This window comes from Mytilus californianus, unplaced genomic scaffold (genome assembly GCF_021869535.1).
Source record: "Mytilus californianus isolate M0D057914Y unplaced genomic scaffold, xbMytCali1.0.p SCAF_7, whole genome shotgun sequence".
NCBI classification, from domain to species: domain Eukaryota; kingdom Metazoa; phylum Mollusca; class Bivalvia; order Mytilida; family Mytilidae; genus Mytilus; species Mytilus californianus.
This window is the reverse complement of record NW_026262723.1, coordinates 9,317,299-9,389,387: the sequence shown is the minus strand read 5'-3', so window position 1 is coordinate 9,389,387 and position 72,089 is coordinate 9,317,299. Positions and strand designations below refer to the sequence as shown.

The 72,089-nt window shown below is 32.8% G+C and overlaps 1 protein-coding gene and 3 long non-coding RNA genes across 8 annotated transcripts; 2 read left to right on the top strand and 2 right to left on the bottom strand.

Annotated features, from left to right (window-relative positions):
* Positions 1-11,015: 11,015 nt before the first annotated feature.
* LOC127708120 (uncharacterized) lies at positions 11,016-17,749 on the top strand. Of its 2 annotated transcripts, none has more exons than XR_007985162.1 (3): positions 11,016-11,182; positions 14,943-15,029; positions 16,365-17,749. It is a non-coding gene; the product is annotated as an uncharacterized LOC127708120 (long non-coding RNA). The 2 variants fall into 2 exon arrangements; XR_007985163.1 differs by having other exon boundaries at positions 11,022-11,054.
* A 4,754-nt stretch (positions 17,750-22,503) lies between these two features.
* On the bottom strand, positions 22,504-26,723 carry LOC127708364 (uncharacterized). The gene is made up of 2 exons (XR_007985252.1): positions 26,681-26,723; positions 22,504-24,233 (listed from the first exon to the last, which is right to left on the bottom strand). It is a non-coding gene; the product is annotated as an uncharacterized LOC127708364 (long non-coding RNA).
* Positions 26,724-35,609: 8,886 nt separating this feature from the next.
* On the top strand, positions 35,610-55,935 carry LOC127709998 (growth hormone-inducible transmembrane protein-like). 2 transcript variants are annotated; one of them, XM_052215708.1, is made up of 8 exons: positions 35,610-35,742; positions 43,223-43,462; positions 45,862-45,973; positions 46,571-46,712; positions 47,207-47,405; positions 48,128-48,226; positions 50,405-50,576; positions 54,284-55,935. In XM_052215708.1, the coding sequence occupies exons 2-8, from the start codon at positions 43,258-43,260 to the stop codon at positions 54,366-54,368; spliced, it is 1,014 nt and encodes a 337-aa protein (XP_052071668.1). In that variant the 5' UTR covers positions 35,610-35,742; positions 43,223-43,257; the 3' UTR covers positions 54,369-55,935. The 2 variants fall into 2 exon arrangements, with proteins under 2 accessions (XP_052071668.1, XP_052071669.1); XM_052215709.1 differs by lacking the exon at positions 35,610-35,742 and adding an exon at positions 35,749-35,861.
* LOC127710019 (uncharacterized) lies at positions 52,131-54,099 on the bottom strand. Of its 3 annotated transcripts, XR_007985902.1 has the most exons (4): positions 53,752-54,099; positions 53,561-53,707; positions 53,318-53,509; positions 52,131-53,272 (listed from the first exon to the last, which is right to left on the bottom strand). It is a non-coding gene; the product is annotated as an uncharacterized LOC127710019 (long non-coding RNA). The 3 variants fall into 3 exon arrangements; XR_007985903.1 differs by lacking the exon at positions 53,318-53,509 and having other exon boundaries at positions 53,510-53,707; XR_007985904.1 differs by lacking the exon at positions 53,561-53,707 and having other exon boundaries at positions 53,318-53,464.
* Positions 55,936-72,089: the final 16,154 nt, after the last annotated feature.

Here is a 72,089-nt window from a genome sequence, read left to right as displayed (position 1 = left end):
TCCAAAGTTATGCATTATAAAAAATTGTTTGCATACATGTAGCAATAACATATGATTTTCAATAAAAATAGCTATGCGGTATGGATTTTACTGATTGTTGAAGGTTGTCCAGTGTCATCAGTTGCTAACCTCCTACATCCTTTGGTCTCTGATGGAGAGTTGTCAAATTAGCAATATACCACATCTTCCTTTTCTAATATTATATAACAATCAATTTATGTATTCTTCTTTATAACATTTGGGTATTTTCCCCAGTTATATATATATATATATATATATATATAGATCAATGTTAAAACTTTAGGCAATTACAATAACATTCCATTTTTCACAAGAATTTGCAATATATTATACAAAACGCCAACAATAGAAACAGCACTTCTTTAAGCTTCTGAAGTTCTGAAAGAGTTCCACTTGTGTTTTATTTCAATGAGAAAATACCTTGAACTCTTTTGACATGTTGGAAATTATAACATTGATACAAAAAATTATATTGTTTTTTTTTCTTATTTTTGTGTTGTTCGGTTGCTGTCTCATTTTTATATATGGTTATACATATATTCTAAATCTTCTTTTTGTTAACACTTAATTATTAATAGTAAAAATGGGATATTTTTTATTTTGATAATCTCAAAACATTATTATTCTATCAAATAACTTATTTCCAAGTTCACAAAACACCAATGTGTCAGATATTAATTTTAAGACGTGTATAAACATGATCAACAAGCAGTTGACAGGATGTCATGCAAAAATCTCACTAATATTAAACTTTCACAAAAACTCCATACTCAGCGAGTACTATTAAAGTTCTTAGTACAGGACAAATTCCTAGTACAGGACACCATGCCTGGCAAACACTAGCATGTGTCAATGTCTAGTCAATCATGTAATCAGGCTCAAAATCTTAGTTTGGCACTGAATTTAAAAGTTCACTACATAATGAACATGTGTATGAAATTCAACTTCATGGTAAGCTATGTACCTTAACCTAAAACTTTAACCTAAGAATGTACTATAATTTCACATTATGACATTTCTATGTTCAGTGATCCATAAAATCAGGGTAAAAACAGTAAATATGGTGTATAATGTATAAACAAGAGTGCACACGCTGAAATGTTGCGCCTTCTTTACTAATCATTGATATCATGTTGATAGTCCTAAATATAAAGCTTTACTACAACTATCACATAAACTCAACATGATCCAAGAAAATGAATTCAAGGTCATATAAACCCGACAAGAAATACATGTACACCTTACAATCATTCAATATACTAAATACAGTTGACCTATTGCTTATAGTTTCTAAGAAGCAGACTTAAACAAGAAAACTAAACATTGACCAATGAACCATGGAAATGAGGTGAAAATCTGATGAACCATGCCAGGCAGACATGTACAGCTTACAATCCTTCCATACAACACATATAGTTGACCTATTGCTTATAGATTAAGAAAAACAGACCAAAACACAAAACCTTAACACTGAGCAATGAACCGTGAAAATGTCAAATAAAACCTGCGAGACTGACATGTACATCATAAAATGTTTCCATACACCAAATATAGTTGACCTATTGCATTTAGTAATAGAAAAAAAGACCAAAACTCAAAAAATTAACTTAGACTACTGAACCATTAAAATGAGGTCAAGGTCAGATGACACCTGCCAGCTAGACATGTACACCTTACAATCATTCCATACACCAAATATAGCAGACCTATTGCATACAGTATAAGAAAAACAGACCAAAACACAAAAACTTACCTATAACCACTGAACCATGAAAATGAGGTCAAGGTCAGATGACACCTGCCAGAAGATGTGGTATGATTGCCAATGAGACATCTCTCCACAACAGACCAAATGACACAGAAATTAACAACTATAGGTCACTGTACGGCCTTCAACAATGAGCAAAGCCCATACCGCACAGTCAGCTATAAAAGGCCCAGAAATGACAATGTAAAACAATTCAAACGAGAAAACTAACGGCCTAATTTATGTACAAAAAATGAAACGAAAAACAAATATGTAACACATAAACAAACGACAACCACTGAATTACAGGCTCCTGACTTGGGACAGGCACATACATATAGAATGTGGCGGGGTTAAACATGTAAGCGGGATCCCAACCCTCCTCCTAACCTGGGACAGTGGTGTAAAAGTACAACATAAGAACGAACTATAATAAAATGCTTTGCTGAGCGCAGCCTGATACGACCGCAGAGGTCGATCCCTGAACAGTTGGGGCAATTTGGACACAATATTCAAGCTTGATACTGTCTGAATTTGGATTGTGATCAAATTTTTGACATAATATAGGTTTCTGACACAAAATAAATGTGGTCAAAGATCTTAAAAATCTATTGCGCAATACTTTCAATTGAAGATTTCTTCTTGAAACTTTTCAAAAAATTTGAAATTTCAAAAATATTGAAGAAAAAAAATTGGGAAAAAAAATCCTCGACCCCTTGGAGTAATTACCCCCAAACTCAATCCAAGCCTTTCCTTTGAGGTATGGAACCTTGTAGTACAATTTTAGAGAGATCCATACACTTAAACACAAGTTATTGTCTAGAAACTAGAAAAATGCTTGTTTTTGGCCCCTTTTTGCCCCTAATTCCTGCATGTTTGGGGCAATTACCCCCAAACTCAATCCCAGCCTTCCCTTTGTGATATGAAACCTTATGGTACAATTTCAGTGAGATCCATACACTTACACACAAGTTATTGTCCGGAAACTACAAAAATGCTTCTTTTTAGCCCCTTTTTGGCCCCTAATTCCTAAACTGTTAGTACCATAACCCCCAAAACTAATCACAACTTTCCTTTTGTGGTATTGAATCTTCTTGTTAAATTTCATAGAGATCCATTCACTGAAACTAAAGTTATTGGCAGGAAACCAAATGTGTCTTCGGATGACGATGACGCAGACGACGACGACGACAACATCATAGCATTATACGAACCCAAAAAAAATGTTTGCGGTCATATAAAAATCAGTTGAAAGAGGCTTAACTCATCAGATAGATAAAAATACTACAAATACAAGTGGACGTGGCCGGGTACTTGTACATCCAAACAACAAAAAGACACTAAGTACAGATCTGAGAGTACTCGCAGTTACTGACAGCTAGTTCAAAACCACTAACAACTAAAAAAAAATCATGCATCTAAGACTGTTCTTGTTTACTGATCCATGAAATGAGGTCTAGGTCAAGTGAAAACTCTCTGAAGAGCATGAGGACCTTGCAAGGTACGCACATACCAAATATAGTTATCCTATTACTCATAATAAGAGAGAAATTAACATTACAAAAAATCTGAACTTTTTCTTCAAGTAGTCACTGAACCATGAAAATGAGGTCAAGGACAATGGACATGTGACAGACAGAATTCGTATCATGAGGCATCTATATACAAAGTATGAAGCATCCAGGTCTTCCACCTTCTAAAATATAAAGCTTTTAGGAAGTTAGCTAATGCCACCGCTGGATCACTATCCCTATGTCGAGCTTTCTGCGACAAAAATACATGAACATTTTAAAGTACTAAATTTTGAGTATATACATGTAAAACCACAAGTTACTAACTGAAGTTCATGGTGAACTGTAACCAAAAACTTTAAGTGAATACAATTTAGAGAAAGACAGATGAATGCACAAACACTATCAAAACAGAGCATAAAACTTACCGAACAAGATGTTTTACATTTATTCTTCAGAAGCAGGAAAATTGAAGTGTTTCTTTTCTTTCTCTGCCCTCCATGATATAAACTTCAAATTCATTCATGCAAAATATGAAAATCTGCAAAAGTAGGACCTTGTATCTCAGCTTATCCACATTTTGAATTTTGAACTGCATTGTTCTTTTCATTTTGCTGGCAACCTAAACATGAAAAAAATGATAAACACATAATTCTGGATAAACTTCGTGTATTTATTTTTGTTGGTACAAACAATTTTTTCCAACTTTAAACGAAAACATCATCATTAGAAAGGACGTCATACTAACCTTCCGAAATATTTAAACAAACCAAAATTAATACTTGATTAAGATCTTGTCATAAATGTATAGCATGGATACCTCTTATTTTTGAAGACCATATGTCTATTGCATACTTATATTCCTTTGTACAAGAGTATGCATATTAATATTAAAGATTGATTCTGAGGACTTAAAATTAAAGACGTAGTGCCATTATCCCCTGAATTCATTACACTATACAATGCCATAAGGCTACTCCAAGTTGTATGCCAATCTTTAACATGTTTAATTAGCATGATTAATTTAAGTTTCATAACTCCATGTGTACACTTTGAGAATCTTACAATACTTTTTATTCTGATTTTCAGAACTTATTGTGAGGTTTTTATTAATGCGACTGAGAGCTGTATTGCATTCTTATATCTAATACATATTTATGAGCTGAAGACTACCTCCGGGTGCGTGACTTTCTCGCCGCGTTGAAGACCCGTAAGTGGCCTTCCGCTGTTGTCTGCTCTTTGGTTGGGTTGTTGTCTCTTTGACATATTCCCTATTTCCATTTTCAATTTTATGTATGCAGATTTTTCTTAAATCACAATAATCAATCTCACATTTTTGTCCATTATTCAAAATTAGCAAAAATTAATGCACACAAAAATTAACATTGTTAAAGCTTTTTTTTTAAATTCAAAACAGTTGCCCAAAACCATTAAATTCCTTGTTTGATTTATTTTATATTATTCAAAGCCTTTTATAGCTAGCTAGATGGTATAGCTTTTGCTCATTGTTGCATTTATATTGTTACCTATACCTAACTTGTGCATCATTTGGTCTCTGTTGGGGATAGGCCTACTGAAGAAGGTTCAACTTGGAATTTGCCGGATAATGAGTATTTATCCAAAAATGTAGAAGAAAGATATTCATAACCAAAACCAAAATTATGCTGAAATTAAAGATGTAAATTGTCTGTAACATGTTGTTTCATTTTTATTAGTGAGGTACTGGTGACCTGACAAAATTTATAAACATGAACTTTTGAGCTATAGGAGTTACCCTACTGGAGTTTGGATCTAGGCCCATTCGCCCTGATTCACATTCAACCTTAATTACTTGTTAGCCTGAATAAGTTAATATCTGTTTGCCCTGGGTCCATCCGCCCTGATTTTAAATTTTATTTTGTTATCTTGATGTATAATGTTTATTTTTGAATAGAGTATGGTAAAGTTTGTAGAAATTTTGCTCAATATTTATATTGTATTGCTACTACCAGATAAATTACATTATTTTCCTTTGATTTGTACTATAGAATACAGGTATAAAATTTTTAATATAATACAACTGAAGACGATTTTACAGTGGCGGATCCAGAAATTTTCATAAGTGATTGCCTAAGAGGGGGCCGGCTCCTGTCATGCTTCAGTGATTCCCTATATAATCAACCAAATTTTTTCAAGAAAAGGGGGCCCCAAACTCGTGTCCCCCCCCCCTCCCCCACTTAATCGGCCTCTCCTTTAAAAAACAACTGAAAACCATTATAAACTGCATGTATTTATCTTAATTGAAAACAATTTCTTGAGTTTCTCATTTAGCGGATCCAGAACTTTTCATAAGGGAGGGCCGGCTCCAGTCATGCTTTAGTGATTCCCTAAATAATCAACCAAATTTTTCCAAAGAAAGGGGGGCCCGGGCCCCCAACCTCCCCCCCTGGATCAGCCTATGATATATGTGTTTATATATCTCTCTGATATCCCATTTCAAATCAAATGTGTATTAATAAAACTTTACACTAGAAAAGTAAGGGATAGTTACTCATTTGGGAAACTTTCAAATTCACAGCATGCCGGTGCCCGTGTTTTCATCACCCTCGTTGTATTGCGGAATAACGATGTAGGCAAATTGAGAAAAACATCATGTCTGTGGTTGATAGTAGTGTGTGTGCATTAATTTTCTATACCTTCTTATTTAATATTTTTCCAATTTTGAGTACTGACGGCATGTGTTGTAACGTATATAGTGTACCAATGTCTTAAGACCAATGTGCTATTTACAAGTGCGATCGAGGAATGCAGGGGAAAGAAACTTATCAATTATGTTTATTCTTAAGACAAAAATGAGCCGCCGTAAAATGAACCGTGTCGAGGAGGTTACTGACACGTAATAGGGCAGAGACATATATACACATATGTGTATATATGTCTCTGTAATAGGGTCATCTCTCGAGAACATTAACTAGTACATTGATAATTTACTATGCAGTCAGTATCCCGAAAAAAAACGTATGGATGCAAAACGCTTCAGTAGTGGTTTCGGCTGACTACTAATACGTGCACTTTGTCTCAAAATATCCCGGCAGCGTTAAAGTTGGTCAGGATCTTGGGAAGGGGGGGGGGGTCTTCTTTTTCTGTGTTCTTTATTTTTTTTAGCTATATTTCTACAAACTTACACTTTTTGATCATTACTCTCTTTCCTCATATTTTAGCATTTCATTATTCTTTAATCTTTATTGTTTGCCCGTTATTCTCTATTCTGTTAACCCCCATCCATACCCTCTTATGTGGACTTAAGCTTTCGGTAGTTTATTTTATCCTATTTCTGTCTATGTGAATGTAAATACTTTATTTATCACAAAACAAAAACTTACTAAATATTTTTTTATGAAGTCCTCACCAGTTGCGGATCCAAAAAATGTCATAAGGAGGCACTTACTGTCATGCATAAAGAGGGGGCCCGCTTCAGTGATTCTCTAAATAATCAACCAATTTTTTCCAAAAAAGGGACGGGCCCCCATGTCCTCACTTACATCCACCTCTACCCCTTCCCACTTCGTATCATTGAATTCAGATTCAAGATCTCTCTGATTAAAGTAAGTAAGTAAGTCACATTTGCTTATATCAGGTTTTTGAATTGAACTGGCGAATAGTTGTTTCATTACCAATCATACCACATCTCCTTATTTTTTATATATACGAAAGCTTTATTCCAATTTTTAGGTGTATTGATGAATGTATAAAGATGCAGCAACTGTGTAGATACATTTTAACATACAGCACAAGAGATGCAGATTATATAAAACTTATAAGTCGAAGACATACTGACAACGCCATGGCAAAAACTTAAAAACGACCAAATGACGTACAACAGTCTATAAAACTTAACTATAGCATACAAAACGCAAACATTTAAAATACATAAGAAGCACCCAGACAGTCAAATAGAAATTTAAAGAATAAATAATTTGTAAAGATTTTCAACTAGGCCTACAGCTATATTTTCTTATCATCTAACAGTAAACATAGTTTCTGGTACTATGTGATAAGTCATTTTTTTCATGCAGACCCAGTTTCATTGATACCTTGAACTTAAAGTGGTTTTATGCATATCAGCCCAGATTGTGTGTGTAATTTTATTAAACAATTCAACAATACACGTTCTAAACAGGTTAAATTCAATTTACAAATTTACAAATTCAGATCTACTGGCATTCAACACCCAATTACTTACTTGCTGTATATTGTCAATCCCTCAACATCGTGAATACGCCATGCGAGGTGTTGGCTATGTTTGATACAGGGTGGCGGCTTCGAAGCGTAGAAAAAAATCCAGGTAAATGAAAGTGTAAAATTTTGTTGTTGAAAATTTTAAGTACTAAATTCCTAAATTTGTACTTAACTCCGTTCTACGGGTAACATGGTTGTTTGATATGAAAATAGGATAAAAAGCATCCCGAAAAATTATCACATTATAAGTATTCGTAAATGGATATGAAAAAACTTAACAAGGAATAAGTATCGGTAAACGGACAGAAAGTCGCAGTACAAAAGTTTAAATTAATTATTTTACAATTGTTTAAATATATGAGAGAAAGTTCTTGACGAATTGACTTTATCAGAGACTTTTTATATGTCTCTGACTTTATTTATAGATGGTTTTTAGTTGAGGAAATGATTAATTCGCTTTCAAATAGTTTTTTTTTATCATTAACTTATAAAAAGGAGACATTTTTGACAGCATGAAGCCAGTTAATTACCAAACCACTTTGGCAGATTGTTTTCTTAACAATCATTGTTCAATATTAATATTCAAAAATAAATTTTGTTTACAAGTCCGTTTCCTTTTAAAAATGTTTCAGAAAAATACTGAAACGTTTTTAAAATTAAGTTTATTCAAAGAAAAAAATATCCCAAAACTAAATCGTGACTCAAAATTTCCTAATGAAATTGTTAGATTCCGAATATTTAGGAGAAGATTGTATTTGTACTTTATGTAATGGTGGTGATATTGGAGACGCGATTCATTATATTATAGCAAGAATTTATACAAATCCTTGATTATAGAATGTTCGGCAATAGACGAAAGTAGACAAACCCTATTTAAACGGGGTTTTGATCTCCAAGGACCCCACATTTTCATCGAATAAGATCTATATTTTTTAACGTTTTCAAATGAAATAACTTGAATTGAAAATTTCCCGACTATGTGAAGATTTCTTATATTTCTAAATGGCTTCAATTATTACATACAAAACGAAAAAAATAACTTTTTTTTGTAAAAACAATAATCATGTATTATTATAATTTTTCCAAGGAAACGCTTTCTTTTTTATAACCATCACCAATCAGTCCTAATTATTAAAGATCAAACGACCTAATCAAAATGATGATTGGTATTGAATATGATCATCGGTTATGCATGACGTATCCCAAATAACTTCTTTAATGTTGGTTTGATTTTATCAAAACCAAAATTATAAGATCAATAAACAGCATGCGCCATGAGCGCATGAAACGCCCGTCGTCTTGTGTGTGGATTTTTATGCAATAAGCATAAATAGTTTCTGACATACGGCGTGACATGCGAAAACCCCCTTTTTTTTTACAAAAAACTCAATATCTCTAAAATAAAACAACGCTCACTAAAACCAGAAGTCCATTACTAGACGTAAAACATATATACATGTCCTGAGTGACTTTTTATGTCCTGTCTGCACTCAGGAGATCCTGAGCGGTTTTTAGACGTACCGTTAATTTATAGGCATATATTTGAAGCTGTTCTTAATTATGTACATTATCTATAGGTATACATGTATCAGACAAAAAACTTTCCAAAGAACTTAGTTCTAGTTATCTTAGGTCCTAGTCACAGGCACTTGTCTCAGAAAAAAAATGTCCTATATACTTTTAATGTTATATTAAGGTATATAGGAAACAAAATTCTGAGACAAGTGCCTGTGGTCCTAGTGTGAAATAAATCAACTGGGAATTGGCCATTTTAAACACAACTATATTCACGTTTTCTCAAGGGTTTGTACATGTAAAGTGAAATTATGTTTACTAAATGCGTAGTTACATAAGTTTATTTGCTACTTTTTTCTTCTTTATTTTATATAAATGATTTTTTTTTTGAATTTTAACATTTTTTTCTACGAAAAATTTGTAGTGTTGCAATAGGGAATGGACACAGATACTTAACTACATGCATTTAACGAAAGAAATTTTGTGTAATGTCATCAATCTGTATTACACATAGACAGGATGTTCTCTAGATAACTATGGTATTTCTAATACGTTATACACACCCCAGGGTACACGCACTGTCGTAATGGAAAATTACTGCATGCTTTAATTACCTGTAATCAGCCATGTAACAAATCAGTTGACTGACCATGTCATTACAGTTTAAAAAGTTTTTCCTCAGATCAAAACGGAATATTCATTTTAACTTTAAAATTTAAAACTTTAAAAGTATACTTTGACATAATTATGAAGTAAAAGAATTTAACAATTGACTAATCGGATTTTTCCAAAGATTAAGATACAATTATATTTATTATTCTGGGACTGACAGATATATCACAGGCACTTGTCTCAGAATTTTATTTCCTATATACCTTTATTAAAGTATATAGGATTTTTTTATGAGACAAGTGCCTGTGAGACATAAACATGCATAAGTCCCAGACATATATAATTGTAAATCAAAATGATTTACCTAATTACTGGGAAATAATATAATGTTTCAGCTATGTTGATGTCACAAATACACATGAATTATTTGATGATGCATGCTGAATTATTTGATGATGCATGCTGGAATTTCTTATCTAAATGCATGACGGTGACCACAGACATATATATATATATATATATATACATTTACTAATTCTATAATTTCTTGAGAAAAAAAAATCAGGAGGGGAGTCAGAGGGAAGTGAAACAAACATTTTAAGCTTTTATTAAAAATTGTTGGGAAGACAATAAAATACGACACTGAGTTTTGAAAACAAAGTTTATGATTGGTCTTGGTTTTTTTTTAATAAAGATGCCCCCTTTTTAGCCACACCGACGAATGGAGAATTCCAAATAGGGGGGGGGGGGGGGGGGGGGGGTGCGCTTCAATATTTGATAGGGGTGTCGCTGGGGTTCTGTTACCCCACCCTTTTCATATAATTTAGATCTTAAAAATGTATACCTTTTCATATATTGCGTGGGTAAAATTGTAACCTTTTCCCATATTGATTGGGTTTCGTGGGGTGTGTTGGAAAAGTGGAATATTTAAGGCTAAGATTCTGTGTGTAATGTTTACCTACGGCAAGACTTTCGGCTGTGAAAAAATGACAGGGCTTTTCATATACAAGTAATTGGAACTTTATCGACCTTATCATATATTTCTGATAGTTTTCCCCTGCACCTATTCCCATATTTTCAAGCAGGAAAAAGTGACCTTTTCCAGCGGCACGTCCTATCATCTTGTATATAGGAAGTGCCCCCCCCCCCCCCTCGAGTAAAATACACAAATGTATAATACCTTAATTCAGGAGCACAGTCTCTCTTTACCGTAAATAACTTCGAGATTAATATGTAAGTTTACTTTGCTAATCGATGTTCCTGTAATTCAGATTTATATTTATTTGTGAGACCCCCGTCACTATTTATATTCACTCAAAGTAAGGGGTTCTCCGTTACTGGGAAAATCTTATCTGATTCAGGATCAATTTATCGGTTACACTCCCCTATCACCAGTAATTCTTTGTTGTAAGCTGACATTCTGAAAAAAGGTATACTGTTGACTATCAATTTGCACGATTAGTTACAGATGTCGACTCGGACTACTGCAAAAGACAATAATTCAGTTCACTGATTTAGATTGAATAGTGGTTCGGTTAATCCCCTCTTCCCCAAACAAGTAAGAATTAGGTTACATCTTTTGGTAGTCCAAATAATTATGACGTCTTGCAAGGCTATTTTAAATTTTTTTTCTATCTATCTATCTTCATATTTCCGCACTCAGTCACAACTTTTACGTGCCCAGAAAAAAGTTAAAATAGCCTTGCAAGACGTCATAATTATTTGGACAAATCTTTTGGCAAATATGGTCGTACCACAGGGGTTTGTTACAATTTACCGGGTTTTCTATCCTTACGAATCCTGAAAAACTAAACAGGCCAGGTGATAAAAAATCTGTCTCCCCTTTTTATCCCACCAGAATATCAAAAGGTTGTCTCCTTACACCTAAAAATGTACATGACAAACATATATACAAATATGGTATCATGACAATGTGACGGCTCTTCAACAGAAACTAAAGACGTAGAAGTTAACAACTATATAGGTCACCGTACAGATTTCAACAATGGGCTAAAAAGGCAAACTGCATAATAAGCTACAAAAGGCCAAAATAGATGGACAATATCTGACAAGGGTAGAAATGTCCAGAATGTTGAAAAAAAAATCTACTGTCCATTTTAGATCTTGGGTAAACTCCTTATATTATACTGCCTGGTCTGGTGGTAGCGTGTTCACCTCAAGTGCAGAAGGTTGTTTATTTTGAACCCAACCGGGTAAAACCATAGACTTTAAAGTTGGTATTTGCTGCTTCTCCCTTAAGCACGCTGTATTATTAAGGTGTAAGAGCAAATACTGGTTTGTTCAGAGTCAGAATAATGTGTCAAGGTAAGGTGACATGTCTCTCAGAGAACTAGTGTAAGAGATAAATTAGTCCTGGTAAAAATAATGAAAATTGTCTGGTCAGACAAATATAACTAGTATTAAAAGTCCATGGATACAGAATTTACAAGTATATTTAGTCTGATGTCAGTAATTTAGTCCCAGACTAATTTTCCTAGTCCATGACATCACTATTCCGAGGTAAAAATGTCCAGTTTTTCTAATACTGTATGCATCATGTCAAGTATATTTGGTGTATGAAATTTTTTTTAAGGATGTATACATGTTTGTCTGGCATGTTTTATTCAACCTTGACCTCATTTTTATGGTTCATTGCTCAATGTTATTTTTTTTGTTTGTTTTTTGGTCACTTTTTCTATTTCCTTATTTTCAAATTAGCAATAGGTCAACTATATTTGGTGTATGGAATGATTGTAAGGTGCATATGTCTGACAGAAGTTTCATCTTACCTTGACTTTATTTTCATAGTACATTGGACAATGTTAAGTTTTTGTGGTTTGATCTATTTTTCGGATACTGTTAGCAATAAGGCCCCTATATTTGGTGAATGGAATGATTGTAAGATGCACATGTCTGTCTGGCATGTTTTATATGACCTTGACCTCATTTTCATGGTTCATTGGTCAATGAAAAGTTTGCATTGTTTTGTCAGTTTATCATATGCTTTAAGCAACAGGTAAATTATATTTGGTGGATGTAACGATTGTAAGGTATGCATGTCTGTCTGGCAGATTCATATAACCATGACCGCATTTTATGGTTCTTTGGTCAATGCTAAGTTTTCTTGGTTTTTTCATTTTATCAGATATTATAAGCATATGTCTACTTGTTGGTGTATGGAATGACTGCAAGGTGTCATATAAAAATAACAAGATGTCTGTCTGCCAAGGTTAATATTGCTGTGACCTCATTTTCATAGAATATTGATAATATTAAACAGCAAAAATGATGAGCAAGACAAGATATACAAATGATCCAAAATTGTCAGTTGCCTACTAGTTATACGACCGCAAAAATAAAAAATTTTTTGGTCGTATATTGGTATGACGTTGGCGTTGTCGTCGTCGTCGTCGTCCGGCGTCGTCCGAAGACATATTGGTTTTCGCACTCTAACTTTAGTTTAAGTGAATGGATCTCCATGAAATTTTACCATAAGGTTCTATACCACGAAAGGAAGGTTGGGATTGATTTTGGGGGTTATGGTACCAACAGTTAAGGAATTAGGGGCCAAAAAGGGGCCAAAAATAATCATTTTTGTAACTTCCAGACAATAACTTGTGTGTAAGTGTATGGATCTCTCTGACATTGTACCACAAGGTTCCATATCACAAAGGGAATGCTCGGATTGATTTTGGGGGTAATTGCCTCAAAATTTTAGGAATTAGGGGCCAAAAAAGGGGCAAAAAACAAGCATTTTTCTAGTTTCATAACAATAACTTGTGTATAAGTGTTTGGATATTTCTGAAATTGTACTACAAGGTTCCATATCACAAAGGGAAAGCTGGAATTGAGTTTGGGGGTAATTGCCCTAAACGTTTAGGAATAGGGGGCCAAAAAGGGGCCAAAAATAAGCATTTCTAGTTTCCAGACAATAACTTGTGTTCAAGTGTATGGATCTCTCTGAAATTGTACTGCAAGGTACCATACCACAAAGGGAAGGCTGGGATTGAGTTTGGGGGTGATGAATCATAAGGGGGTTCAAAAAATTGGGGGGGGGGATTTTTTTTTTTCTTTTTTTTTCTTTTTTTCCTTTTTTTTTTCTTTTAAAATTTTCCATTTTAAGTTGGTTATTTCTGATTTATATTTAAAATCAAATAATAATGATATGGTATATAATAAGTATTGTGCAATAGCAAGAAATTTTCAATTGCACAGTATTGCACAATAGCAAGAAATCTTCAATTGCACAGTATTGCGCAATAGCAAGAAATCTTCAATTGCACAGTATTGCACAATAGCAAGAAATATCCAATAGCACAATATTGCGCAATAGCAAGAAATTGTCAATTGTACAGTATTGCGCAATAGCAAGAAATATTCAAATGCACAGTATTGTGCAAAAGAAGATACTTCCTATAAATTGCTTATTTCTTGATCAATTTCATTGGGGTTTTATTCTTGAATTCTTGGGGTTCTTTAATATGCTGAATCAAACCGTGTATTAAGTTTTTGGATTTTGGGCCCTGTTTTTAAATTGGTCCACATTGAGGTCCAAAGGGTCCAAAATTCAACTTTGTTTGATTTCGTCAAAAATTGAATTATTGGGGTTCTTTGATATGCCGAATCTAACCGTGTATTTAGATTCTTAATTTTTGGTTCCGTTTTGAAATTGGTCTACATTAAGGTCCAAAGGGTCCAAAATTAAACTTAGTTTGATTTTAACAAAAATTGAATTTTTAGGGTTCTTTGATATGCTGAATCTAAACATGTATTTAGATTTTTGATTATGGGCCCAGTTTTCAAGTTGGTCCAAATCGGGGTCCAAAATTAAACTTTGTTTGATTTCAACAAAAATTGAATATATGGGGTTCTTTGATATGCTGAATCTAACCATGTATTTAGATTTTTTATTTTTGGGCCCCGTTATCAACTTTGTCCACATTGAGGTCAAAAGGGTCCAAAATTAAACTTTGTTTGATTTCATCAAAAATTGAATTCTTGGGGTTCTTTGATATGCTGAATCTAACCATGTATTTAGATTTTGGATATTGGACCATAATAGGTGAATGTCCAATTTAAAATTTTTAAGTTCTTAGACCACATTCATTCTGTGTCAGAAACCTATGCTGTGTCAAATATTTAATCACAATCCAAATTCAGAGCTGTATCAAGCTTGAATGTTGTGTCCATACTTGCCCCAACTGTTCAGGGTTTGACCTCTGCGGTCGTATCAAGCTGCGCCCTGCAGAGCATTTTATACTAATTATGTGATAGTAGTTATTGTCATTAAATGATAATGTTTACCCTTTTATGTGTAGGGCAAGGACATTAAAGATAAAGGGAAACTATAAACAAAAGAAATTATCAACAAAAATAGATTTACAGACGTCAACAAAGCCTAAATGGTAAGTCCACTTCTATAAAAGTTATTGCCCTTGAATAATGATTATTATGAAAATAAGATGTGGTATGATAAATAAGAAAACTATCCACCAGAGTTCAATTAAGTGGATGTATTAAAGCAATGCAATTACTTATTAGAGGCCAATGATGACCTGTAAATAATGAGAAAACCCATACCCTATACATGATATAGTCATCTATAAAAGACACCACAAACAAAATTTGGAACAAAACATCAATTCAAACTTAATTTATAAAAAAAAACAAGTTATGAAAAAACAAATATGACGGACTTGAACCAACATCAACCACTGAACTATGAACAGGCTCCTGATTTTGGACAGGCAAAATATGGCAGGGTTGATATAAAGATAAGAAGCGGTATGATTGCCAATGAGACTTTTCTCCAATAGAGATCAAATGACATTAAATTTAACAAAATTAGTTCACTGTACAGCCTTCGACAATGAGCAAACCCTATACTGCATAGTAATCTATAAAAGGCCATGAAATAACAAATGTAAAACAATTTAAAAAGGGCATGGTGTCTATCCATGCTAAACATGCTTGGGGGAAACACCACAAAGGCGAAAGCTAAGTGCCTGATTTTTGCACATAACAAAAAATAAAAAACAAATATGATATATAGCAACAATTGACAACCACTGAATAACAGGCCCCTGACTTGGGACAGCCACTTACAAAATGTGGCATGGTTTAACATGTTTGCTGGCGCCAAATCCTCCTCTAATGAAGGACAGTGGTGTAAGTGTCAGTTCATTTAAATATAAAAACTATAAAATCAGTTGAAAAGGGCTATTTTCTGCTCTTTGGTCAGGTTATTTTGATACATTCCTGTTTTCATTTTCAATTTTATTAACTCATTAGAATGCAACAAAGCAGAAAAACAGCTACCAAAAACACAGACCGGATGTGGCTGGAAATTTATTCTTTCCCTTTAACAAAAAAGACTCAACATACAGATCCATTAGTACTGACAGTTACTGACAGCTAATTCAAAGCAAATATCAACTAATAAAATAAACATTTTGTGAGCACCCAACCCACCCCTAACCTGGGACAGTGGTTTTAATAACAGCACAACATTTGAACAAACTGTAAACATTTGTTGCAATTGGCTTAACTCAAAAGACTGCAACAAGGCACAAAAAACAACTAATATGAAAACCATAGACACAAAGCACTGAAATAAGAGTTCTTACAATTTTAAATATTCAAATGAAAGTTTTATCAAAATGTACATAAACATGATAAAATAGCCATTTTATTGCTGTATTTCTCTTCATTTATAATTTTTGAGTTTTGTGTATTTGTAGGTCAGACATCTTGGTTTTCATGATCATCATTCAACAAGTCAATACTGAACAGAAAACTTAAAGTTGATATTTTTCTACATAGTGTGACTTTTTTTATTAATTTGAAATGGAATGTGTTTTTTTCCTACATAAGAAAGAGGAAATTTCATCATAATGACTATAAACAAAAAGGCGTCATATCATCATGATCATAGATGCACAAGAACTTAATCATGTAAATGCAACAACGTAATTATCAATTGAAAGAAGGGAGGAATGAAAAAATATATTAGTATTTTGTTGTCCAAATGAACTTGCTTTGTCCACTCATTTAAATCGCTCCATCCAATAAAGATGTACGGTGGAAGATTTTTGAAGAACAGATTGCAAAAGAGGTTTTGTCTTAGAATTGTAGGAATATTCTAGTGGATGAAATAATTTATTTACTTGACTCTTATATAGTGGACTGAATAATTGTACATAGCAAGCTGAAACAAGAAAAACTAAAACTTAACAGGAAAAGTGTTTATTTTATAAATTTGCAAATATAAACGTAATATTATGAACACCACAAAGGTATAAGATTCAAATCGTTTGCATATTCATGTATTGCAATGGAACTATAACAAAGAAAACTTTTAACTCATGAAAAGAGTAAACTATTAACTGTGCTTTGTCAATTTATTCAGTCAGAATATGAAATATTTTTTTCAGTTCTATTTTTCATAATAAAACAAACAAGACAAAGATTTCAAATCAATATTTTTTTCTTTTATTAAGACATGTCATCATTTTATTTCAGTTAAAGGATTTTATTTTTTGACTTTAAATAGTATTATACTTTCCAAAATAATAATAATCTTTATTGTCATATAAACAAATTAAAAACATGTTTGTGACAAAATGAAAAAAACCAAAATACACTCATACATGTCATATATATATTATAAACTTTTTACTACCAAACAGAATTCATTGTAACATACACATTACTGTATATTTATAATTTGAATTCCATAGGATTTTATTTTGTCCCATGGGATATTAAAAATCCCATGGGATAATTATAGTCCCATGGGATTTTTTTTGTCCCATGGGACAACAAATATCCCATGGGACTACAATTATCCCATGGGACCCAAAAAAATCCTATGGGATTTAACCAAAATCCCATGGGATAATGGTCAATCCCATGGGATTTGCCTTATCCCATGGGATATTGAAAATCCCATGTTTTTCTAAATCAAATTACAGATTATATATAATAATAACAGTAGAAAAGCAATGAAATTATTGAATCCCATGTAATTCCGCACATTTTGGTTATATACACGACATTGTAGGTCTAAGGAGAGGCGGCGGCGGATTTGCAAATGAGTGTTTTGCAAATTAAAAGTGTCCAGTGTTTTATATTACATATTTTATAGTTGAACTTGCATGTCGGAATATATGTCATGACATTTTATTCTAATTTAACATAGACAACCTTGAAAAACTTGATCTATTATACATGTATTTTAAACCTGCAAATATTAAGATATAGGGGGTCGGCACGCATAGTCAGCAATTTTCCTGAAACTTACCCAGACCATATAATTAGGTGAATGAGTAAGAAAAATGCCTCCCAAAGTGTTGCTAGGCTACGGCTGCCATGGCAACCAAGTTAGTGACTTAGTCTATGCTATGCCTTTAAAAAGTGAAGTTTCTTTTTTTTGTACAGTTTATTTATTTATTGATTTAATGACAATTTGTCACACATGGGACTTACATGAACAATACAGTCTCTTGGTCCCAGGTTGTATATTCCTCCTTTTTTTTAAATATCAAAGACTACTAGCTAATTTAATTTTAAAGAAACCATTATCTTATTAAAATGCTTATTATATTTCGATACTATGCGAATAAAAGTCTTTAATGTGTTCATCAAAAGAAACATTTTTTTCATGTGTATAACAGGAGTGATTAATATTGTACAGTGTGCAAATGATTACTTGTCTTACTTAGAGATATAATCTTCAGACTATAACGATAAAATTTTAATATAATTTGCACTAGAATGGACATGTATATGTACTGTAGTTTTTGTCAATATATTTCTTTTATGTTTGTCGATAGCTACCAACAAACAAATTTCAAAAAAATCTGAGTATATGATTGCCGCAAATTGGTTGTTGGTCACAGAGAATTGCTATTAATGTATAAAGAAATTAGTACGATTATATATTGGTCGAAAGCATATAGATAAATTAAAGTTTTCTTATTAGCAAAACCTCACAAACCTAACCAATTTAATATATATTAGTACTAGTATTTCTAAAAGATCGCAAAGTATGGTGTTTTGAAGGAAATAAATAGAAAAGAAAGGGACATGTTATAAAAATTCATGACATTCCATTCAACTCATGTCGGGTCTTTTTATAGCTAACTATACGGTATGGGGTTTCCTCATTGTTGAAGGTCGTACGGTGACCTATAATTGCTTAGATCCACTTCATTTGGACTATATTGGATAGTTGTCTCATTGGCTATACTACCACATCTCCTTATTTTATTTTGACAAACCGAAAACAAAAAAAAAACAGCTTTAAATCATCAATGTTCTTCGTCTGAATGTCACAGCAACACGGCAGTGAAATATTACTCATCACTTATGTGAAATTACAAGACTTTAGTGTTTGTGGTTTTTTCGTATATTATTTTAAGTTATCTATTAATTGGCCGCGTTGTAGCATATTTCCATTGAATAAGAGGTCATGTTCAATCAACAGCCGGTTTTAATTAAATATTAAATTAGCTTTTTGTTTATTTCTTATCCATTGTATGGCTTAGTCATGTCCAATGAGGTAAATACAATGAGGGTGGTAAAGGGTTATTTTCGTGCAACGTTCAAAAGAGAAAAACAACGGCATCATATATGCTAAAAAACTAATCACGAAAACTAGATATCACAGACAGTAACCAAAAACAAATTCTGAGTTACAGATTCCTGACTTGGGACAGGCACACGTCCGGTCTGTGTTTTCTTTAAATGTTTTCTGCTTTGTATCGATCTAATGAGTTAAGCCCTTTTTAACTAATTTTTATAGTGTGTTTTTATGTTGTACTGTTACACCAGTGTCCGAGGTTAGGGGGAAGGTTTGGCGCTAGCAAACCAGTTTAACCCCGCCACATTCTATATGTGCCTGTCCCAAGTCAGGAGCTTGTAGTTCATTGGTTATCGTTGGTTCATGTCTGTCATATTTATTTTTCGTAAATTGTTTTGTTATAAATTAGGCCGTTAGTTTTCTCAATTGAATTGTTTCATATTTTTTTATGCCGGGGCCTTTTATAGCCGACTATACGGTACGGGTTTTCTAATTGCTTACATCCACTTCATTTGAATTTTGGTGGATAGTTGTCTCATTGGCAATCATACCACATCTCTACAACATTCTATATTCTAGTTCACAAAAAGGACACATTTGTCAGAATGTGTGAAAATCCTTTTACAGATTAAAATCATTTGTACGACTTTGCCCCCAGCAGAGCTATAGAAAAACAGTACATTAACGGGTGTTACACGGACAATTTTTAGATAATACACGGACACTTTTTTGTTGTTACACGGACACTTTTTATGAATAGAATCACTCGTGCATGATCAGTGAGTTCATGGGAGCTTTAAATTTCAATTAAATTTGAACTTTTTGTTTCACCGACATATTTCCTGTCTTTTTCATTAAAATATTTACGTTGGCATCAATAACCTGATTTGTTTTCAAACAATTCCAGTTTATTACTATTCATATCAGTACACTAAGGGATTGACCATTTAACTTCAAAAGGGGGGTTATGTTTTTTTCGTAAAAAAATATTCTGATCCCCCATCTTATGAGAAAAAATATTTTGTGGTCAAGCAGATGACAAAATAATGTTCTGATTCCTGATTTTCCGAATACCGTATATAAAAGTGCTAATTTCGAAAAAAAAAAATATTTGGGTGATAGCGTTGAAAAACTAAATAATTTTCTTACTCAGAAAAAAACATACACCCCCTTTTGAAGCTAAATGGTCTGTCCGTAAATGTATTTTTTTTTAATATATGGGCACGAATAGTATTCTGGACAATGCTGAAAGTAAAGAAATGCTGGTACCGACGTTTATATTTCAATAAAAAAGACAGGAAATATATATATAAAAAATCAAATCTAATCAAAAGATAAAATCCCTATCAACTCACCAATGCACGATTGATCCTATAAATAAAAAGTGTCCATGTTATACATGTTCAGATGGGCAGCAAATCTTGAAGAAAATCACTCAACTTATGTCACCAATTTTGGACGGTAAGCTGCAATTGGATCATATTGTGACACGTGTTTAATCCTGATCAACACTATTATAGACATATAAAAACCTATTACCATGAATTTAAAAAAAAAATCCAAAATATATGCCTATATATATCTACTAACAAGACAAAATACATTTTTTCATAACATTTCATTCATTAATGAAATAGGAAATTCATTCTTTTTATACATATATATTGTAACAGTTATTGAATTCATATATATTGAATTCATATATTTGGGAGCAAACGTACGATTTTTATTATTTTTTTAGGGGGAATGGGGGAATGGAATGGCACAACTTGCATTTTTTCAACAAAAAAGGATCAAGCCTGTTTATTCTAAATTTGTTTTACCCCCCCCCCCCCCTTTTCCGTTTTCCCCCAAATAAAAATCAAATGTTAGCTTGCTTACATCTGAAATCTTTTTCATACATTAATTACTTCCGAAGTGCATTTTAAAATTAAAGTCTCAAATGTGTACGACATTCATCTTTTTACTTGACATGGTTCTTTTTTAATAAAATGATTAGATTCTTGAATTTCTTGAGAAAAAAACTCTCGGCTGAAGGGAAGTGAAAAACAAAGTTTGTTTAAACTGTAATTTACATTGACTGGTATATGGCCATTTAAGTTTCTAATCTGTTTAATTTTGCCACCTCTTCTAATTGCAAAATGTACTATTTCTTTCTTGAAACGTCGTACAAGTCAGATACAAAACAAAGGTAACAAAAAAACCGGCCGGAAACAAACTGCCGTATAGTTCTTCTGCACTTGTAGTCAGGTCAAGGTCCTCGGCTATCGCCTCGGACCATCACCTGACTACTCGTGCAGAAAAACTATCCGGCAACGGTTGTTACCGGCCTGTTTCTTTGTTACCTTTGTATTGTATCTAATACGTAAACTTACGTCATCGCGGTATTTCGTATTGCTGGATAGCTGTTTTATTGACGTTAATACACTTTACATATTCTTTTTTCATATTTCATGCAAAAATCGTTCTCGGAATTATGAAGGATTTGGTGTAAGCCAAAAGATTATAAGATAGTTATCGTATTATCAGGGTTTTCTCGTGTGCGGAAGTTCATGGTTTGCGTTCTGTTAAACTATAATTATACCAATGAACTAAGCACTAGGTGGGGAGTGATACATTACATATTGATAACGACGAATTTATAGGAACTTATTTCGGTAGCATTGCTAGGGAAGACGGATGCACCAGGACTTTCAATCATAAAACTTTACTCAGTGCTCGGAGTACAAAATTGTGCTCGAAATATCAAATACAGTATGTTGATTGTCATTGTTGATTTATGAGTGAAAGTTTTATGACGTAAATCCAAACTGGTTTCTGAGTCTGAATGCGTTTTTGTTACTTTGATTTTGTTTTGCTACATGATCTACATGTTTCAATCGGATATAGATGGTCTTATTATATGTATACACTCATTATCAACCAAAAGGTGCAAAATCAATTATTTTTCTAAATTAGTTTTGCACACATACATTTAATTTTCTCTAAATGGAAACCTGGGGTCAAATGTTGTTTTAAACTGTCAATGAAAAGAAGAGAACCACATAATAAGTCATCTGGTCACTACTGGTGTTTATTCTCCCTATCTTTCTCTGCCGCAACTGTTCGATTGCCTTGAAAAAGGTAACCATATATTACAACAAAATAAATGCCATTTCAAAACAAAACAAAATATAATTTTCTCGTACATCAATATTAGGAGTGCTCACGTAGACAGAATAAACCTTTTTAGCTCATCCGCTCGGTCCCCTCCAAACACACACTAACGTTTCACCGGTAGGAAGAGACACGATGTATATGTTCCTTTTGTTTAATAATAAGTATAAAACAAAACATGCAAAAGTCTCAGTATAATACAAAATAAGTTTACTTCCAACAATGAATTATTTTTGTTTTGTTTTATCTTTTCAAAAGACATAACACATAGCCATTAAAGTTGACACTTTAATAAGATCAAGAGAATTGAAAACATTATTATCAATACTTTTGTTTTCAGAATTCAATGAAATTTTGATTAGATGTTTAAAAGCGAACACCTAAACATTGTGACTGGTTAGAAATTATATAAACAAATATGGTATATTTGATCAATGGCGTTACGTTATTTTTATTTTGGTGTACAATATAATAAATTTTCCACTGAAGATACTGAAACGGACAATTGATGTTCAATGTCTATTTTCGAGTGCTACTGACATATACTGAGAGTCTTCATAAATCGAGTTTAAGCCCTTTTTTCACAAATAACTTGCTACACTTTTGACTGGTCAAGTTTATACCAAACTGGAAACCTGTCATGAATGAGCATACAAATTCTCTCTAAACTAAGATAGCCTTAATGGATAGTTTTGTAATAAAAAATTAAAAACAAACTTTTTAGAAAGAACAGGCTAAGAAATATATTTATCGTCATTGTCATATTGGCTTACGGGTAGCTAAATTTTACATCCCTTATCCTCTTAGGGGCTCTGTTTGACAAATAAGAACAAGACTTAGTTAAAAAAAATATAGCTCATTACAGTTTTAAAATCATAGACGGTTTATGAAAACTATCAGTTTGCAGAAGAACAAAAATTTAAAAGTATAATTTAATACTAAATACATCACTTTAGTAAACCCTTATCATACTATGTTATACAAAATGGCAGTCCCTCCCCAGGAATTCGCAACTAACAAACATTTTCTTGCTAGGTCATAGTAAATGGCCTCCGGATAATTTAAACCATCACTCTGTCGAAGAATAACCTTTCTTCTTTTTCCATCACGACTGATGGAGACGACATTGTGAGATTCGTAGCCGACGACAAAAATATCTCCATTAGTCAAAACAGAAATAGTACAAGGAGATGCTAAAATATCGTCATTAAATTGCCAATTCGGCCGACCTTCTAAGTCACAACAATTTACAACGCCCCAAAAGTTGCCTGTATAGTAAATTCTATCTTTATCGACGGTGCAGTAGCAGCCTTTTTCGATTAGAACTTCTACTTCAATAGTTCTTATCCTCATACCGAACAGATTCAGAACTTCTATTCCTTTCTGAAAAACAACTACATATAATTTTCCATCACAGTAAGATACACCCCAGCAGCTTTTTCCAAATTTTATGTCATGGCAAAGCGTGTGCTCTGTCGTGTCAAAAATCTGTAGGGTTCGGTACTTTCCGAATGTAATAGCATACATTTCCGGTTTGATGACGGTTATATCGAATGGAGTATATTGTAGCTTAACCTCTTTGTCAAAGGAACCAGTTTGGTGGTGCAATATTAACCTGTTATTACCCTGGTCTACGAAGATTAACTTTCCATTCGGTAATATCGCACAACTTTTTATCCACAGATCCTCTATGCCTCTCTGTATTTGTAGATTCTTCTTCATCATCCATTGGGATTCCATTTTAATTTTTAATTGAACTTATTTGCCCAGATAGAGCATAAAAAGACAGCTATCTGTTTTAAGCTACTGCACAGCGTGTCATTATTGACTCAAGTTCTTTTAACCATGTCATGTGACTTGTCGTGGATATCTTTAAAATATATAATATGCTTATTGTTACTAGTATATTAAATAGGGGATTGATGTATTGTCAATATTTTAACGATGCATTTCAAACATTAACAAATGGAAAACATGTTATAAGAAAAGTGCACATGCTGAAATGTCTGCCTGTTTTACTAATCCTGATCGAATTTATGTTGAAAGTCTTTCAGATAAAAGTTTTACTACAATTTTCACAAAAATTTAACATTATTACTGATTTACATATGTAAATGCCCTCGAGGTCAGGTGTACTCTGCAAACATTTAAACTTTACAATTATTTCAAACACCAAATATAATGAACTTTAGCTTATAATACCTTATATACGGAAGTTTCTTGTGCACATTTTCGAAACTATTTATCCTATATTGGATATCCCCTGTAACAATTGTACACGACAGCCGTTTTGTCTAAAGAAGATATACACAACTTTTACGTCAATGGTTCATACTTAAAACATGATTTATTTATTAGCTGTTATTGGCTTTGAACTAGCTGTCAGTAACTACAAGAAGTACTCTCAGATCTGTACTTAGTGTCTTTTTTGTTGTGGGGATGTATAAATACACTGCCACGTCCGGTCTGTGTTTTCATTCGTTGTTTTTCTGCTATGTATCGATCTAATGAGTTAATCACTGTTCAACTGATTTTTATAGTTGTTCATGTGTTGTATAATGTTACACCACTGTCCCAAGTTAGGGGAGGGTTTGGCGCCAGCCAACCAGTTCAACCCCGCCACATTCTATATGTGCCTATCCCAAGTCAGGAGCCTAGCTGTACATGTAGTTCTGTTGGAAATCGAACCACATCACCTTATTTTTATAATGATAGAAATTTCAATGAGGCTGCAACGCAACGACAACACAATTCGACCAAATCAATTGATATATTTGCAGCAATTAAAAAAAATTCTCAAAACAATCCATATGAATCTGTTTTTACAGGGATAATCATTGTCACTAATTTGTTAGATTTTTTTGCAACAACACTCACATGACTTACTAAAGAATGTTCTTATAGTTGTCCTTGTTTTCCGTTCACTGTTGTAGTATAAATCAGGCCAGGTTTGTTTCCTATTTCTAACTGTTTCACTTGTTGTCATACGGGAATTTTTATAATTTACCACTACGGTATGGGTTTTGTTGTAAAAAGATCTAACTAATTATTGACAATACGGTATGGGTTTTGCTCATTGTTGTTGGCCGTTTACTGTCACCTCTAATTATTAACATCTATATCCTTTGATATATGGATAGTTTTCTTATTGACAATCATGTCACATCTTCTTATTTTTATATTATCCCTGCAACATATTCCTCCGCTTTACCTGTCGGTTGATTTTATTATAATACTTTAATTTTTAGGTCCAATTTGGTCATATAATTCTTCAACTGTTTCGGTACTGATACATCCTTGGTTTTCAAATATTCGGCATTGAGCGTTCCTGATAAAGGTAAATCCAGAAAAGGCTAAGCACTTCGGACGCATGGAATTTTTAAAATGTTGTTTTCATTTTTTAATGTCTTGATCTATGGTTCAATTTGTTTTAAATGTAAATTCTTTGATATTTTCTGTTTAATGTATGAACAACTCTTATAAATTCGGGACGATTAGAGCTTCGCATATTTCATGGACATCGGAACTTGTTTGACACTATATATTGACCTGTTAGACTATATTTCTTTTTTATTATCTGCGTCGTTTGGTTGCTGTGTCAAACATCATAAGTCGGAGAAAAACCGACAATACCATGACAAGAAACGGGAAAAAACGACGGAAAGACAAACAACAGAGTCACAAAACACTAAATAAAAAACAAAAGACTGCAAAGCAGTACTAACCCCAACAAAAAAGGGGACAATACATTATAGAGTAAAGTATTTTTTCTGAACTAAAGTAAATTTATTCTTATAGTACTTTCTTTGTTGAAACTTCTGATATTCTAAGAATAAATGATAAAAAGAGGGAGTGTATAGCACTCAAAAACTATTTTTCATATTGCATGATATCTTGATATCAAATCTTGTGTATAGTCCTTGTGATTTTTTTCACTTCTTATTTAGAATGAGGTGACGTAGAGCTTACATATAATTTTAACATAGGTATGTCTATTGTTGATCTCTAGTTGTCTTTTGTCGTATCATTGTTGTTGTTGGGTCGTTGTCTTGTCGTCGTATTTTTAAAGCTCTTCTTAGGATCATTACATTATGATTATTGTAGTGCAAAAGCATGAAGAATAAAAAAAATCATTTTCTTAAATCCTCACATTCCAATGAAACACCACGCAATGAAACAAACAAGTTTTGAAAGAAAAAACTTTTTAAAAATTATTACAAAGTGTTACTTTATTGCGAAGTTATACCTTGGTTGGTGTATGCTGCTTTGTAATTCAAATAATTATATGTAAATTTTCATAAATAAAAGAAATTTTACCTGTTCTTACGATTGTTCGTCTTTGAAAGAATTTAAGGTAAACATTTAAAAAAAACAAAATATAATATGACACTTTTGTGATTTAAAATTACACAAAGGGTATATAGATCCAAAACAAAGAATTGTTTGCACGCAAGGGTTCTCATAACTATTCAATATCAAATATCAATGTCAGCAAGTGTATTAAATTGTATTGTGCAACACCTTTCTTGTGTAAACTGATCTGCATAAATTAATTTCAGTAAGCATATTTATTGCGCACAATTTTTTCGATCTGGTATTCAAACTGTCCTATATTCTGATGCAGCGGTCTACAATGCATAGTGACGTGCAATGTAAGCATGTATATATATATACATAGTTTGTCTTGACGTACATTGTAAGTTTTAAAACCGAGAAAAGAAAGTTATACGTGCATATAAGAAACTTAAGAAAAATAAGCTTTGTACTAACTGACCATATACACCGTGATTAAAGATACCGTTGAAATTTGTCGACTTATAAAATATTAACATATTAACAAGGCGTAATTTGGAAATGTGATTTGCGGTATTTCAATATGGTGTTTACTTAATCTGTAAACGATATAATTGTGACTAAATAACAAAGTCGACATAAATAAATTATGACGAAAACGGAAACTTGAAGTAAAAAGTTTTTAAACGATCGGTTGCTGACCAAAAAGTAAATAGTAGCAACATTTTTGCCTTTAAATGGTTTCAGTTTCTGGTAAGTTTTATAACTTTTTTTTTATTTCGACTAGTTTGAAAGATTTAATGGACAATTTATTAAAATAGTTGATGACAACAAACATTTGGTTGTTACGTTTTCTAACAACAGTAAGTGGTCAGTCCACATAGATAATATTTACTGTAGTGCCACTAAACAGAAACAATCTTAATAAGATATATCTCGCATACATACTTCCACTTTCAGAATATGCATGCGAGATATGGGATGGGTGCGGTGTAAGAGATATTCCGAAAAAAATTGAGCGCTTGCAGCTTGAGGCAGCCAGAATGATTACTGGACTTCGGCAATTTGTATGCAAAGAATCCTTATTTTTTTAAACTGGGTGCAGTTCTAGAAGAAATAGACGTAAGTTATGTTTATTTCATAAAATACATAATAATAATGTTCCAGAATATCTTATGGATTGTATCTCAGATTATGCAGACAGTAATTATTATAATACTAGAAACCGTTCTCACTATAGAATACCGAAATGTCGATTGGACATATTTTCTAAATCATTTTTTCCTTCTTCAATTCGTGCATGGAATTTATTGCCGTTAGATATTATATCAATTCAATCATCTCAAAATTTCTAAAATACAATCCGGAGAAATGACATTTCATTTAAAACCGCTGCATTTGTTTGCACCTGTCCTAAGTCAGGAACCTGATGTTCAGTGGTTGTCGTGAATTGATGCGGTTCATAAGTGTTTCTCGTTTCTCGTTTTTATAAGGATTAGACCGTTGGTTTTCCTGTTTTAATGGTTTTACACTAGTCATTTTTTAGTTCATTATTCACTTTTCAACGTTTAGTAATTAATAATGAATAATGAAATAGTTTATATTTCAGTATTCAAGTTGAAAAGTGAATAATGAAATAGATAATTTATTTTTTTACTGTGACACTATTTTTCTGAATTCGTCATTTTGATGTCAATTAATATATATTTAAATTAATATCAGAAAAAAAAAACACTCTTTTAAATTTTTATCTTTATTTATTTATTTAGTTAGTTTCGGAGGATAAACTGGTGGGTTTCCCTAACTATTTTTAACAGAAATTCCTTTTTTTTAATGTATGGACGACCTAATTACCAAAACGTATATAAAAATTAAAATACTATACATTGGATTTTTTTATTTTTAAAGGACCTTTGCGATCTTTCATCCCCTGATTATAGATATAACTTGTCGATTGTATCGCAATGCCCATTAGAGGGGTTACGGAGGACGTAAATGCCAAAATACGCATGAGCATTTAGAAAATTTAATAACAAATTTTTAATAATGGAATGGACTGCTGCGACCCTCCAGCCCCTAATTACAGAGATGCCTTATACGTCATTCGAAAGCTTATTGATAGAGGAACAAAATGTATATAATCAACGTGTGCCGCAATGCCCATTAGAGGGGTTACGGAGGACCTAAATGTCAAAATACGCGTGAACATTAAGAAATAGCCTATTTTGAATATTAGGAATTGACTGTTGCGACCCTTCATCCCCTAATTACAGAGATACCTTATACGTCATTTGAAAGCTTACCGATAGAAGAACAAAATGTATATAATAAATATGTACCGCAATGCACATTAGAGGGGTTACGGAGGACCTAAATGCCAAAATACACATGAACGTTAAGAAATAGCCTAGTTTGAATAATGGAATGGATATTTTGAAAAATGGAATGGACTGCTGCGACCCTTCAGCCCCTTATTACAGAGATGCCTTATAAACCATTCGAAGCTTATCGATGAAGAAACAAAATGCATATAATTAATATGTGCCGCAATGCCCATTAGAGGGTTTACGGAGGACCTAAATGCCAACATACGCGTGAAACATTAAGAAATAGCCTATTTTGAATAATGGAATGGACTGCTGCGACCCTTCAGCCCTAATTACAGAGATACCTTATACGTATACGAAAGCTTATCGATAGAGGAACAAAATGTATATACATGTAATAAATATGTGCCGCAACGCCCATTAGAGGAGTTACGGAGAACCTAAATGACAAAATACGTGTGAACATTAAGAAATAGTCTATTTTGAATAATGGAATGGATTTCTTGAATAATGGAATGGACTGCTGCGACCCTTCATCCCCTAGTTACAGAGATGCCTCATACTCATTCGAAAGCTTATCGATAGAGAAACAAAATGTATATAATCAATGTGTTCCCCAATGCCCATTAGAGGAGTTACGGAGGACCTAAATGCCAAAATACGCGTGAACATTAAGAAATAGCCTCTTTTGAAGGATAGTGAGGACCAGAATCTTACAAATATGCTTGAAGAAAAATACCAGTAAAACGCTGGCATTGCCAACTGATGCTCTTCGAACTACATTTTTTTTAAAGATATTATTATTTTTATTTCAAGGATTAAATATGCTTGCAATTATAGTGAAAAAAAAGCATGAACTTTCATTGTTAATTTTTTACTTGTATGCATGTGTTACAATTAATAGTAGGCTACTGTACCGAAAACCAAATTAAAAAAAAAATATTTGAACTAACAGTAATCTTAACCTTTGACTTTGAATTTAAAAATGTATTCCCTATGTCAACCATCTGTATAAGTTTCATTCGATCAAGCAATATATAGATCTGTGCTACTATCTGGATACCATTTTTAGCTCACCTGGCCTAAAATGCCAAGTGAGCTTTTCTCATCACTTGGCCGTCGTCGTTAACTTTAACAAAAATCTTCTCCTCTGAAACTACTGGGCCAAATTTAACCAAACTTGGCCACAATCATCATTAAGGTATCTAGTTTAAAAATGTGTCTGATGACCCCACTTGCCAACCAACATGCCCGACATGGCTAAAAATAGAACATAGGGATAAAATGCAGGTTTTGCCTATTATCTTGAAAAATGCTATAAATAGAGAAAATCTGAAAGAGGCTGAAATGTTCAAAATGATGAGATCTACCTATTGTTATTTCAAAACTTTCAGACGACTTCTTTTAGGAGTTGTTGCCCTTAAATGACAAATTTTACCGATTGTTTTTAATTTTTGGCTTATAAGAAAAAACTATAATAGATCAAAAGAAACTTATATTCCAAAAATGATCAGCAAGACAAGATCTACAAATAAGTGCACATAGTCGAAATCGTCAGACGACTCCTTATTCGAGTTATTGTCCTCTAATGACGATTTTTATCATTTTTTTGGTGTTTTTGTTTATATCTTAAAAACTATAATAGATAGATAGAAACTTGAATAAGCAAAACTAATCAGCATGACAAGATCTACAAATAAGTTAGAACTATTGTAATTGTCTGACGACCCCTTATTGGAGTTATTGGCGTTTGATAATGATTTTTACCATTTCTTTGCGTTTTTGCCTAATATATGAAAAACTATGATAGATATATAGTCTAAGAACTTAAATAAGCAAAAATGATCAACAAGACTTGAATTATTTATAAGTCAAATAACCGAAATAATTTACCAATATTTTACGTTTTTGCCTACTATCTTGAAAACTATAAAATATAGATAGATACTTTAAAAAGCAAAAATGATCAGCAAGACAAGATATACAAATAAGTCAAATTTTGACGAAATCGTTGGTTTACTCTATATAGGAGTGATTGTCTTAAATGATATTTCTTTATCGTTTTTTTGTGGTTTGGGCTAAAACTAAGGAAAATAGAGAGAAACTGTAAACAGAAAAATATATCAGCAATACATGATCAACAAAAAAAAGGTTTTATGTTATGAATTCTATTCTAGTCTACAATGTTGGAGGGGTCCATTGTTGAAGATGTTCATACACCTAGGTGAGCGACACAGGCTCTTCAGAGCCTCTATAGTTAAATGATATTCTTCTTTGAGTAACATAAGACGGTGACCATACCTTTATTCTATTGACCCAGAAATGAACAGGCTTACACAGTTGTTTTAAAAGAGGCGATGCTAGATTATTCAACAAAAAGGCACGTGGACATCCACAAATATTACCGTGCAATGCCAGAAAATGACAAAACTGCAGCTTCAGATTATCTTTAGATAATACTGTTCGGTCATCAGTGAACGGAAGAATTGTTTCTCTCTCCTTTTCACATGACATTACTTGAAAACCCCAAAGCCTCATACATCTTGTAACATGATCAAAACCGAAATGTGGTATTCAACATGTAGGACAAAACGTGAATTTTTCAAACGAACACAAAAACATCTATACCCCTTCCGCACACAGAAGAAATTTAATTGTTTAATTTACCAACATTTTGAAAAACACAAACACAGAATTAAATTATCAAAATTCCAACCACTTCAAACTGTTCAGAAACAACCAAGCCAAGCACATTAACAATTTAAAGATTCCCGTAAAAGTTGCGAACTGTCTTAGATTAAACGACTACAGACAGCGCCCTAGGTCTAAATGACAATATCATTAACCAAGGGAACATATCGAAAACTTCCTCTATAGATAGCATTACTATTATTGATAAAAGACAACGCAATCAAAGGTCTCATAGCAATTGCATTAACCACAATCAACGAAATAAACATCGTTCTAATTCTAAAATAAATGATCCCGTATCTATATTTAAAAACAATAGTAGATATCAATTATTATGCAAACTGGGTCAAATGCCAATTAGTTTATTACATAATATTTATAACGAGTGTGAGAAAATATCGTTTTTCAGTCCAGAATATGTGTGTACACGTATCATTACAGTATTTTGTCACCATTGACTCTTCCCTCGAATTGACAAATCTGAAGATCATAAAAGGTATTTTCTAAAAATAAAATACATTAACATTAATTTTTCTAGTATTTTTAATGACTCTACCGTTCAAAACATTATACCTCCATATTTTGATAACATAGAACCACCTATAAATTCTTATACATATACAAAAACCAGTACAAGTTTAATTTTTAATTATACGTCAGTTAATTTACATATGACGTCATTATAGAAAATAATGCTCCTTCAACATGAGACTGTGAAACATCGAAATTTAGATATGATCCACTATGGTCATATAATTAAAGGTGACTTTAACATCGTACTAGATTGAGAAGTTATAAACATTCTGAAAAAAAAAGATAAAAATATTGTCCACCGTCAAAAATAAATTGGAAAGTGTGTCGTCATGTCATTAAAGATTCTCTTAAAGAAATTTGACAAAAAGTCACTTGATTCCTATTTCAATATTAAAATGTCTGAATATTGTTGATATCCGCATATCACATTTCGAAAATAATTTAGAAGTAAACAAAAGTAAGTAATACTTCCATTTCTAAGACAAAAGACAAAATTTGAGTACTTGCAAAGCATTTTGTGTTCGTACCGGCCGACAAAGCAGCAAACAAGGTGGTGGTGATATGACGTAAATACTACACGGAAGTCCTTAAGAATGAAATTGTTCATTCAACTACACTCAATGACGTGCGCTCCATACAGAGTCAAATAGTAAATAATCATGTCACTACCACCGTACAGCTTATGGACTCCTTTGACAGTCCCTACTATGTATTAGCATCCTAAACTACATAAAAAACGTTTATATTTCGTTTCCTCTCAGGTTCTGGTAAAAGTTCTACTACTAATCTTTCTCGGCTGTTAACAGGTCCCCTTACTTCTATTAAAAAAACTTGTTATTAATTTTTGTAACAAGGCATATGAAAATAATGGAATTAATGTTGGATTGTCATTAACTATTTGGATGTTTTGGATAAATTACGTGCTCTTGATGGTCCGTTCAATTCGGTTGACAGTTATGATTTTTCGACTCTATAAACTACATTGCCATATAATCGTATCAAATAGGTGCTCTCTAATCTAATTAAATGGTCGCAGATTTAATTGTTTCAACTCATATGAAGGTTCTTCTGTAATGAAAACTGGAAATATGCTACTTTTCCGTATGTTATCTTTTACCGGCCCAGATTTGGTGGTGTTGCATCTTACAAAGTCTACCCGAAGTATTTTAAAAAGAATTCCACTCGAACCGGTGCTAAGGACCGTCTTAAACTTACAGTAAGGTGACATTTTATTTTTTACTCCGTGTTGAAGGCCTCACTTTGATTTTGATATGAAGAGCAGCAATAAAAGCGCTCTTCCTTTGCTTTTTGTGTTTTGGTTTTTTGTTTTGCTGTGCATATACTGATTTTGTGTCATGGATGGATACCTCATATCCTTTGCTTTTCTATAAGATATGCTTATTGGAAATGTGATGAGATGATTAAAGCTTTAAATTTTCTTCTTGACAACATATATGTACGGTTCGGCAATAAAGGTTATCGACAGATTGTAGGTATTCCGATGGGTACAAATTGCGCCCCTTTAATAGCAGACTTGTTATTGTACTGTTATGAATCACAGTTTATGACCAAACTCAGTAAAGATCTGTCTAAATTACATTTAATTGATAAATTTAAAACACTTACAGTAATACTGATGATACATTTGCTTTAAATAATCCAGAATTTTCGAATTTTATTGCGGGAATTCACCCAAAGGAAATTAGTTTAAATAAATCTAATACATACAGCAATACTTTTCTTTTTCTAGATTCGAATATTTCAGTTTCACACGGGAAGCTCTATACAAAAATTTACGACAAAAGAGACGATTTTTCGTTCCCGAATGTTAATTTTCGCCTGTATGATGTTCCTTTCGCCCCTTCTTACGGTGTGTATATTTCACAATATGTTCTCTTTGTCCGTGTCTGTAGTCATGTTTTAAATTTCAATGAACGTAATTCATGTATAACTGATAAATTATTAAGACAGGGACTTCGTTATCAAAAATTAATTAAAACCTTTCCCAAATTCTTTCATAGATACACATAAGCTGTACCTGTAGAGTTCTTATCAAAAGTGGAATATCACATCCTAATTTTTACGGCGATGTTGTTTATAAAGCCCGTAAATTTAGATACGATCCATGTAAACTAATTGATCCTATGAATAAACTTATTTTTAAAGGTTTTCAATTCACCACAGTAGTAAAATCTTTAAAGATTGTTTTTATTGGTATTAACATTGATTTTGTTTTTGAAAAATTGCTATACATGATCCTACATCCTGTCGATACTGTAAACTTATATTTGGGCATTGCAAAAGGTCGTGCATTTTTCAGACTGTTTATGACTTCTTCATACTAAACATATTTTAGTCTGGGATAACAGTATTTATCTATTACTGGTAATTGGCTTTGAGTTACGAGTTTTGCGAGTACTCTTATTTCGGTGCTTTATGTCTATTGTTTTTATGTTACTGACCTGCGCCTGATTCACTATTCACTATGAATACTCCTGTTAATAAAGCAATTATTGATGATAACGCCTTCAACAATTAGTAGCACAAAATCAATTAAGACGCCTAATATACCAACAGATTCTTTATTTTGTACAAACATTTAGTTTAATATTTAAAATTGCAGTCATTATTTTTCCATAAGAGAGAGCTAGGTTTCTGGTCAAGATTTTGGCATTTCAATTAAATTCATTTTAACTAAACTCATGCAAGTTTATTTGTTATAAAATGGACTTCAGAAATTATTCAAAGATTATTTACGGGTTTCCGTGATTTTTGGAGAGTTTTGAGTTCAAAGTTGGAAATTTGACTTCTGCATAGATGTATACAAGGGAGGCTGTCGGTCAAGATTTCCGGCGTCTTTTCTACTCAATGCATTAATAATCATTTTTTTCCATATTATTTGTTTATAAACTGTCTTTAGATATCCTATTAAAGATTTTGACCAGGTTTTTTTTTTTTCGTGAATTTTAGTTCAAAGTGGAAATTGTGACTTCTTCATTATGTATACAAGAGATTGATTGATTGATTGTTGGTTGCTTAACGTCCAGTGGCAATGTATACAAGAGAGGCTGCCGGTCAAGATTTTGCCTTTTTCTTCTAATGTATTGCTAAATATTTTAATACCATATTATTTGTTTTCTAATTGTCTTTAGAAATCATTTTTAAGATTTTGACCGGGTGATATATTTGTTCGTGAATGTAAGTTTAAAGATTCGAAATAGGATTGCCAGAGTCACGCTTAACAAGGCTTCCGGTCAACTTTTTGGTACTAATGAATATCAAAATCTTAATTTTTTTTTTAATTTTAACTTATAGAATATCATATAAGCTTTCAAAATCCGTTTCAATTGTTGATTTATCTTAAGCAGTTCCAGGGAAATTACTTAAAATATATCAATTTTGCACTTCCGCATTTTAGACCTTCCCGTCAAATTCGGAACACTCTAGAACTTTCAATGTTTCTAGTCATTTCGGCTTTTAACTGGACTTTTATATACGAAGAAAAAAAAATACATTGCATAAGAAACATATTAGGTAAGAGCATTATGCATCTGCTTTTGTGAAACATACATGTCATTTGATTGCAGTGTCCGCTGTATATTTCAGTATCTAGTAAGTTGAACAGTTGAAGTTGACCAGTAACAGCTGAACAGGTAGGAGAGAAGGATATAATTTTTGATAATTTGTTAGACACGTTTTAAAGTATACAATGTTAACCCTTGTGTCCACAAGGCTGATAATATTGCTCATTACCTGATTTCTTCATTGCGTTCTTTTAATGTGTGACAGTCTTCCAAATAGACAGAAAAGATAGATGAATAATTTGATGTCTGTTTACCCTCCAGTGGCAAATTGAATACATATTCAGGACGAGAACATGTTATTGTGATATGAATATTAACCCTGCTTTGTACTCAATGGACATGCTGAGCCAGATTTTTAACATGCTAGTTCACTGTGTGACACAAGGTAACAGTCCACAAGAAGACATGTCGAAGTCACCCTACCGAGACACCAGTCAAGGGTCTAACTTAAATAAGTTATTAGAGAAAAATAACATACATGTGTTATTGTGGATGCTTTCATGAGTTGTCCAGATATCTCCATGACCTGTTTTATGATGGCGCACAGCCATCGTTAAATTATCATTTGCCATCTTCAAATGATCTCTGCCATCTTTAAATTATCACCACCATCATGACCATTGTCAAATGGTCTCCGCCATTGTCAAAATATTTGTTTTCATTTCGCTAGCCGCCATATTTCTTAGCAATTATAATCAATTACATGTAATTGCATAACTCTTATTGTATTATAATCTCAGGGATATCTGTCTAAAGATTACTAATCACTTGCACAGGCAGATCAACACACCTGACAGGAGAACACTTTCTCAAGATAAGACGATTAATTGCATTACTTAATTACGTTTCAGCAAATAGCAGGGCTGCTAAGTCTCACACAATTTGCTTATTTGGTGGCATTTTCCTTTGATCTATTGTTTTTTCTCTTCAATCTTTACAATTTTGGCCAAATGGCACGCATTTGCTTCATGAAAACTTGGCAGTACTGAAATGTAACTTAAAATTAAGATTAGAAAATAAAGGAGTAGGGGCAATAAGGCCCTCATTTGGCCCAAATATTACTGCAAATTTAAAAGTTATCCTACATATTCTTAGATTTGTCCTAACTAGACTAAGGTACGAGGTATTCAGAAAATAGAAACAAATTTGACATTTATCGAGTAACCATGGTAACAAACCATGACAAAATTCTTATATTTCGTAAAATTTCTTGATTTTTCTTGTTTTTCATCAAATTTTAAGTATATTTTAGATTGGCAAAGTATGTGCGCATCCAAGAAACAACTTTATATTTGGTGAGATTATGTCAATAGTTATAATAAAGCTTCTCTTAAATTATTCTGTTGTTTCTCAGCTGCGCACGATGTCTCCACAATGGAAATAACAATGGAAAACTGTACTTTTTATCAATTTCATGAAAACGGTACATATTATGACGTAATTGTGACATCATCAGATAAAAAATCTTATGTTTTTCATATATATTTCTTGACTCCATGCATTTCCTAACATTATGTGCCAATTTGGTATAGTTGTCAAACATTTTATTTTCTTGGGCTAAAACCGGGCCTTAATGCCCCTACTCCTTTTAGATACATGTACAGTTACGAAGAAAAAGTTTAACAAATTGAACACATGCTTTTATATTGACTTACAAGGTCAGCATCCCCCTTTTTAAATGAGTACAAAATAAGACGTAAAACAGAACATAATATAATGCCAAATAACATTAGTACAACAATTATCTATATTATTGAATCACTTTACAATTTTAACATGTTTAAAGGTAAATACATGAATATTAACTGCAACTTGATAATCTGAAGAAATTTTGTATCGTAATTCCAAATTCATTTCGTAGCTTACAATCAAATTAATACATCTGGTTTACATTCAGAATTGAAAGATGCGTGTTTGCACCTGTCCTAAGTCAGGAATCTGATTACAGTACATGCAGTAGTTGTCGTCTGTTTATGTAGTTCATACGTGTTTCTCGTTTCTCGTTTCTCGTTTTTATATAGATTAGACCGTTGGTTTTTCCGTTTGAATGGTTTTACACTAGTAATTTTTTGGGGCCCTTTATAGCTTGCTGTTCGGTGTGAGCCAATGCTCCGTGTTGAAGGCCGTACCTTGACCTATAATGGTTTACTTTTATAAATTGTAACTTGGATGGAGAGTTGTCTCATTGGCACTCATACCACATCTTCCTATATATATGTAAGTCCTAAACAATTACCTAAATAGCAAGAAAACGACATGGGAACCTTAAGGACAGCCTGTGGCCATTCTTGACTAAACGGGAGCAATGCCGGCTTGACATTGAAATTGTTGCAAATGACAATTAATGAAAATATTGATTATTCTATATTATAATGAAATAAATAATATAATAAGCAATATATCAGTCTGTTCACCATTACATATATCATGTACATGTACATAGAAAAGGAGGATTGAAATACTTTGATCATGACTCACATGAGACGCTGGGTTTTGTCATGGTGAAAGTTCCTCCTTCTTTAAATTTTCATCCATGGAGATCCCTGGTTGTCTACTCTCTATTCCTAAAATGTTTTTAATCTATAGTAATTATATGTCATGTATGTTTGTTATTTGTCAAAACAAATCTATAATATTTTACTTTTTATTGGGAACTTGGGAATTCTTGAAACTTTTGTGCAGAAACTTAATAACTAATTTTCCAATTAAATTAAATTATTTTTTATCAACCATGGTCAATCAATGGGACAAGGCTTTTAAGTGATAAACTTATCTGTAATGACAAGGCTTAGTTTTTATACGACCACAAAAAAATTTTTGCGGTCGTATATTGGTATGACGTCGTTGTCGTCCGAAGACACATTGGTTTTCGCCCTCTATCTTTAGTTTAAGTGAATGGATCTCTATGAAATTTTACCATAAGGTTAAATACCACAAAAGGAAGGTTGGAATTGATTTTGATGGTTATGGTACCAACAGTTAAGGAATTAGGGGCCAAAAATACGCATTTCCTAGTTTCTAGACAATAACTTTTGGAACGGTTTATGGATATCTCTGAAATTATAGCACAAGTTTCCATACCACAAAGGGATGGTTAGGATTTGCTTTGGGGGGTTATGGCTCAAACTGTTTAGGAATTAGGGGCAAAAAAGGGGGAAAACAAGGTTGTCCTGGTTAATGGACAAATACTTTAGTACAAAACATAATTCAAAGCAGTGTAAAGGAGACAAATCAAATACATCATTTGAATTACCTCCCTTACACTGCTTTTAAATTATGAATAAAGTAATGGTTAATGAACAATTAAGACAATTTAAAACAGTGTAAGGGAGGTAATCCAAATACAACGTTTTGATTACTTCCCTTACACTGCTTTTAAATTATGTTTAAAGAAATGCATATTTATAAAGGTAGACCAGTAAAAATATCTGCAAATGTTGCATCTTTTTTTGTACAAATAATCCAAATAAAAGATTTGACACCATATTTTAAATTCTATTATGAAATAGATCAAGTTAGCACTATGGTAAATTTAAATTGAGATTATGACCATATCTTGAGGGAAAGAATTTTTTTGGGGAAAAAGGGGGGGGGATAAAAAGAAATTGTAGGGTTTTTTTTTTTCAAAGGAGTAGGGGCAATAAGGCCCTTATTTGGCCCAAATATAACTGAAAATTTGAAAGTTATCATACATATTCTTAAATTTGTCCAAACTAGACTAAGGTACAAGGTTTTCAGAAAATAGAAACAAATTTCACATTGAACGAGTTACCATGGCAACAAACCATGACAAAATTTGCATATTTTGTAAAATTTCTTGATTTTCCTTGTTTTTCATCAAATTTTAAGTAAATTTTAGATTGGAAAAGCATCTGCGCACCCAAGAAACAACTTTATATTTTGTGAGATTAGGTCAATATTTTTTAACAAAGCTTCTCTTAAATTATTTTGTTGTTTCTAGGCTGCGCACGATGTTTCCACAATGGAAATAACGACTGAAAACTGCATAAATTCTGTATTTTTCATCGTTTTTGTGAAACGATACATATCATGACGTAATTGTGACGTCATCAGATAAAAATCTTTATGTTTTTCATTTATATTTCATGATCCTATGCATTTCCAAACATTAGGTGCCAATTTGAAATAGTTGTCAAACATTTTATTTTCTTGGGCCAAAACCGGGCCTTAATGCCCCCACTCCTTTCAAATACTGAAAAATTTCAAGAAGTAATCTTCAAGTGCACAGTATGGCGCATTAGATTTGTAAAATCTTTGACCACATTTATTTATTTGTTATGCCGAATCTGTGTATTTAGATTTTTAATTTTGGGTCCAGTTTTCAAATTGGTCTACATTAAGGTCCAAAGGGTCCAAAATTAAACTTAGTTTGATTTTAACAAAAATTGAATATATGGGGTTCTTTGATATGCTGAATCTAAACATGTATTTAGATTTTTGATTTTGGGCCCAGTTTTCAAGTTGGTCCAAATTGGGGTCCAAAATTAAGCTTTGTTTGATTTCAACAAAAATTGAATATATGGGGTTCTTTGATGTGCTGAATCTAACCATGTATTTAGATTTTTTATTTGTGGGCCCCGCTATCAAATTGGTTCATATTGAGGTCAAAAGGGTCCAAAATTAAACTTTGTTTGATTTCATCAAAAATTGAATTATTGGGGTTATTTGATATGCCAAATCTAACCATGTATTTAGATTTTTAATTTTGGATCCTGTTTTTATACGCCCGTTTTCGGGACGTATTATGGTATACCGTTGTCTGTCTGTCCGTCGTCAACATTTAGGACATTTACTCAAAAATGCTTTCACCAATTTGCATAAAACTTTGGTGAATTGTTTATATCTATTGACGTGAGCTCCCTTTCGTTTTTTATAAAATTTAGATTTTACGTTTCCAAGTTATGGGGTTTTATTCATTAAAAAGGGGGGGGTTTTCCAGTTTTCGGACAATAAGTCAAGAATGCTTTCACCAACTTGCAAGAAATTGTGGTGAATTGTTTATATCTATTGACATGAGCTCCCTTTTTATTTTTATAAATTTTAGATTTTACGTTTCCGAGTTACAGGGTTTTATTCATAAAAAAGGGTGGATTTGCCAGTTTTCGGACAAAAACTCAAAAATGCTTTCAGCAATTCTTATGAAACTTTGGTGAATTGTTTGTATGTATTGATGTAAGCTCCTTTTAGAATTTTATAAATTTTACATTTTACATTTCTGAGTAATGGAGTTTTATTCATTAAAAAAAGGGGTGATTTTCCAGTTTTCGGACAATAACTCAAAAATGCTGTCACCAATTTTCAGGAAACTTTTGTGAATTGTTTATATCTATTGATGTAAGCTCCCTTTTTATTTTCATAAATTTCTAATATGACATTGAGAATTAATTGAACTTTATTTGTTTATAGTCTGACAACAGATATACTAAGTATTGCACAACAGCAAGAAATCTTTAATTGAATATAAATTCAATTCATATAACCAATTTCAAGTTCTTTGACTACATTTATTTAGAAACCTATAATATGTCAAATATTAAATTACAATCCAAATTCAGACCTGAATCAAGCCTGAATATTGTGTCCAATTTTGCCCCAACTGTTCCATGTTGGACCTCTGCGGACGTATCTAGCTGCGCTCAGCGAAGCAGTTTATTTAAATTAGTCTACATTAAGGTCCAAAGGGTCCAAAATTAAACTTAGTTTGATTTTAACAAAAATTGAATTCTTTGGGATTCTTTGATATGCTGAATCTAAATAGTGTTTAGATTTTTGATTATGGGCCCAGTTTTCAAGTTGGTCCAAGTTGGGGTCCAAAATTAAACTTTGTTTGATTTCAACAAAAATTGAATATATGGGGTTCTTTGATATGCTGAATCTAACCATGTATTTGATTTTTGTGCCCCATTATCAAATTGGTCCACATTGAGGTCAAAAGGGTCCAAAATTAAACTTTGTTTGATTTCATCAAAAATTGAATTCTTTGGATTCTTTGATATGTTGAATCTAACCATGTATTTAGATTTTGGATATTGGACCATAATAGGTAAATTAAAAATTTTTAAGTTCTAAGACCACATTCATTCTGTGTCAGAAACCTATGCTGTGTCAAATATTTAATCACAATCCAAATTCAGAGCTGTATCAAGCTTGAATGTTGTGTCCATACTTGCCCCAACTGTTCAGGGTTCGACCTCTGTAGTCGTATCAAGCTGCGCCCAGCGGAGCATTTTATTAAAAGCATATAATTTAGAAATGGACACTTGGGAATTACTTGGAAGATTGGGCAGTACAGTTACTTCATTCTATGCTCTGATTATTATTTATTACAACGAATTAAAATATATTGTAATTAAGCATGATAGAAGTCTGAGCAAAGGCTTTGAAGTGATGTAGAGAAGCTGTAATAACACCCTTTAGTTATAACAGGTATATTTTTTCTTTAATAACACATGGTTGGCAAACTATATCTTTTAAAGTTTAGTATGCATACATGTATCATGTGTATAGACAATAATAGTATCAATAGAAATTGTATATTTTAACAAAACAAAGGATGTATACTGCCCCTTTGAAACATGTAACATGCATACATGTATGTTATTCCAGTTTTGGGATTTTTTAGTCAACAATAACAAATGTATGTTATTTTTCTCTAATAACTTATTTACATGTAAGTAATACCCTTGACTGGACACATTATCATGATTATTCGGACTCCGAGCTGACCAGTCTTTGCTCTTACTCCTTAATCATGTTAATGCAGTGTGCTCAGTGGAGAAGCAGCAAATGCAGCTACTGACTTGGGACAGGCTCATACACAATGTGTTTGGGGTTATATATTTTTTGTTAGCACCAAACCTTCTCCCTGACCTGGGACAGTGACCAGTGTAACAGTACAACAAAAGAACATGCATGCATTAAATTGTGATCACAGATTACAATTTATCACAATTTTTTTTCATGACATGTACATTTGTATGAGGCAGGTGCTACATGATAGCTTCCAAAGGCTATTGGTGCATGTTCATTTTATCATTATACTTTTTGGTAATCAGTCAGGGGAATATTTTAAACAAGTGATTACTTTATCACTTGTTTAAGTAGCATTTCAAAACTGTTAAAAAGAAATAATCAGAATTGGATTTATTTTAAAAAAAAACCTAGCTATGTTTATGTTTTTTCAGCATTTTTGGTATTTTATACATTTAAATGTTCTACTCATTTCAGTGATTTCAGACATGAAATAAAGATAGATAACTCTTATTTGTAATAGTTCTGGTTACAACCCTACTTTAACAAGTGATTAAAATCATCTGAAAATCACTTTAAATATTTAAGTAGTCCCCTGACTGGTAATCAGCTACATCATGTAGATGTTACTGTATATACAGTAGTTGTATATTTTACAGAAATTTATTATTGAGAGAGATTACCATTGAAAAAAATGTCCACCATGATGGCAGCAGGCCTTACTCGTATACCACTCACAGCTTTTGTGTCTGGCTTTGCCAAGCCGTCCATACTAAGACCTACGCAGAATACCATGGCACGATTCCAGATGTATGCTAATGAAACCAGAACTGCCACACGAAGGGCTGCCAAGAGAAGGTCATTGAAAGATATGGCTATGGCCCCCGCAGGACCTGGAGGTATTAAAATAACCATTTCTGTTGGTTTTATTTTAATCTATGAACAAACATGAATTTAAATATTATATATAGATTCTACCACAATTTCAACTCTGCATAAATCATCTTGTACATCATCATGTAAATTTTCTATGTTTTTCCCGCATTTATGAAGAGTAGTATCATCAGCATACAAGTCTGTTTTACAATTTTTAATGCAAAGGGGAAGGTCATTTATAAATAAGACAAATAATAGAGGACCTAGTATAGATCCTTGGGGGACACCAAATTTCAAATCTTTTTTATCAGAATTAACATTGCAAATGTTTACTTGCTGTGTGCTATTACTTAGTTATGACCTGAAAAAACCTACTGCAGACTCGCTGAATCCATAAGTAGCAAGCTTTAAGCAAAGAATGTCATGATCTACAAGATCAAATGCTTTTTTGAAGTCCAACAGTATTGCCAGGTTTAAATTACCATCATTCATTTCTTGCAGCCATTTGTCAATGATATCAATAAGTGCAGTTTGACATATATATATATATACATGCATGTTGAAAATGAGTCACTTTTAAGTATAATTAATAAGTGTTACATAAATTGATTTTGTAAATAACATTTTTTGTCCATTCATCATGTTCTTACAGATCATACAAACACACAAAAAAAATTCTCTAACATCTTCAGTTTTGAGAGCATTATTTCATGTACTTGTATTTTCTAAAATCGTAATAGTTAATCTCATATTTTTGTTCATTGTTCAACAGTCTCAATAAAAAATGCATTCAAATATTTTTGAATTTATAGTATACAATGATATACGAAAGTCTCTTTCTGAAACGTGTCCACAAATGTAGGATATATATATATTGTTAAAATAATTGACACTGAAGAAGGCTATTTGTTAAGCCGATATATTTGTCAACACGATTTATTAACAACATCTTCGTATAATACCATCTTATATTAGTATCGTTGTGCAAATCTCTAGACTTATATATATATATAAAATGACTGAATAATAGCCAACGATAAATCTAACGGGGTGATGGATCATATAAATATGATACAGTACACTACAAAATATAATATATAACCAGTCTAAAAGGGTACAACATCACCAAAAAATGACAATAAACGAACAAATGTACATGATGTAACTATAAATATTTCGGATAACAGATATCCTTCATCAGTATGAGCACGATGTAAAATGAATCAGATAAATTTATTCTGATTATTAAACTATAGCAATCTTGAATTCTATATACAGAGGGGTCTAAATACAGCACAAACAACATTTTCCAAAAGACCAAAAAAGTGAAAAAGTATATTTTAACAAAACGCATTTGACTAGCAGGTCGAACAACTGATGTTCTTAAACCCTGCTGACTGCCATTGGCGATTGCCAAATAAACGAATCACCAGATGTAACAAAATGGATCTTATAATAATTTATTACCAAACAGAAAACAATAAACTTGCAGAAAAATTGGTATACCGCAAACATGAGGTGCAAAAATTTGTACACCATATCCGGATTTCGACAATTAATGTCTCTTCAGTGATGTTAGGAATCGAAACGGTATTTGGAAGGCCATATAATTTACCTCAATTTAGGATAGACTCTTGAATTTTGAAAGAGTCGAAATAGAAGAACGGATCATATAAACCCGAAGGCAAATATAATACAAGCCCAAACGAAAAAATGTTTTTATCCAACACAATCATAGGTTTGAACGTTGTTTTCAATTTAGACTTGTATATATATATAGACATTAATTGTCGAAATCCGGATATGGTGTACAAAAACCTTTGCACCTTTTGTTTGCGGTATATCATCTTTTCCGCAAGTTTATTGTTTTCTGTTTAGTGTTAAATTTACAATTAAGATCCATTTATTACATCGGTGATCCGTTTATTTGGCAATCGTCAATGGCAGTCAGCAGGGTTTAAGAACATTTGTTGTTCGACTTGTTAGTCAAATGCGTTTTGTTAAAATATACTTTTTCACTTTTTTGGTCTTTTGGAAAATGTTGTTTGTGCTGTTTTTAGACCCCTCTAACAAGAAATTTGTTTTGCATGCACACGTATAAAAATTGCGGTTTTTATCCAACGCAATCATAGGTTTGAACGTTGTTTTCAATTTAGACTTGTATATATATATATATATATGATAGAGATAATGAGATAACATTACATATGTATCATAACCAAAATTTTAACATTTATCCTCGTCTCATGGGTTTTCGTGCTATTAAGAATGCATTGTGATATCACAATTTCCATTGAAAATCATGCATACCGGTAATACAAATTCATATGACATATGAAAACATATGAACTGACCATAATATGCCAATATACATTAGTATTAAATAAACATGTTTTTTATTTATTTTTCATTTTCATTTAAGCTTTTAATGTTGGAAAAGGACTCGTAGCTGGTGGTTCTGTTATTGGTCTCGGTGCCTTATGTTACTATGGCCTCGGAATGTCCAGCCAGCTTGGAGCTTTAGATAAAGCAGTGTAAGATCAAATTCTGTAATGTGATTTCTGGTAAATCTACAACTGTTTAATGATGGACAGCAGGTTAAGATAAGATTTGAATTTTTCTAAACAAGTCAAAACTTGGACAAGTTTGCAATTTTTATTGAAACCAAAACACATGACTTTGATTTTATAGGAGAAAGCCAAATTGTTTTCAGATTCTTCTCAAATAATTTCAAAGTTTCAACTTACTGTAATGTTCTTGCATTCATGAAATTTGTAGAAATGATACTATCATTTCATTCATTTATAAAGAAAAATCTTAGCTTATAAACAAATTAAAGGTCTTGTGAAATTTGTTCCAATTTGTTAAGTTACCATGGCTATCAATGTTTTTATTAGAATCAGGGGTTGCATCAAGAATACAAGTGATAGTATGATGAAATTTGAGGATGTTTCTGTATAACATTCTTATTTGATTATATCATCTAGTTTAGGGGTAAATTGTGTAAGGGGAACTAAATGTTTGAATCAAATGAATATTTGGCTAATTTTTGTTTGACAAATCGTGAAATTTGGTTAAGAGAAGCTAATAATTTTGTTGAACATATCTTTTATTTTGAGAATCTTTTGCAGGTTGTGGCCCCAGGAAGTAAGACAGAGGATCAGAGATACATACATGTATTTTGGTGGCAGTGTTGCTATCACAGCAGCATCTGCAATAGCTGTCAGTAGAAACCCAAGACTCATGGGACTGATGATGAAAAATTCATGGATGGTATGCTGAAATTAAGAAATTAAAAAGTCAACCTTTTTAGAATGAATTAGACTTTCTTTCATTTTTCATGTCATTCAAAATCAACAAAAAACATGTGAATACAATTTTGTGTGGGATTAATAATGAAAATATCCATTAGCTTTTAATGAAACATCAGAGACAGGTTTAGGGGGTCTTTATGGAGTCTCTCTCCTTATGTTGACTTTGTGGGCACCCCCTTTTTTTTAAAACCCTGGATCTGTACTGAAAAAAAAACATATTCACTTATTTAATTAAAAGAGGATCAGTGAAAAGATGAAAAAAAATCTTAAACAGAAATAAAGATTGAGTTATTTCCCTTTTGCTGTTTATGTAAAACAATATTTTTTTTTTCTTTAATATAACGTTACAAAACAGGAAATTTCAAAGTATTTTTATCTTATTTTTAGAACAAGAAAAAATTATACTTGACTAATTGTTAGACTAGAACTACTATGACATTTTTTTTATTATAGGCAATTGGTGTAACCTTTGCTACAGTAATTGGTGCAGGAATGGTTTGTCGGTCAATTCCATACCAGGAAGGCTTTGGTTCCAAGCAGTTGGCCTGGATGGCTTACAGTGGTATTTTCGGAGCTGTTTTGGCTCCTATGACCCTAATGGGTGGTCCTTTGTTAATCCGAGCAGCTTGGTACACAGCAGGAGTAGTAGGGGGTAAGGTTTTATATGAGAAGGTATTAAATTGTTTTGTGAACATCTTGAGGATGTTTTTTTATAGATTTAAAATACTTTTTAATTATTACATTCAAGGGTTCAAAAATGTAACCTTCTAGGCAACATGCATTTCACCATTACAAAAAATCACAATCTAAATCAGCAATTACTTGTGCTTTAGGTTTTATATACGGTATAATACATACATATTTTACATGTTTATGAAGATAAAAGTATTTGAAATTCAGCACTAGACTTAACTAGGACCCAGGTCCTAAAACAATCTCACCACAGTTTTCATCCCACTGCAAGAGTAGACGGAGGGCTTATTAAGTTACTCCTGTTAGTCTGTCCATCCTCATAAAGAGTAAATGGTTTATCTATTAAAAACATACTAAAAATGTTCATCAAAAATGTCCATACAATTACCACATGTGGGGTTATTAGGTGTATCTAACTGATATAAAATAATATAAAAACAAGGAGATATGGTATGATTGCCAATGAGTCAACTATCAATAAGAGACCAAATAACATAGAAGTTAACTATAGGTCACCATACCACCTTCAACAATTAGCAAAACCCATACCAAATTTGTTTTGAATTGAAACCAAAGGAAATCGTTACTATAATTTTCAATGTCCTTTTCATGCCTGTTTTATAGTAAAATAATGTTGTTTAAAATTCATATTTAATACTTTACATGTTTGCATTCAAACAGGTCTTTCTACAGTTGCCATGTGTGCTCCAAGTGAGAAGTTCCTAAATATGGGAGGACCTCTTGCTATTGGTCTCGGATTTGTATTTGCATCGTCAATTGGTAAGTGGGATAATTTTAATAAAGAGTATTTACTAGTAATGCAGTCAGTTAAATGCAGTGAAAAAAAAAAACATTAGAAATAAAATGAAACAACTTTTCTAAAGTTATGAGTCTCAGATTAAACATAATATATATTTCAGAGAACAGGTTTATTGTTCATAATCAAAATGAAATTTTTTTCTCTTTTATTTTGTAAAATTTTAATGAAATCATGTGAGACCACCATGCAAAGCCTTACTTTTAACTTGCGTGTTCACAATGAAAAAAGTCTGTGTGAAGACATGTCACCCTATTTGGATACCTAATTCTGACTCTCAGTCCACCAGTCTCTGTTCTTACTCCTAAATGCCACATGCTTTAGTTTGATAAGCTTGTGCAATCCCTACTCTTCCCCCAATTACATATACTTAATCAGTTCTTTTATGGTATTGTGTCATACTGTGGATTCATTTATTTTCGTGGGTATCAATTTTCGTGGATAGAGAAAAAAAGACGTTTCGTGGTATACGTAAATTCGTGGATCTTTGATTACAAAAAAAAAAATTCAGATACGTAATTCGCGGATTTCTTTTGATTTAGGAGATTATATAACCTCCTTGGTTTAATCAATAATAAAACAAACAAATAAAGAAGGAATTCATTGAAAAAGTTTGAATTGTCAAAATCCTCGCTAGGTCGTTCTAGGTTAAAGTGTTCATTGAAAACTTCTATTACAATAATGGACAGAGACAACTAATTATTTGTTTGTTTTACAATTTATAAATTCTTGTCGGAATTTTATAAGGCATTCAAAACTCTATGATTGAAAGCTCAGTTCCCTAATCACGATGTAATAAACAGTCATATTAAGTAAAAGGTGTGAAAATAAATGTTCCTGTCATAAACAATATTACCTACGGGCAATATCCCCGTACTTAATCCTATTGATTTTTGATCACCAGTAAACCAAACTATGACACGGTAATTAACAACTTGCAGTTATTTTCCATGAACAATTTTAATCAATTTTAAAAAGTAAATTATCACTGATATTTGATATATTAATTATTGATTTAATCAAAATACCAGTATCTTCTTTCAATAAAAACACGTGTTATGTTACAATGTTTATCGCTAGTCAACACTATACTAGAACTGCATAACATAACCTGAAATAAACATCCGACTCCATAAACATTTCTCGGGATTATTCTTCGTTGAATTCTTAAATTCGTGGTTCGCTGTGACCCACGAAACCCACGAAAATTGGTATACCACGAATAAAAATGAATCCACAGTATGTTTCTATAGAAAGTCAGTTATGTAACATGTTTTTCTAGGGAATTTTTTAATAAGGAAATTGGTTAATATTATCAGCACAAAAATGTAATAAACTGTAGTGGTAGATCATGTGCATGTCAATATCATGGATGAATAACTGAATCTTTTAGTAGAATTGCCATGGCATATAGTGGCAGATTGTCCCATGCCATTACAAAACATCATGGTGGTTTATTTGCAACTTTCAGCAAATAAATTATCAAATCCTAATTCCTCCTTTTTGCTTCTGGATTATAGGTACTACTACAGATCTGGATTGACCTTTTTTGGGTTAAGATCGCATGAACCCTACAGTACTGACTTGATATCTATATCTTCCAACGTTGATCACTACTTTGATAGTTCAAACAAAATAGTGCAGTGAAGTGATCATTATTTAGATCCTATCCAGTCGATGTCATGCAATTTATTAATGATATGTTATACTTTGATATTTAAGTTACAATATAATGTGTATTTGAATTTCCATACTTTTCAAGAAAAAAATTACATTAATAAGGCATGGTGTCTGAATCTGTTAAAAAAATATGTTCAACCACAAATGTACAATCATGAACAAAGGAAGATAACTCCAACTCAAATTTTTAACTTGTCTAGCAAAATGCAATTCAAGTTTTATTTAGAAATTGCAAAATGAAAGCAATCTATACCATTCAGTGATAACAAGCACTTTGATTAAAATAAAATTATGGGTTTGCTTTCAAGAAATGCATTTTTGTCTCCAACCATAGCATTAGTAGTAAGTCTCAACACCATAAATCTTTTGTTTATAATATTTGCAGAAAGTTTGCTTAAGGGTTTGCTTTAGAAATATTTAGTAATAAGTCTAAAAACTTTAAGTCTTCTGTCTATTTGCAGGGAGTATGTTTTTACCACCCACCACAGCTTTAGGAGCAGGTTTATACTCAATAAGTGTTTATGGTGGATTGGTCCTGTTTGGAATGTTCTTATTATATGACACACAGAAAATCATCAAGAAAGCAGAAAGTCACCCACCTTATGCTATGCAAAAGTTTGATCCAATCAATGCGTAAGTTTTTATATATTGGGTGATTTTTTTGTCGAGCCTGTGACTTCTGTCTCAGAAAGCTTGACATAGGGAAAGTGATCCGGCGTCTATGGCGTTAACAAACTTTTTAAAGCTTTATATTTTATAAGGTTGAAGATCTGGATGCTTCATACTTTGTATATATATGCCTTATGTTATGAAGTTTCCATCTGTCATATGTCCATTGTCCTTGACCTCATTTTCATGGTTCAGTGACTTCTTGAAAAAAAGTTAAGATTTTTTGTAACGTGTCTCTTGTTATGAATAATAGGATAACTATATTTAGTATGTGCTTACCTTGCAAAATCCTCATGCTTCAGACAGTTTTAGTTTGCCTCTACCAAATGTTATGAAACTTATACACAATGCTTATTACCAGAAAACACAAATCAAGTTTGAATTTTGGTGTTGTCACTTTTACCATTCTAGAGTTATGTCCCTTCAAAAATTGAAAAATTGCTGAATTTTTCGTTTCTGTTCTCTAACTTTAGTTTGCATCAACCAAATGTTATGAATCTTATACACAATGCTTATAACCACATACACAGATCAAGTTTGAGTTTTGGTGGCGTCACTTTTACCGTTCTAGAGTTATGCCCCTTAACAAATGGAAAAATTGCTGAATTTCCGTTCTCTAACTTTAGTTTGCCTTAACCAAATGTATGAAACTTATACACTTTGCTTATTACCATAAAACACAGATCAAGTTTGAATTTTGGTGGTGTCACTTTTACCGTTCTAGAGTTATGCTTCTTTTCAAATGGAAAAATTGCTGAATTTTTCGTTTCCGTTCTCTAACTTAAGTTTGCCTCAACCAAATGTTATGAAACTTTTACACAATGCTTATTTCCACACAACTCAGATCAAGTATGGTTGATTGGTCAATGTTAGGTTTTCATGGTTTAGTTTGTTTTTCATATACTATAGGCAGTAGGTCAACTATATTTGGTGAATGGAATGATTGTAAGGTGTATATGTCTGTCTGGCAGGTATATCTGACCTGGACCTCTTCATTGTTCATGGTGCAATGTTAAGTTTTCATGGTTAAGTTTGTTTCTTAGTTACTATAAGCAATAGGTCAACTATATTTAATGAATAGATTGTAAGGTGTACACGTCTGTCTGGCATGGTTCGTCTGGCATGGTTCGTCTGACCTTCACCTCATTTTCATGGTTGATTGGTCAGTGTTAAGTTTTCTGGTTAAGTTTGTTTCTTAGAAACTATAAGCAATAGGTCAACTAAATTTGGTGTTTGGAATGATTGTAAGGTGTACATGTATTTCCGGTTTGGTTTATCTGACCTTAAACTCATTTTCGTGGGATCATGTTAAGTTTATGTGATGCTTGTAGTAAAGCTTTATATTTAGGACTAACAACAAAAAAATTAATGGTCAGCAAAGGAGGCGAGACAATACAGGGTATAAAATCTTGTTTGTTTTAGCAACTATACACATGATACATGTAGTTTGGTATTGACAGTGTGTCCACCTGCCTTAAACAGAAGGGTGGCCAGCCCTTTGTGCCCTTACCCCTCCCTTTTACTGTACAGGGCAAAAAAACACTCTAGTGCATTTTCAAAAATAAACTTTTCAAATTACATGTCTTTCAGCCGTAATGGTAAAATTGGTACCTGATTGTGTCATTACTCCTATTAACTGACATTGACCTAAAAGTACAAATATGATTATCCATCTGCCTTTTCACTAATGCACTTTTTGAATTACATGTCTTTCTTCCTTTCCAGTTAATATTTTACCTCATTGTGTAATTAAGGGACATAAACATAAAGGTACAAATATAATTAGCCTTTATAAGTTTTATCACCTCTGTTAATAATTGGCTTCTACTAATCAGGTGATTATTGCATTCAACTTTTCTGTCTTGTTTGTCCACAAATATTTTTGTCACACTTTTCTCAGGAACAATTAAACAGAACAACTTCATATTTGGTCAGCAGCTTGACCACAATGAGTTGTACCATATGTGCACTTTTCAGATCTTTCAGACGCCTACTTCCTGTAAAAGGTACAAATATAATTAGCCTTTGGAAGTTTTATCACTTCTGCTAATTAGGTGATTAAAGATAATTGAACAATACTAGGTATTTGATACATAACGAAAATATCCATGTGTGACCCTTTCACAATGTTTAGGTACATGTAGGTTGTACATCTGCCGTACTTTATAAGTAGACATATTTTTGTCACGTTTTTCTATGGAACTATTGAACAGAATGACTTCATATTTGATCAGCAGCTTTGCAGTGATTAGTTGTAATTATAATGTGTGAGCACTTTTCAGATGTCATACACCTACTTCCTGTGTGCTGATACTTTTCAATATGTTGAATGAACTTCAAATTTTTTGTTACAAACAAAGGACCCAATCTCAGATGAGCTATGAAATTCTGTTTATCTCTTGCATGTTAACGCTAGTTCAGCAGTTGATACAAATACATTAAAATAATGACATTATTTATTTTATTGATGTTATATTAATATTTTTGTAAACGACTAACAATATGCAGTTTATCTACCTGAAGAATCCCTGAACTTCTGGTACTAATGAAACAGGGACCTTCACTGAGATAGCTGTGTCAGTGGAGTAATTGTTAACAGCGTGGGGGACCTTCACTGAGATAGCTGTGTCAGTGGAGTAATTGTTAACAGCGTGGGGGACCTTCACTGAGATATCTGTGTCAGTGGAGTAATTGTTAACAGGGACCTTCACTGAGATAGCTGTATCAGTGGAGTAATTGTTAACAGCGTGGGGGACCTTCACTGAGATAGCTGTGTCAGTGGAGTAATTGTTAACAGGGACCTTCACTGAGATAGCTGTATCAGTGGAGTAATTGTTAACAGCGTGGGGGACCTTCACTGAGATATCTGTGTCAGTGGAGTAATTGTTAACAGGGACCTTCACTGAGATAGCTGTATCAGTGGAGTAATTGTTAACAGCGTGGGGGACCTTCACTGAGATAGCTGTGTCAGTGGAGTAATTGTTAACAGGGACCTTCACTGAGATAGCTGTATCAGTGGAGTAATTGTTAACAGCGTGGGGGACCTTCACTGAGATAGCTGTATCAGTGGAGTAATTGTTAACAGCGTGGGGGACCTTCACTGAGATATCTGTGTCAGTGGAGTAATTGTTAACAGGACCTTCACTGAGATAGCTGTGTCAGTGGAGTAATTGTTAACAGGACCTTCACTGAGATAGCTGTGTCAGTGGAGTAATTGTTAACAGGACCTTCACTGAGATAGCTGTGTCAGTGGAGTAATTGTTAACAGCATGTGCAATACTGTTGTTGAATAAAAAAAAAAGAATCTGAAAAATCTGAATTTGGGAACCTTTTTATTGGGTTGGAGGACTAGAAAAAAATATTCCATATTAACTCTTGTCTCTGGGATAGTGCTTTTGTTTCTTATCAGATCCTCTTCAAATTTGTATTAAGGCTTCTACTCATCAAATCTTTGGTTGAGTTTGATCCTCAGAATAATCTGGAGCAGGAGGGGGGGAGGGGATTTTTTTATGGGTTTAGGGCTTGCTAAAATATCCCATATTAATAAATTATGTTGTTATGTGAACTTGCTCACTATTAAAATGTATTTTCATTTTCCTTTAGTATTTCAGATAATGTAACATTTTATTCTGTTATTTCAGATAATGTAACATTTTACTTTGTTATTTCAGATGTATTGGGATATACTTGGACACAATCAACATATTCATTCGTATAGCTATGATTCTGTCTGGGGGAGGTGGAAAGAGAAAGTAAACATTATATTACAGTTTGATTTGAACACACAATACATTCAGTTTAAGTTGATCTAGAAAGTGAAATTATCATCTGTGATTATTGACAATGTACATACTTGTACCTGTATTAATTGGTGTTTTCATTGTTTTATGCATTTTAACTTTTAACAGCATTATTACAACATGCTATTAACATATCACTTATTTGTATGTATTAAGCTAAAATAAAAATAAAACTTTTTGTTTCTGAATACCCAACAGAGCTTTTTGTTTTTCATAGCTGATTAAAAAAGTAAAACATAATAATGCTTGTCAGTTTTCAACCTCACAACATTGGATCTGATTAAGACTTTACAGATTCTTATGTAAAGTATCCAAATTCTAATATTACATCCTATTATCGTCAACCAGTATAATCACAACATATCTACCTTTAGCGCAAACGCAGTAATACACAAAAACGGCTGTTCCGCGTTACGACCAACTTATTTATACTACCAGATATTCTCAATTTTCTACATCAAAACCCCAAGTTTACGTAGGCCAAGATTCAGATACAATATATTTATCTCTTTTCTAAAGCAAAATAAACAAATCAGTCCATTTCAATTTATTTTTCATGGTAAAATTTCATAAAACGAAAATTCCGCGAAATGATGTTATTGTCTTGGCATGGCAACGAAACAAGGTGACGTCACAAGTATGTTTTCGTAAACAAAAAATCAAATGTAAATACCGGGCGTTTTAAAGCTTCTTGTACGCCTTAGAACGAATAAAATTACATTGGAAGAAAATATATAAGTGAAAAATGCGATTAAAAAAAAATAATCATTGAATTATATGATATTACTAATATTATCAAAATTGGGTAAAACGGAACAGCCAAAACAATGTCGTATGACTTTCACGGTTAACAAAATTACCGAATTTGTCCTATTAGAATTGAAATAACTAACGCTCAGGGTAAAATAATTGAATATAAATGCCCAAACCATGGTTAAATGAAAACAAATCTACGGCTGCCATGAATTATTTCTTAGTTTTTGTTTTGAAATTAAATGATGAGATATTTTGTAAGGTGCAATATTATGCATCATGAATGATGATAGGGATAAAAAGTTTCTTCAAAAACTAATCATCAGCTTCAAATGAAATATGTTTTAAAAGATGAAATTCAAACAACTTTTCTCAAATTTCCATTAAATTCAGTAATTTCTTACATAAGATGATTTGAGAAATATGTAAAAGATATTCGATCAACAGACCCTACCATGCCTACCTATTTTCAGGTTGATATTTTAGGGAATACTCAACATACATGTACATTGTCCTTTCATAATTTGAGAATTACTAACACATAAAACAGTGCTTTATAGACTCGATGTATTATTAAATGTTTTTGTTTGTAACAGTTTTGTTTATTGTTTTGTCTGAATGTTTTGTTTTATCAGTTTATAATTAATAACTTTTTTTTTATTTTTTCGTAATTAGAATATACTTGTTGTACTGGTTGTACAAATTTTTTTTTTGCTATAATACACTAGCTTTTCATAACATACTGAAAAAAATGTTGTGATTATTTAAAAGTGCCTTATGAGTCTTTATTAGCCTCTTTTCTGTTTAATATCTTGGCAGAAGAACAAAATGACCATGATAATGATTAACTGTAGACAAATGTTGGGTGGCATCAGTTCATGAGATCATGGGCTCAATCCCTCAGCCAGATCAAACCAAAGGATGTTGATCTAGTGCAAAGCAGCGTTCATATTCATATCGCATTAGCATGTTCTTATAAAAATAAGAAGATTGCCGATGAGACAACTCTCAACAGGAGACCAAATGACGTAGAAGATTAGCTACTATAGGTAATCGTAAAGCCTTCAGCAATGAGCAAAACCCATAGTACATAGCAAGCTATAAAAGTTTGAATATGCCACTGGATGTTACACAGCCATCGATCATTATTCAGTTGCAAATATTTCTGCAGTATATCAGGATTAGGACAAATTAATATAATACAAATATAAAACCTGCTTCATACAACCCAAACACAGATGGATTTTCAACATGCTATTACACAAGGTTACAGTCTGCATAAAGACATGGTGGCATCCTACCTGAATACATTCTTCTGACTCTCAGCCAACCAGTATTTACTCCTTCTATTAAATGTCATATTCTTAGCTGAGAAGCAGGAAATATTAATTTTCAAGTCAACAACCTCCTGCACTCATAGGTAACAAGCAACCACAAGACCACCAAGCTTAACAAGATCAGGATTAGGACAAATTAATATAATACAAATATAAAACCTGCTTCATACAACCCAAACACAGATGGATTTTCAACATGCTATTACACAAGGTTACAGTCTGCATAAAGACATGGTGGCATCCTACCTGAATACATTCTTCTGACTCTCAGCCAACCAGTATTTACTCCTTCTATTAAATGTCATATTCTTAGCTGAGAAGCAGGAAATATTAATTTTCAAGTCAACAACCTCCTGCACTCATAGGTAACAAGCAACCACAAGACCACCAAGCTTAACAAGATAACCACTAGCATGTCTTTAATATAAACTGGCAGAACAGATTCTGCGTACCCCTGTTATCCATCTCGACCAATTTGCATATGTAATCAAATTGAATGATGGTTATAGTTATCAGAGATTTCTGGTGGTATACAACTATTTAGAACATAGACTGAATTACATATTATATGTTTTTTGAAACATTTGACCGCTTTCTCATGGAATCATTTGGTTAGCTCACTGGATCCAAACGTCCTTAATTAGTTTGTTATCGTTTTACATTTTTGTTAACTTCTATGAAACTACAATGTCAATTTGAACCAAACTTAACGGCCTAATTTATAACAAAATAATTTATGAAAAACAAACATGACAGACATGAACCAAAGACAACCCTGAACTACAGGCTCCTGACATATAGAATGTGGCGGGGTTAATATAGTTTTCTGGCACCAAACTCTCACCCTAAATCTGGGACAGTGGTGTAACAGTATATTTTTGGACATTTCAATCTGAACTTAAATTTAAAGAATAACTTTTTATACGACCGCAAAAAAAATTTTGTGGTCGTATATTGGTATGACGTTGGCGTCGTCGTCGTCGTCCGGTGTCGTCGTCGTCGTCGTCCGGCGTCGTCGTCCGAAGACACATTGGTTTTCGCACTCTAACTTTAGTTTAAGTAAATGGATCTTTTTGAAATTTGACCATAAGGTTAAATACCACAAAAGGAAGGTAGGGATTGATTTTGGGGGTTATGGTACCAACAGTTAAGGAATAAGGGGCCAAAAAGGGGCCAAAAATAAGCATTTTCTAGTTTCCAGACAATAACTGTGGAACGGTGTATGGATCTCTCTGAAATTATACTACAAGTTTCCATACCACAAAGGGATGGTTAGGATTTGCTTTGGGGGTTATGGCTCAAACCGTTTAGGAATTAGGGGCAAAAAAGGGGGAAAAACAAGGTTGTCCTGGTTAATGGACAAATACTTTAGTACAAAACATAATTTAAAGCAGTGTAAGGGAGATAAATCAAATACATCATTGAAATTATCTCCCTTACACTGCTTTTAAATTATGTATAAAGTAATGGTTAATGAACAATAAAGATAATTTAAAACAGTGTAAGGGAGGTAATCCAAATACAACGTTTTGGTTACTTCCCTTACACTGCTTTTAAATTATGTTTAAAGAAATGCATATTTATAAAGGAAGACCAGTAAAAATATCTGCAAATGTTGCATCTTTTTTTTTTACAAAAAAATCCATATGAAAGATTTGAAACTATATTTTTAATTCTATTAATAAATGAATTAAGTTAGCACTATGGTAAATTTAAATGGGTAATTATGGTTGCCAACTCCATTGGAAATTTGAATTGAGATTATGACCATATCTTGAGGGAAAGAATTTTTTGGGGGAAAAAATGGGGGGGATAAAAAGAAATTGTGGGGGGTCAATTTTTCTCATTTCAGATTTCAGAAATTAAAAAAATTATTCCTCAAATATTATTTTTTTTTCAAATTTCAAATATTGAAAAATTTCAAGAAGAAATCTTTAATTGCACAGTATGGCGCATTAGATTTGTAAAATCTTTGATCACATTTATTTTTGGCTCAGTTTTCAAGTTGGTCCAAATTGGGGTCCAAAATTAAACTTTGTTTGATTTCAACAAAAATTGAATATATTGGGTTCCTTGATATGCTGAATCTAACCATGTATTTAGATTTTTTATTTGTGGACCCCGTTATCAAATTGGTTCATATTGAGGTCAAAAGGGTCCAAAATTAAACTTTGTTTGATTTCATCTAAAATTGAATTATTGGGGTTCTTTGATATTCCAAAATCTAACCGTGTATTTAGATTTTTAATTTTGGGTCCTGTTTTTTAAATTGGTCTACATTAAGGTCCAAAGGGTCCAAAATTAAACTAAGTTTGATTTTAACAAAAATTGAATTCTTGGGGTTCTTTGATATGCTGAATCTAAACATGTGTTTAGATTTTTGATTATGGGCCCAGTTTTCAAGTTGGTCCAAGTTGGGGTCCAAAATTAAACTTTGTTTGATTTTAACAAAAATTGAATATATGGGGTTCTTTGATATGCTGAATCTAAACATGTATTTAGATTTTTGATTATGGGCCCAGTTTTCAAGTTGGTCCAAATTGGGGTCCAAAATTAAACTTTATTTGATTTCAACAAAAATTGAATATATGATGTTCTTTGATATGCTGAATCTAACCATGTATTTAGATTTTTTATGTGTAGGGCCCGCTATCAAATTGGTTCATATTGAGGTCAAAAGGGTCCAAAATTAAACTTTGTTTGATTTCATCAAAAATTGAATTATTGGGGTTCTTTGATATGCCAAATCTAACCGTGTTTTTAGATTTTTAATTTGGGTCCCGTTTTTTAAATTGGTCTTCATTGAGGTCCAAAGGGTCCAAAATTAAACTTAGTTTGATTTTAACAAAAATTGAATTCTTGGGGTTCTTTGATATGCTGAATCTAAACATGTGTTTAGATTATTGATTATGGGCCCAGTTTTCAAGTTTGTCCAAGTTGGGGTCCAAAATTAAACTTTTTTTGATTTTAACAAAAATTGAATATATGGGGTTCTTTGATATGCTGAATCTAACCATGTATTTTGATTTTGGACATTGGACCATAATAGGTAAATTAAAAAAATTCAAGTTCTTAGACCACATTCTTTCTGTGTCAGAAACCTATGCTGTGTCAAATATTTAATAACAATCCAAATTCAGAGCTGTATCAAGCTTGAATGTTGTGTCCATACTTGCCCCAACTGTTCAGGGTTCGACCTCTGCGGTCGTATCAAGCTGCGCCCCAGCGAAGCATTTTATTTATGTATGTATTAGGAGTTTGTTTCTATATTGTTATATTTTTTAACATTAAACCAATAAAAATGGAATTAAACATGTTTATAGATGGCTGAAAACTGCAATTTTGAAACATTTTAGCATATTTTGTATGTATCCCAAAACTCAATACATATAAATGAATGCTTAACCAAAGTCAATATTCTTATCATAAATGTAAAGCTATATGTATAAATGTTCGGTTACAAATAAAAACAAAATCTGTAATGAATGTCCCTTGAATCAAAGCAAAAAAACATGTTAAGCCCTAACAGTAATCAATAATTGCATGGGGCCTCGGTGGCTGAGTGGTCTAAGTAGTTGAACTACTGTATTATAATAGCCTTTCACCACAAGTTGAGGGTTTGAATCCCACATGTGGGAGGTTCCAAACTTAATTGACTAGGATTTTCAGTCTCCTGCTGGTTCTCTGCAGGGGCACTCCAGCTTCCCCAGCCAATAAAAACTATAGCCAATAGTTCTGACAGTGGTATTATTCACCAATAATCAGTTAATCAAAAATTATACCAGAGACATCAAAGATCTGAGATCAACAGTTTCTGAATAGACTAAAGGGAAACAAGATATCTCAGATTACTGATGGCATTCCTCTTTGGAAATGCAACAAACTGTTGGCATGAAAATAATTTATTAATCCATATACCAATAAGTAAAAGTAACTTTTTATGCCCCACCTTCGATAGTAGAGGGGCATTATGTTTTTCTGTCTGTGCGTCCGTACGATCGTCCTTTCGTCCGTCTGTCCCGCTTCATGTTTAAATTTTTGGTCAAGGTAGTTTTTGATGAAGTTGAAGTCCAATAAACTACAATGTATGTTGGGAACCTCTTCAGTGATGGATTGTTCTATCTTACGTTTTTCACCTTTTAGGGAATTTGGTATACTGGTTGACGGATTGTCTCTTAAATATATCCACAACTTTTTGACTAGCCTAAAGGGACGATTTAATGTAACAGCTTGACATATTGTATAGACACTTGAAATATTGTATAGACACTTGACATATTGTAAAGAAACTTGACATATTGTTTAGACACTCGACATATTGTATAGACACTCGACATATTGTATAGACACTCGACATTTTGTATAGACACTTGACATATTGTATAGACACTCGACATAGTGTATAGACACTTGACATATTGTATAGATACTTGACATATATTGTATAGACACTCGACATATTGTATAGACACTTGACATATTGTATAGACACTCGACATATTGTATAGACACTTGACATATTGTATAGACACTCGACATATTGTATAGACACTTGACATATTGTATAGACACTCGACATATTGTATAGACACTTGACATATTTTATAGACACTTGACATATTGTATAGACACTCGACATATTGTATAGACACTTGACATATTGTATAGACACTCGACATATTGTATATTGAATATTTTAACTACTTCTATCCTTTGCTCTTTATTGCATCGAACCAGTGCTCTTGCCAGTAAGAAAAATAACGTGTGTAAAATATGTATTTTAGAGTCAATACGAGGGTCCAGGAAACGGACTAAAAATATATGGTCAGATCATACAATAGTATGCTGTGACTCGTCAAAGGATGCATTCACAAGTTTACAGATTGTGATGACATGTTCTTTTGAAAATGTCCAGCTTAACACAACACAACATGGTCAGCTGGTAGTTGGTTTAGCATGTACTTTTGTTAGAATGTAGGAAAAGGGTCATGGAAAAAGTCAAAGAATTAAAAGCTACCGGGAAAAAAAAGACGGTTGACAAGAAAATTATATACTAGTAAATTGAAGCCAATTACTAGCTCAAGTAATAACCGTATATTGGAGTGTTTTTATACGCCCGTTTTTATAAATTTTAGATTTTACTTATTTGAGTTATGAGATTTTATTCATTAAAAAAGGGGGATTTAAGTTTTCGGACAATAACTCAAAAGTCCTTTGAGCAGTTTTCATGAAACGTTTCTGACTGGTTTATATCTATTAAAATAACCTCCCTTTAGTTTTTTAAAAATTTCTGATATGACAATGAGGAATTATGGAATTTTATTCTTTGAAAAAGCGACGGGCGTATTATGCGTTCATGGCGCAGCTCTTTATTAACCTTGACACCTACATGATTTGGACAAAATTTGGTTTATAATTAGGGAAAATTTATTCAGTTGCAATAAATACAAACATTATAAGACGTATGACTTTCCAATGCACCTTTCCTCATTAACAGATGTTCTGAAACACTACCCGATTGGTATTAACTACATGTACATGTATGACACAAATTATCATAAAATTTCAAACGATTTTCTTAGGACTTTTTTAGATACATGTACAAAATTGGACATTATTTCATACCAGATTTTTCTTTACTTTTTTCTGTTTACTTTTTGGTAATATATACATTTAGTAACAGGCATACTATATCGTCAGTATAATATACTAGTGCCTCACGTACGAAGTTCACCCATTTCAATTTGTATCTGAATAAACAATGCAATTATTCCATAAAATATATTCCTCAAGTACCAAGAATTAGGAAATAATGTTAAAGAGGAAAACGTGTGCCATAAACAGTCGTAATATGAGGACTATTTGTTTTAAGGGACAAATGGTACCGAAAACTACTTTTATGTGGTATATAGAATAGTTGTGATTGTATTGTCCCCTTCACGACGCGTTGCAGGGGACATAGAAATACCAAGCATCCATCCGTCTGTCCGTCCGGTCTTGTTAGTGCTCTCAAGTGTACAATTCAAGCCAGAGATTTACAAAACTTACATCAAAGTTCGAAAATCAGTGCCGATCAATATTTTTAAAAGAGTTATGCTCCTTGGAAATATTGATCATAAGGCAAATTGCATTGTTAGTGCTCTCATGTGTACAATTGTGCCAGATTTAAAAGAAACTTATCACATAGGTTTATATTAGTAATATATCGGACAATTTCGAAAATCAGTGCCGATCGACAATTTTTGTCTTGCCTTGACGGAGTCAAAAAGCGAGATATAGGTATGCAGTTATAGGACAAACGCCAGATTTTGAGTTTCTTCAGCAAAATAGCCAGAACATTAACCAATTACCAGCTTATTGATAAATCATTTATTCAAACACTTGTTTATTTGTCTTCACAGCAGGAAATCTTCTGATTACCACAATATTTTAGATGACTGACCAGAAATGACCACATGTGTTCTATGTATTGTAAAAGTACTGTTCCACATATATAGATTGTTATCAGAATCAGCTAGTGGCAAAATCTTCTGACTTTTGAATTTTATATATACAAGACCCCACCCCTTTTTTTTTTTTTTAAAGTTTTGGCAATGCAAACATTTGGATACAGAGTATTTGTGTTTAGTATTTTATTTTTATCTTTAAGCGTATAACTAAATCTACAATATAAATATGAATAAGAAATGACAGATTTTGTAAAATATTTTTTGTATACTGGAATGAAACTTGAGAAGTTTTCGAATTTAATGTTCTGACATACCACAGGCACACCTTGAAAATGATTTCTCTAAATAATGGTGTCAAAAATCCAAGACAAGTTTTAAAAATTTATAAAGTAGTTCAAAATTCATTTCACCAAAAAAATCTTGACATTTTTAATATTTCCAGTTTTACAATTTGCTATTTGTCTAGCCTGCAAATAAAGTCGCTAAAATTAATCTAGACATAACAATCCTTCTATGGGGAACGGATTTATATAAGTTCTTCTTGATTCCAAATCCCTAGATTTCTATTGTAATTTGTGCACTTTTTAAAAATGAAATATTGTTTTGAAACTAAACTAATCCGTCTCTAGTCGTGACATCAACATTTAACGTCAATATTTTGATAAATCTTCATAGAATTTATTTAACTGACAGACATATCTTCTATACAATGACAGCATCCAGAGAATTTTTTTTTCTTTTTTCAATATGTTACTTTTATAATTTTTTTTGCACTAATGTTATTATAAATTAAAGGTTTACAAAACTTTGAATTTTTCTAAATACTATGGAATTTTAATTTCATGAATAGATTACCTTAACTGTATTATGCAAAACCTTTCGGAATTTTGGGTCCCAAATACTCTTCAACTTCATACTTTATTTTGGCCTTACAACTTTTTTTATTCGAGCGTCACTGATGAGTCGTTTGTAGACTAAACGTGCGTCAAATGTTCAAAAGTTGATGCCTGGTATCTATGATGAGTTTATTAATACTTTCTGAGGTTTTAGTTTTTCTTAGACATCTATAACTTTGTCGAAGCATCATTGAATAATATTATAAATTATGTTTTTCAAGAACATGAGTAAAATTTAAAACATTTGTATTAATTTTCCTTACTTTACTGATAAAAGGCTTTTTTAAAGTTATTATTTAGATTTAGTCTTGGGTTAAAGTTTCTAAATATCAATAACTTTAAGGAATTTTATGAACAGGGACAGAATTTTCATCATGACCAAAAAATGGCAACTTAAGAGAAAAGTTTTTGTTTTTATGCTCCCGCAACTTAAAGTTCGGGGAGGGGATATTGTTTTACCCCTGTCTGTCCGTATGTCCTGTCCTTCCGTCTTTCCGTCCGTCTGTCCCATTATTGGTATATAGCTATTCCAGATAATTCTCCAGCTGTTTGAATGCTAGGAAGTTTTCACTTTGCTGGCTGTTTGTACATATATTGAAGGTGTGCAAGTGGTCAGGGTTTTGATTTTTATCAAAATTTGCTCTTTTGGGAGATAACTTTATAATTTTTTTTAGTATTTACTTGCATAAGAGGTGCATAGCGTTTCCGGACAACTCCTCCTACAGTTTGAATGCTAGGAAGTTTTCACTTTGCTGGCTGTTTGTACATATATTGAAGGTGTGCAATTGGTCAGAGTTTTGATTTTTATCAAAATTTGCTCTTTTGGGAGACAGTTGTAACTTTGTCATTTTTGGAGTATATACTTGCATCAGAGGTGCACAACGTTTCTGGATAACGCCTCCTACAGTGAACCATAGACCTATGTGCTCCCATGCTCAACTTTGTGTATTCTAAAATAACACTTTGCATCTGCGGGGGTATCATTTGTGTCTCCCAGACACAATTATATCTCTATTAAGTGTATGCTATTTCCGGCGTCGTCGTCGTCGGCGGCGGCGGCGGCATCAACAATAACGGATAACAAAAAACAAATAATGAAACTTCGAAATGTTATGATGGTATGATACTAAACCACCAACGGGAGGGATTGTACTTGATATTCAAATGATGAAGACATAATCTTTCAATCAGTTTAATTGGGGTCAGGAGCTGGCATATCAGTAACTGCTAGTAGTCCTTTGTTAATTTATGTATCATTGTCATTTTGTTTAGTTTCTTTTGTTACCTATTCTGACATCGGACTCGGACTTCTTTTAAACTGAGTTTTACTGTGCGTATCGCTGTGTGTTTCTTTATTCTACATTGGCTAGAGGTATAGGGGGAGGGTTGAGATCTCACAAAAAATGTTTAACCCCGTCGTATTTTTGCGCCTGTCCCAAGTCAGGAGCCTCTGGCCTTTGTTAGTCTCGTATGTTTTTTTTTAATTTTAGTTCATTTATATGTTTTGGAGTTTAGTATGACGTCCATTTTCACTGAATAATACACATTTTTATTTAGGGGCCAGCTGAGGACCACTTCCGGGTGCGGGATTTTCTCGCTGCGTTGAAGACCCATTGGTGGCCTTCGGCTGTTATCTTCTCTTTGGCCGGGTTGTTGTCTCTTTGACATATTCCCCATTTCCATTCTCAATTTTAATGTATTAGTTTGTGATTAGGTCTAGTTTATGGTGAACCACTAGTGGTAGGTCAATGATATTTGGTATGCAGTTGTATTAGCATTGGCACATCTCATTTCCATGGGGATTATTTGGCCTTGCCCCCTCAGTCATGATATTGACTTTAAAACTTTTGCTTAGTTTACATGTATTAGTTTGTGATTAGGTCAGTTTATGGGGAACCACTAGTGGTAGGTCAATGATATTTGGTATGTAGTTGTATAAGCATTAGAATATCTCATTTCCATGGAGATTATTTGGCTCCGCCCCCTCATTCATGGTCTATTGACTTTGAAACTTTTGCTTAGTTTACATGTATTAGTTTGTGATAAGATCAGTTTAAGATGAACTGCTAATGTTAAACCAATGATATTTGGTATGCAAATTTATTGACATTTGTAAGTATCGGTTCCATGGAGATTATATAGCTCCACCCCCTCTTCATGGTTCATTGACTTTGATACTTTTACATAGTTTACAAGTTAATGTTTGTGTTTAGATATAAGAAGATGTGGTATGAGTGCCAATGAGACAACTCTCCATCCAAGTCAAAATTTATAAAAGTAAACCATTATAGGTCAAAGTGCGGTCTTCAACACGGAGCCTTGGTTCACACCGAACAGCAAGCTATTAAGGGCTCCAAAAATTACTAGTGTAAAACCATTCAAACGGGAAAACCAACGGTCTAATCTATATAAAAAACGAGAAACGAGAAACACTTATGAACCACATCAACAAACGACAACTTCTGAACATCAGATTCCCGAAAGATGAACTGGTAATGTTAAGTCAATGATATTTGGGGTATGCAAATTTATTGGCATTTGTAAGTATCGTTTCCATGGAGATTATATAGCTCCACCCCTCTTCATTGTTCTTTGACTTTGAAACTTTTACATAGCATTTTTGCATTAGCAGTTCATCAGGTTTGTTTAAAGGGAACAACTTATAATAAGTCAATGATATTTGGTATGCAGTTAATGTATTAACATTGGCGCATTTCATTTACATGGAGATGGTTAAGCCATGTACCTCAGTCATGGTTCATTGACTTTGAATATTAGCCTAACTTGTTAAGTATTGCCATTTTAATTTCAACATTTGCATAATGAAAATTACAAAAAAGAGAGACATATCTATGTGACAGTTTATCATTGATTTCCTTTTGACAACTTTTAAGAGGATAAACGGACTTATCCAGGGACCAAAGTCATTTTAAAGATCACCTTAGAAATCGGGCTTTATATATATATATATATATATGTATATTAGGGGGGGGGGGTATTTTGTGTGTGTGTATGCCTGCTCTGCTTACTGACACACTTGAGATAACTAATTCCGTACGATCATTTTTTCTGTTGTGAACAGAAAGAATTTTTAAAAAAAAGATGTGATGAATTTTTGATGATTAAAACGATTTTTTTCACAACGACATTTTTGATAGTCATTGAATTCACCTAACCAGTTTTTTTCTTTTTACCAGAAGTCACCGTTATGGAAAAAGTCTTTTATTTAAATTCATTATGGACTCTTTGCTTAGGTTTGAACATAATTTTTGTGACCGATCTTGCTACATAGAAAATTTTGTTTTTCATAGAATTAAGAATTTTTTTTTTCATTAAGGGTTCTCTTAATGCGAGCACTTTGCAAAACAAGAGAGAAATCTTATCTAATAAAATCACAGTCAAATTATATTGATAGGACACAATTTTAATAAAATTTAAAAATGATTTCATATCTTTGTTTTAATAGACTTTAAATTCGTTTTATCAGTATTATTACCATAAGTTGCATTTATGAAAAAAAGGAAACATTTAAAATAACTAGGTACATTGTATGTTTTTCTGATCGATCTTATATAAACTGTTAAAATGACTTAGCTTATCTTGTTCTTAAGATCAAAATGAAATCAATTAATTTGTGTAATAAGCATTGCTAATATTGCATCAAATGCCACCGTTTCTCTATGTATTATCTGAGCTGTGAGAATATAAACTAAACTTTTAATTAACTTGTAATATATTTCAATATTGAATATTTTATTTGATAAGACGTGTTATATACTTTTTACGTGCAACAAATAAAATATCTCCCAAAATTCAGTTACTTTCAATCGGCAATTTAACAGCTTGACAGTCTTAACGGCATGTCGGTTTAAACGGTCGCAACAATAGGACTAATTAATTATTTGAAAAAAAAATACAGAAAAATGGTGAAAACTACGAAAAACAAAAGAGACGTGACAGGCGACAATGAAAAAGTAACTAGCGCAATTTTCCAGAAACGCCGTTCATCGAATCATTTGGAGGAGGCGGAAAAGGACCTTGATCTTCGTGCTAATTCATTAATTGGACTAACAAAGCAAGAACTGCAAAAACTTGTTAACTTTGACAACGAGTATTTCAAACAGTTATCGAAATCTCCTACTGGACGATTTTCAAATCCGGTGTTCGATATCAGTACCAGAAATAATTCAACGGGATTAAAACAAACAGCATATTTCATCGACGATCAAAGTGCAGCCAGTAAACGGACTACAGCAATGGAACTCCGTCGTGCATTTTCGAACTTAACGAAGGATAGTATTGGCAACAGATCAAACAAAACTAATGTTTACCAACAAGCTTTCAAGCGATCAAAAACAGATATGCCTGAAATGTATACGAATCGAAAATTCAATTTGCCACCGCTGCACAAAGTGTCCGCCGATAATCGCATGAAAAAACGTATGACCTTTGGTGCCCCTAAATCACGCCATGATTCAATTTCTTTGGAACAGCTTCCGCCGATACAGTTACTTAAAAGGGATAATAGAATAAGCGACAGAAGAACCGAAGAAAACGAAAACGAACTGCATGAGAAAAGCCTGGATCGAACAGAAGAAAAAACAGACGACGTTTACGCTAAGCAGAAACAAGTTTTAGCTTTTCGTCACAGTAATGGACAAGGAGTACAGGCATATACAGGAGAATTAAAGTTACACCCAAACCAATCAGAATTAGACGATTTGATTGAGAGGAGTAAAAATCAAGCTTCAATTTTAAACTCAAGACCACTTCGACGTGCAAAGGCAATTGATGACATGGGGTTTCTTGTGTCGTCTGCCAACGAATCTGCAAATGAACCGAATGCGATGAAGGAACAGAAAAGTAATTTTGAGATTAGAAAAGAATATGGTAAAAATTTGGAAAAGAATTGGTTCAAAAGTTTGCTCCAACAGGCCAAAGCACAGAAGAAAGGCGACTTGACAAGTAGTAAGTTTGATGTAAATTTAGAACTGTTCTACAGCCCCGAACCGACCGAACGGGAAAACGAAAAATTCGAAGACGATGTCGCTAGCGATATTGACAGCAATTGTGATGACGATATGGACTTACTTGAAGGTTGTGAACGCGACAATGGAAATAAGGCAACTGAAATGAAACACTTTGAAAGAAAGAAACACTTGCTTGATATCTCAGCATTATATGCGTCTACGGATGTGCTGACGGGAGAAGACAATGAACTGGATAGAGATACGGAATCTGATATAGAGATCGTATTGAAAGATAATGAGCTAGTTCAAAGGAAAACAAAGCATAAGATGAGAAAAAAACGCAGGAGAAAGGAAAATCGGTACAATGAAATTATTGAACCTGAAAATATTGAAATTCCGCCGTTAACTGATAAAGAACTAAGAGCTATGCGACTGAACATCAAAAAGAAAATGCCGGCACCAGTATTGACAGGGAAACGTAAGTTTTTACAAGTAGCAAATGCGGTTTTTGTGGCAATTCAGTTTCGAAAGATATTAAACACTATAAGAGAAAGAAAGAAAAAAAGACGTAGTCGAAAATCAAAGAAGAAACTTCGACGAGTAAAATGGAAACCTTCGATCGATGAATACGTTGCGTATGAAAGAACCGTGACGTCACCAACACTGAAAGACAAGTTCATGAAGGATATAGGTACAGACTTGCTTAAAGATGTTCAAAATCTAGATATTTGTAATACAGAGATATTAGAAAGTACTGAAATTGATCGTAAAAGTAGACCTCTGTCTAAATTCGGAATAGAAGCAAGCAAAGCTTGTGTTGAGGATGTTGAGCGATTGCTTACCGATCAAAACCGTACGCTTAAGAAGTTTAGCCGTCTAAGAAGACATAGTGCTCCGCTGCTTTCAATGCCTGAAGGATTGCTCATAGAAATTAAGGAAAAGTCGAAAGGAAGGAAGCGTGATCGAAGTAAATCTGTCCGACGAATCAAATCTGCTAAAAAGAAAAACGAAAAACGATCAAAATCACCAAATGTTGTCCGAAAGTGTTCTTGTATTCACCATGAACATTTAATACCGGATAGAAGAACATCAGTTGCGCATGCTCGTGCATCGCATACACGATCTTCATCATGTGCGTTTAAAGAGGAGTCGGATATTCCGAAAGCCAAATATTTTAGATTTCACAGGAGTCAGGTCTTAAAGCGCCGTCCAAGCTTAAATGAAGAAGAATTTAAAAAAATGAAAGATGTGGATTTGCATGAACTTTTGCGAGGTATTGACATGGCTGCCAAAGATATCAAAATTCAGATAATCATGCGTAAAATGAAAAAGCAAAAACGTCGGAGAGCACAGATATTAAACGCTGTCCTACGGACTCCTGAAGAATCAGAAAATACGGACGAGGAACCAGAGTCATGCAGTGACTCGGAAACTGATGAAAGTTCCTCAGAATACGATGAATATAATACGATTAACACAACTCCGTTTGTGTCTGCCGGTGTTCAGTGGAACACACCGAAATCCAATCGACGACATTTTACGGCTGCAGACGTTGATCGTGAACTAAAGCGCGTGACCCGATTTTTTTTGGAAATGAAAGAATGCTCGTATATAAGATTTACTGGAATCAACCAAGCTATTGTGAAAAAGCTTGACGAGATCATGACGTGAGCAATCGGACTTTGTTGTGGATATTGTGTGAAATTTTAAATTAAATATGTAAAATTATAATCATTTTTTTTTTTTTTTTTTTTTTAAACTTTTTAGGATTTATATAATTGACATAAATTAAGAAGATGTGGTATGATTGCAAATTACATATTGTGTCAACTCTCTACCAGAGACCAATTGACGTAGAAGTTAGCAACTTTTGGCCACCATACGACCTTCAACAATGAGTGAAATCCATATAGCATAGCAAGCTACACAAGGCCCCGACATGATAAATGTAAAACAATTCAAACGAGAAAACTAACGGCCTGACTTGTGTACAAAACAGTAAACGAAAATCAAAGTGTATATAAATTATGCACATAAACAATCAAAGATCTGCCATAAACACCCTATTCTCAAAATATGACACGTGAAAAACACTAACGAGGTTATTGACTAGGGATAGGCACATGCATATGTTGCGGGGTTAAACTAGTTTTTATGTACAAAAGACAACTTTCTTGTTATAAATATTAGTCTTAACCGGATGAAGCATTATTAAATAGGAATAAAAGGAGAATTGAACAAACAACAACCTAACGACACAGAAAGTAAAAAAAAACCATCTAGTATACGAAGTTAACAGACTGTTTTCAACAATAAACAAGTGCCTATACATTATCTCTGTGTTATAGTATTCTCAAATTATCTCAAGATCTAAATCGGCCCCTTTTAAAAGAAAAGTTGTGAATGTCGTTTTTCATTCCAAAAATGTAATTACAAGACGATTGTACATGTATAACTGTTGTTACAAAATAACCTTTAAAGATGTTTAGACATAAATTTCAGATTTTTAGCATTAAGGATTAGAAAACATGAAAAGGTAGCAATATCTTGTAATTACGAAAACTTACGATGGAGAGAGAGAGTAGAAAATATATTTAAACTAATTTGACATACATGTTGTTCAATTACTAGTAGAATGACCCAATTGATAAAACATTTGGCTGACCCCTAACCCCTCCCCCACCCCCCCTTTTTCTAAAATAAAACACAATCCAAACAACAAGAAGAAAACAAAAAACAGCAAACAAACAAGCAAATCATCAATACCCCAAAAATGAAAATAAAATAAAATAAAAACAGATACAAACCATGACGATATCCTAGAGGTCAACATGCGATCTTTTACATAAAACGAGTGTCTATACAATATGACAATCTCTTAGGCTAAATCGCCCCCAGTCTAGGAATTAAAGTTGTGAATAGATTAAGCATAGGCTGTCAAAGATATGTCTTTTAACTAATTTCTGACAATGTACATGACACGTGACAGGCATATGCACACGTGACGAGATTAAACTGTTTCGTTTGTAAATCGCAACTCGTCCCCTTTTGATCTCGGTCAGTGGAATAGCAGAAAGAACATAAAAAGAAAACACAATAAGAATCCATGTATACAGAAAAAAGCACTTAACCCTAATATATCATACTGATATAAATACATAGCTTTATATAATATTACCGTGATAAGATGGGTGTTTGATTCATCTAAGGTCAAGTTTACCTAAGTGAATTGAGGTATACATGCCTAAAGATGGCTCAAAGATTTTGTCAAA

What these genes read in the sequence shown, in the direction of transcription:
- LOC127709998 (XM_052215708.1), top strand. Translation starts at nt 43,258, where the DNA reads ATGTCCACCATGATGGCAGCAGGCCTTACTCGTATACCACTCACAGCT. An exon ending in GGCCCCCGCAGGACCTGGAG is followed by an intron (nt 43,463 to 45,861) that starts GTATTAAAATAA and finishes TTTTCATTTAAG; the next exon opens with CTTTTAATGTTGGAAAAGGA. An exon ending in TGTATTTGCATCGTCAATTG is followed by an intron (nt 48,227 to 50,404) that starts GTAAGTGGGATA and finishes GTCTATTTGCAG; the next exon opens with GGAGTATGTTTTTACCACCC.